Source organism: Gossypium arboreum, chromosome 12 (genome assembly GCF_025698485.1).
Source record: "Gossypium arboreum isolate Shixiya-1 chromosome 12, ASM2569848v2, whole genome shotgun sequence".
NCBI classification, from domain to species: domain Eukaryota; kingdom Viridiplantae; phylum Streptophyta; class Magnoliopsida; order Malvales; family Malvaceae; genus Gossypium; species Gossypium arboreum.
Genome location: NC_069081.1, coordinates 42,489,694 through 42,561,782, shown reverse-complemented (window position 1 = coordinate 42,561,782; position 72,089 = coordinate 42,489,694). Strand labels below are relative to the sequence as shown.

The following is a 72,089-nucleotide window of genomic DNA, read 5'->3' as shown; positions in this document are numbered from 1 at the left end:
ATTTTATGGGCAATTTTGTAAAAATGTTAGAAATGACCAAATTGCATGAATTGGATTATTTTATTATTTAAATTACAAAATTGAATGAAATTATTAATTTAGACTAAGATCGGGTGAAATCATGTTTTAGCGATTAAATTGAAAAGTGTTGAAATTATGGAAAATTCTGATATTTCATAGAATTCATGGGCTGTTATCAATATGTTTGAGAATAATTAGGCTTGAAACAAGGATTAAATTACCATAATTTTATTTTTCTGAGCCTAAAGATAAAATCGTCATTAATTAAAAGCTTAAGGGTAAAATGGTAAATTTGCCTAAGAGTACTAATTGATCGTATCAGAATATGAAATGAATGAGAATTATGATCAAAGTCATTTATAAAGATACGGACGGCTCTAATACGAGACTTGAACGTGGAAAAGAAAATGTTATCAGATTAGTGAAATTATAAGTACGAACAAGCAACGAGGTAAATTTGTGTAACTTGAATTATATTTTTATATGCTTGAAATGTATGTTATTGATGTGAATATGATTTGAATGTTCATTGTATGAAAATTGATGAAACATTAATATATTCGATAAAAAGAGGAAGAAATCCCGGTTGAATGAAAGGAAAATTTGATGGATCATTGAAAAGGGAATTGACAATACAAAGGATCTAGCCCGGATGGGTGATCCTAATGATATAGCCCTCACGAAGAATATGTGTGAGTTTGGATTTAGCCTGGACTGGTAATCCAGACAAAGCTCTATAGAGTATTTGTCATTGCAGGAGATTTAGCCTGGATTGGTAATCCCGACAATACTGTTTGAGCATATGTTACAGGGCATTTAGCCTGGACTGGTAATCCTGTTGTAAGAAATGAGGTTCGCGGGAGTGTGCTCTCTCACAGGGGATTTAGCTTGGACTGGTAATCTTACTGTGAGAATTGAGGTTCATGGGAGTGTGCTCTCTGAAATGGAAATGTACTCACATGAATATGAATTGTCAGACCCAAAATGGTACACTAAAGTGTACCTCTGAAAATCCATCGAAATTTCGAGAAATTCAACGGGATAAATATAGAAAATGGTAAGAACTTGAAATCAAGAGATAAAACTTGAAATACATAGAAATGATAATTATTTGATATATTGAAATATGATATGGAAAATACATGTATGTGATGTAACACCACATGCCCCAGTCCGCTCTCGAGTCGAATACAAAATGCATGCAGACTTAACTTAATTGTTTTCACAGTCCATAAAAAAATTTCAGACAAGCTGGTTCTTGCATCACTGTCGCCTTAAAATCATATCTGGAGTTTCAAAACTCGAAAATCAGTTTTGTAATTTTTCCTGAAACTAGACTCATATGTCCATCTACAGATTTTTCTAGAATTTTGGTTGAGCCAATTAGTACAGTTTATTAGTTAAAGTCTCCCATGTTACAGGGGTTGACTACACTGACCTTCGTGCATTACGACTTGAATATCTCCCTGTGCAGGGCTTCAATACTGATGCTGTTTATTTCTATAGAAACTAGACTCAAAGAGGAATCTATAAACATATGGTATGATTCCTAATTATCTCTGGTTAATTTATAATAAATTTCCAAAGTCGGAACAGGGAATCCAGAAACTGTTCTGGCCCTGTTTCACGAATACTTAAATATCTCTCAATATACAACTCATATGACCGTTTCGTTTCTTCCATATGAAAGTAGATTCATCAAGGCTCATTTACATAATTTATTAACTATTTAATTCCACTCCTGCTATTTTTAGTGATTTTTCACATCCACACCACTGCTGCTGTCAACATCTATTACTAAAACAAACCAGGCCTATTTCATGACTTTCCCTTAATTTAACTAATAATTCATCATGCATGTCCCAAATTATAACCATGATTTGTGTCCAAACATCACAAAACCAATTCCAACCGAACATTTACGCCATTTTCTCATGGCTAAAAGTTTACATACCAAATTTCAACAAAGCATAATAGCGTATACATGCCGAAATGTACTCCTAGACCAACTACGAAGAAAATACCAAAAGTTGTTAGCCGATGTGATGACTTCGATGACGGTCCCGAATGCACAAAAAGTCGAGTCCGAGGAACCTAAAATAAGTGACAAGCAAACACCGAATGAGTATATAACTCAGTAAGTCATAAGCAATGCACTATCATCCATTAATAACATTATTACAAGAGGAAACAAAATGGAACGAGGTTAATTACTCCATCCAAACTGAACTATACCATAGTTCCTTAGACCTTCGGTTCAATCTCATACCAAGTTACACATTCACATTCCATATACTAATCAATAGGATATTAGAGGCATTTTATACATCATTTTGTTCTCGTTACAATCATACAACTAAATGACCTCTCACTTATTCCACGATAAGTCTTATGTACGTGGCTTCAATTAAAATTGTCACATAGGTTCAAAACTTACCGAACTCAACTCCAAATATAAACACAGCGCCTATTAGCCATGAGCGCAAGGTACTTACCCGATCCGCTGTCCGTGATCAACTCAATAATGTCGCACACTCAGTGTCAATAGTGATTTCAAAACATATAGTGAGTCCGCACACTTAGTGCTATATAATCAACTCGCACACTTAGTGCTATACAATCAAACTCGCACACTTAGTGCTGTACAAATTTTAAACCCGCACACTTAGTGCCAATTTCATGATCATAAATGTTTATACCAGCACACTTAGTGCCGAAATCAACAACTCAATACATCTCACCTCTTTTCTCTTCATTCGATACTTTCATCACCACATACATACATGTATATAGATTTATCATTCCTTTCGGCATAGTTACATAGACATCATGTCTATTTAAATCAATACAAAATATGCGCTTAGTGACTTACTTTGTGTTGGGTAAAATAGTTCCAAGTCGGCTACTCGATGACCTTCGTCTTTCCCTTGCTTGATTCTCCTCCTTTAACTTCTTGAGCTTAATCAATAAATCAACTAGTTTAACCATCTTGCTAAACATTCATAATTCAATTACACATGCATATGTATGTTTGTATATTCGGCAACCATCCACACTAATTACCCATTTAGTTGATTATACACTTCCAAATGGGCATCACAATTAGATTTAACACTACCTTCATACTCAATTGGATGGCCGAATGTATGTATATATATATACAATGTCAACTATAACATCTTTTAACCACCTAATTTCATCTCATGAACACTTAATCAAATTTTCCTAATCTAGCATATATTTTCACATCTATTTGTAACATCATGTAAATTCACATATAACTACATTTCTTAAGTTCTACATCTTAATGCCCATTATAGCCACTCCCAAAACCTAAATCAAAAAAATCGGCAACATCCCCTTTCAATTATGTTAGCCGAACCCTCATCCTCTTCTTAGTCCTACATTCGGCTCCTCCAACACCATGACTTAACAACTTCAACTTTCATGCTAACATAACAAGCAACTTAACACATCCATATAACTAACACGTTAATAGCATCAAGGTATCAACTAAAAATTTTTAAGCTTCTTTGTCAAATCCCAACTCTCCAACAACCCCAAATCCAACCATGGGATAGATAGAATTTAACTAACAACTAAAAACATGCATGAATCTCATGGACAACATCAAACATTCCTTGGTCTAGCAACTACCATGGCTGATTTTCTCAAGCTCTTCCCCCCCCTTCTTCTTAGGACATTCGGCCAAGCAAAGGAAATGAAAGGATGGACACTTTTTTTTTTCTTTTCTTTGTTTTCATCATATTTCTTTTTTCTTTTTTCTTTTTCATTATTTTATCACCCATGCACCTTATTTTATTTATTCCAACATAAAGCACTTACACAACATGTTTCATGACATGTTTTGCCCATAATTCCTTGTCATAGCCGGCCACTAGCACTTGGGAGGGGGGGAAATTTGACATGCAAGTCCTCCCTTTTGACTACATGCACTATTAGGTCCTTATAGATTAGCCTATCACTTTTCGAAAGTGTCACACTGTGACAACCCGAATTAGGGCCTAATCGGAATAGTGGTTTCGTGACCACAAATCCGAGATAGAAATAATTGTTTTATAATTATTTTGGGGTTTATGATATGATTGCATGATTGTGTGAAAATTTCGTGATGAAATTCTATGCCTAAAGTGCTTAAATTGAAAGTAGGGATTAAATCGAATAAGTTGCAAAATTTGCATCCCGAAGTTTTAGTATGAAATTGTTTTGGAATATTAATTAGGAGGTCTTAAATAGCAATTTGACCAATTTTAAGTTCATGGACAAAATTAGGACATGGAAGGAATTTTGAAAGTTTAGTAAGGAGGGGCATTTTGGTCATTTGGATATTAAATGAAATAAAATGGGAAAAATAACACAAAATTGATCATCATCCTCCTTAGTTGCTGCCGAATTCTCCTCTCTCCATAGCTAGGGTTTCTTCAATTTTCAAGCTCCATAATCAAGAAAGATGCGAATTGATCTCGAACGGGGAAGGAAAAAGTTTTGGACTAAATTGCAAAATTTCCACATTTTGCACCAAGGTAAGTTTGTATGTAAATATTACAATAATTTCATGTACATTCTTATATTTCAGCCTATTATATAAATATACTAGCTGATGTTAAAATATAAATCGACTATTGGAAGAATGGAAATAAATATAGAGAGAGATCCGGTTGAACATTGGAGATCGAATGAAATAGAGGGCGTAGCTAGGTCACATGTATGATGCTGAGTGCACATCATGTGTACAAGAAAGCTACGAGACACCTGTAGTAGCTAGGTCACATGTGTGATACGAGATGTATCCCATGTAGACAAGAGAGCTACGTGAAAGATAAATGTAGCTAGGTCGCATGCGTGATTCCAAGTGAAGGACACCATGTAGACAAGAGAGCTACGTGAAAGATAAATGTAGCTAGGTGCATGCGTGATTCCAAGTGAAGGACACCATGTAGACAAGAGAGCTACGAGACAAATCGGTTGGGTGCATGAGTGGTACTAAGTGTTCACCATGTGTACAAGAGAGCCGAACTAAACGAAGTATGATGGTGGGGCTGTGTGCTGAAACCATTAAATATCGAGGATTGATCCGAATTGTTCAACGGGATGGTTTTGTGGTGATATTGTGGTTTGGATCTACACTTATGGTGCATGAAATGTGGTGAAAATGATTTGTGGTATATACATATATAAGATAAAATGAGGTTAGCATAAAGAATGTGTGAAAGAGTGAAATTAGCATTAAAACTGTTTTTAGATGGTAGCAGTGACGTGATTTTGAAAAATCACCAAAAATAGGAGGAATATAATTAGAGGTTGAATGAGATGTGAAATTAAAGTTTAATGAGTCTACTTCCATATAAAAGAAACAGAGCAAGCAAAGGAATTCTATATTTTGAGATATTTACAATTGTATGTGACTTGCTCAGGATGAATACGTGATCCCTGTTCCAACTTTGAAAAATCATTAAAATTGTACAAAGCAAATTAAGAAATATAGTTTACATGCCTAAATTCCTTATTGAGACTAGTTTTAAATGAAACAGACTTCAGGGTTGTTTGAATTGTGTACTGAGAGAAATTCAATTTGTAGTGAACAGAGGTCAGATCAGTCGAGCTGTGTAACAGGGGAAACTTTAACTAATAAACTGTACTAATCGGCTGAACCAAAAATTATAGAAAAAAATTAGCAAAAAGCTTTATGAGTCTAGATTTAGGGAAATTTTACGGATTTGAATTTCGAGTTTTGTAACTTGAGTTATGATTTATTTAGTGAATATGACGCAGCAGAGACAGCTTAAACAAAGTGGAATGGATAGTGAAGTTAAAGTAGATATACTTAAATTGTTGTGTAAACATGTTAGATTTTTTTTTTTTTTTGTATTTACATACTTACTTACTAAGCTATAAGCTTACTTTGTTTCTCTCTTTTGTCTTATAGTGTTCTTCGGCTTGCTCAGGAGTTAAGGATCGTGAAGATCTACCCGCACTATCATACTTTAGGGTATTTGAACTAAACGTTTTGAATTATGGCATGTATAGTAGGCTTAATTATTTTGTTACGTGTCATATTTGTCTAGGTTTAAAATATTAGTTACAGTACTCGACCAGCTAATTTGTACAAGCCATTAAAGTTGGCTAATATTGTTCAAGACATATATTATACGATGCACTATCAAATTGGATGACATATTTATATTTCGGTTATGTTTAATGGTATGTGTTATGCTCTGGTAATACCTTGTATCCTGTTCCGGCGACGGAACGGGTAAGGGGTGTTACACACACAAGTCCTACTAACTGAATTCACATGCAATCGACTAAATCGAAGCTTGAAATTTTCACACATTCATAAATACATATTCTAGACAATAAATATTACGTTCAAACATTTCGGTGACTCGGTTTAGCGGTCCCGAAACCACTTCCCGACTAGGGTCAATTTTGGGCTGTCACATGTGAAACTTGCCAGATAATTATGCATATTCAAGATTATGAACTGCTATTGGAATAAATATACACTAAACTCATGATAATGATGGTACATGTATTATTATCATAATGAATTGAAAGATATATATATTTATGAAGAAACAGCAAGAAAATGATATGTATCATGATATGTAAATATGAGACTATCTTTGATACGTTGATACAAGGAGAATTATGTATATTATGACAAGTAATAAATTCAAGTGAGACATGTTGAGAAAATAAGTTTATCAATATTAAAGTACGCTAACCTATATTGTTGCTTGAAGTTTAGGCAAGTGTCAAATTACTGGTTGAATGGTAATATGTTTAGTTATAAGACGCATTGAAATGGTAAGTACTTAGATGAAAATATAATTTAAGATTTTGGGAAAAAATTTTCCATGATCCCGATTTAATTCCGGTTGGTTTCTAATGTATGTTTTGGGCTTCAAGGGCCCAATAGAGAGACGTTATGATTAATTTCAAAATATGAATAATAAATGACTCAGAATTATCTGAAAATGTTCAGTAAACTCCGGCAATGCCTCGTACCCTATTTCGGCAATATATACGGGTAGGGGGTTGTGACATCCCAAAATTGGCCCTAGTCGGGAAGTGGTTTCGGGACCGCTAAACCGAGTCACCGACATGCTCGAACGTAATATTTATTGTCTAGAATATGGGAAAATGCATGTGTGAATTTTGAATTCTTTGATTTAGTTAATTTGATTGTGAATTGAAAGAAAAAGGACTCATGTGAAAGGATTTAAAAATATGTAGCTAATTTTAAGAGGTTAATAAAGGAATGAAGCAAAATAAATGGAGTTGCATGTCAAATACTCCATTTATTTTGGATGAGTGGCCGGCCATGTCTAGATGATGGGCAAGGGGACATGTTTCCAATATGTTTAGTTAGTGCATTATGTAGAAAGAATTAAGAAATGAAAAAAAAAAAATGAGCATGGATGCCCCCCCCATGATGCCGTAGCTAGAGAGAAAGAAAGAAAAAAAAGTTGTCATTCATCCTTTCTTTGAGCAAAGACTAAGAAAGAAAAACAAAAAATTGTTCATCTTTTCCTTCCTTCCTTTGGCGAAATTCCTAAGAGGAAGAAGAGATTTTTGCTTCATTTTCTTTGTTTAGAAGAGATCTAGAAGGAGATTTGGCTAAACTTGCATCAAGATTAAGGTATGTTGAGGTTGTGTCATGAGATTCATGCTTGTTTGGTTGCTAACTTGATGTGCATGTTAGCCATGGTTCAAATCCTTGCTATGCCATGAAAAATGGTATTTGGCCAAGGTTGATATTGTGTTAAAGCCATTGCATGCTAAATGTGAAGCTTGTTGATGATGCATATAATGATGGATTAACTACTCTTGAAATTTCTTTTTAGTATTCTTGAGTAGGACATTGAATTCTTTGTTTAACCATGACCGAAGTTGAAAGAGTATGGTTGTGATGTATTCGCCATGGTGCATTCATGAGCATGATTTATGCTTGTTACTTGATTGGTAAAATTTGTGTTTGGATGGGTATGAACCCTTGAGATTGACCTTGCACCTATATGTGTATACATGTTTGCACATGATGTATTGGCATGACATATATACTATTTCAAGGTATATATTTGCTTGTGATGATGTTTGGTTATGAAGTACATGAGAGATGTGTATTGAGCTACAATATGTAATGCGTTAGTTAGTAAAATGCATGCTGTTTTGTGTGGTATTAAGTGCTTAATTGGCCTCAACATGGACATGCATATTCGCCACATGAGGGAAATTGGTGTGCATGCATTCGGTTAGAGGCAAGCATATTGATGCCTATTCTTGGCCTAGAAAATTGGCTAAGAGGAATATTAACTAATGTGTTGAGTTCGATTCGTGATTTCGTACATATGCGACTTTGATGCCTAATGAGCATATATATTGGCTAGGTATCTTGAATTCCTCTTCGATGCTCAAATGATAAAACCAATTTATTTGTTAAATTAAGCTCAAGAGCAAAGGGAGCTAAATCGATAAGGGAAGGAAAAAGTCGTCGAATAGCCGTCGAAATCGTTCGACCACGTCCGAGGTAAGTTTTGAGTATCGAAACTTAGATTTTGATTCGATTGAATGAAGTAATAAGCAATCAATTTGTGCCTTTGTATGTGGCCATTGAGCCGAAATGATATTTTTGCTAAGTGAATTGTGCATAAAAGTTGTGTTATGAAATTGAAACAAAGATGTGTATGAATGTTGAGTGATATCGGGCTAAGCCCAAGGCAATTGTGCAAATTGTGATATCGGGCTAAGCCGAAGGCAATTGTGCGAGTTATGATATCCGGGCTAAGCCCAAGGCAATTGTGCAAATTGTGATATCCGGGTTAAGTCCTCAAGGCCTTTGTGCGGGTTACCATAACCGGGCTATGTCCCAAGGCGTTTGAACGAGTAGCTATATCCGGATAAACTCCGAAGGTATGTGATTCGAGAACTTTGAACTTGCTGGAAAATTTTCAGTTAATGCACTTGTGAAATTCCCAACAACAAGGTATGTTTTGTGTGCTTCAGACACTATGAGTAAGTCGCGTATGAATATTCGCTCAAATGATAAATGAGCTATCGGCATTAACTAGGCCGTTATTTGTGTATGAATATAAGAGTTGGGATTGTGAAGTAAGCATGTCTTTAAGAAATTGTGCATATGAATTATTGTTTAGCTACTTGAATGCTATGCTTTGGTTGTGTGTATATTATGACTCGAAACTTACTAAGCATAAATTGCTTACTCCGTTTCTTTGTTTCTCTGTTTATAGATTTTGCTCGTTAGCGATCGGATTCGGGATCATAGAAGTTGAAGTCAACCACACTATCAAAGCCCTTTTCGGTACTCCTTTAGTTGATTTTTGGATATGGCATGTATAGGACTACCCTCGGTTGTTTTTAAGTACCTTGTGATGTATATGTGTGCGGCCATGCGAAAATGGTTCGTAAAGGTGGAGTATGGAATTTGACCATATGTGGTTTGTAATTATATTTGGTTTCATGATGTGATTATGGTTTGGAATGAGAGAGTTGGTCACATGATCAGCCATTGGAATGGCTAAATATGATCATATGTTGGACATAAGTATGACTAGACTATAGCTGGTCCATGGGAACTACATTATAGGTAAAGCCTACCTTAAAAACAGATGCTGCCAGCTGCAGTGACGTGGATGTGGAAAATCACCAAAATTTGTAGGAACGGTGTTAAATAGTGAATAAATTATGCGATCGAACCTTGACAAGTCTATTTTCATATGAAAGTAACGAAACGATAATATGAACAGTATACCGAGAGATATTAAAGTTCTCGTGAGACAGGGCCAGAACGGTTTCTGGGTCCCCTGTCGCGACTTTGAAAATTTACCATAAATTATCCAGAATTAATTAGAAGTCATGCCTTATATTTTAAGATTCCTTTTTGAGTCTAGTTTCATTAGAAACAAACGGTATCAGTATTGAAACCCTGTACAGAGAGATATTCAAGTTGTAACGCGCGAAGGTCAGTGTAGTCGACCCCTGCAACATGGGTGACTTTAACTAATAAACTGTACCAATTGGCCTGACCAAAAATTCTAGAAATAAATCCATGGACGGATATATGAGTCTAAATTCAGGAAAAATTTACGGAATCAGTTTCCGAGTTGTGAAACTCGAGATATGCTTTTTAAGGCGACAGCGACGCAGTTTTCCAGCTTGCCTGGAAATGTCAAATTGGTCGGTGCCATAAGAGGTTTTGGCTTGTTAACCCCTCGTGTCCGACACCGGCAACGGTCTCTGGATCGGGGTGTTACAATTTTATTGGTATCAGAGCCAGGTTTAGTCGATCCTAGGACTACCGTGATATGTTTGGGGTCTAGCTATACATGCCATTAAGTGATAAATTGATAGTGTGGTGATTTCTGACAATTTGAGGTTGTGTTTGTTTATAGCAATGGATCCCGATCCCAACCGAGCAATAGCTGATGATGTGGAGAGTGTGGCGCCTGCTCCCGCGCAAGGGACAGCGCCGGCGGACTCTCAACCTATTGCCAGCAATCCGAATGATGAGGCTAAGCAAGCCTTTTATAGTGTGATGAATGATTGGTTTAACCAATACATTCGAACTAACACTATTGTTCCACAACCTCCATTCCCGACTAATGCAACCTCAAGACCTACAATACCTCCGAATCCGACCAAGTAAGGTCAAGTAAGCCCCGATCGATGAATTCAAAACATGGGGCTACTGAATTTAAAGCTACGGATAGCGACGATGCCGAGCAAGCTGAATTTTGGTTGGACAACACTATCCGGTGCTCGATGGGTTATCATGTACACCGATGAATGCTTAAAGTGTACTATCTCCTTGCTACGCGATTCCGCCTACTATTGGTGGAGTACTCGACTTCGTGGTGTCTAGAGAGCAAGTAACTTGGGAGTTCTTCCAAACTGAATTCAAAGAAGTATATCGATCGAGATTATGGACCAAAAGCGAAAGGAATTCCTTGATCTTAAGCAAGGTTCCATGTCGGTTACCGACTACGAACGAAAATTTGCGAGGCTTAGCGATGCTGCATGAAAGTGCATTTCTTCGAAGTCGTGATGTGTAAACGCTCAAGATGGACTGAACGATGATATAAAGCGTATGTTGGCATTTTGGAAATCCGAGAGTTTGTGGCTCTTGTCGAGCGGCGTGCAAAGCCGAGGAGCTCAAGATGGAGAAAAGAAAAGCTAAAGTGGGAGCAAGGGAGTTTCAGTAAGAGGTCTTGGGAAGCCCTTCCCACACATCAAAGAAATTTAGAGATGGCTTAGGCGGTCTAGAGACATTTCGGCTTTTCTAGACGAGACCGCGATCGACCCCTATGGGCACACGAGTCACTTCGATCGCCGGTGTTGGCAATGATCGTCGAGACGAACGGAGTGCCAATATTGTGGCAAATGGCATTCGGGAGTTGTAGATTCCGTGACCGCTCTGTTACGGTGCGGATCGATCGATCATTTCGTTAAGGATTGCCCGAGCTTATCTGGACAAAACGTAAATCAAAGTGGGAACCGGGTGCTACCACAACTCGAGGTAGGCCGTCTAGAAACATGGGCAATGCTAGTGGCGGTCGAGAGGATCTAGAGATGCCACCATCGATCTCGAGGCTCGTGCTCTGCTAGGACTTATGCCATACGCACGCGCGAGGATGCTGCCTTACCAGATGTTATTACCGGTATCCTCACTCTTTTCGATACTAATGTGATTGCTTTGATTGACCCTGGTTCTACTCATTCTTATATATGCGAAACCTTAGCATCCAGTAAGACTTTGCCCATTGAGTCTATTGAGTTTGTAATTCGGGTGTCAAACCCCTTGGGTCATTACGTGCTCGTCAACAAAGTGTGTAAGAAAAGTCCCCTAGTATTTTGAGGTTCTTGTTTTCCGGCGGACTTGATGCTTTTGCCATTCGATGAATTCGACGTTATTCGTGGTTTCGATTGGTTGACCATGCACGATGCGGTTGTAAATTGCAAAAGCAAGACTATTGATCTGAGGTGCACGAATAACGAGATAATTCGGGTTGAGTCTACGGACTTAAAGGGATTGCCACCGTAATATCGCAATGTTGGCTCGTAAATACGTAAGAAAGGGTGTGAAGCATACCTTGCGCATGTTCTAGATGACAAGGAGTTAGAAAAGAAACCCGAATCTGTGCGGTGGTTTGTGAATACCGGATGTTTTCCTCAAGAATTGCGGGTTTACCACTGTTCGGAAATAGAGTTTGGCATCGAATTGGTACCGTACCATTCCAATTTCGATAGCTCCGTGTCGTATGGCACCAACGGAATTAAAGGAGTTGAAAGCTCGGTTGCAAGAATTGGTGGATAGAGGTTTTGCTCGCCTGAGTTTTTCGCCTTGGGTGCGCCGGTGTTGTTTGTGAAAAGAAGGATGGAACCATGAGGTCGTAGCATCGACTATCGTCGACTTAATAAAGCGACGATAAAGAACAAATATCCGTTACCACGTATCGATGACTTGTTCGATCAACTGAAGGAGCCTCGGTGTTCTCGAAAATAGATTTGAGATCGGGCTATTATCAATTGCGAATTCGAGATTCGGACGTACCCAAGACGCCTTCAGAACGAGATATGATCACTATGAGTTCCTAGTGATGCCGTTTGGGCTTACAAATGCCCCTGCGATATTTATGGATTTAATGAATCGGATCTTCAGACCATATTTGGATCGGTTCGTAGTCGTGTTCATTGATGACATCTTGGTCTATTCAAGAAATGAGACCGAACATGTTTGAACACCGAGGTTAGTCTTGCAAATTTTATGGGATAAGCAATTAGATGCTAAGTTCAAGAAGTGTGAGTTCGGTTAAGAGAGGTTAGCTTCTTGGGGCATGTGATATCTCAGATCGGGTATTCGAGTCGACCGAACAAAATTTCAGCCATACTTAACTGGAAGCCTCAGAAATATTACCGAGGTTCGAGCTTTTTGAGGTTGGCCAGGTTATTACTTGACGATTTGTAAAAGGTTTCTCAACGATAGCCACGCCAATGACGGCTTACTCCAAAAGGACGTAAGGTTCGAATGGTCGGAGAAATGTCAGAAAAGTTTCGATCAACTGAAAACTTATTTGAGTAAAGCCCCAATTCTAGTGCAACCCGAATCTGGCAAAGAGTTTGTATCTATAGTGACGCCTCCCTACTTGGGTTAGGTTGTGTATTGATGCAAGAAGGTCGAGTTGTGGCCTATGCATCGAGGCAATTAAAGCCACATGAGAAAAATTATCTGACTTTGTTTCGAGATGTTTAATATGTCAACAAGTGAAAGCGGAACATCAAGTGCCTTCAGGATTACTTCAGCCGATCACGATACCCGAGTGGAAATGGGATCGAGTCACAATAGACTTTGTATCCGGACTGCCATTGTCAGCAAGTAAGAAGGATGCGATTTGGGTCGTTGTAGATAGATTGAATAAGTCGGCTCACTTTGTCCCTGTAAGTACGGGTTTTTCAATGGACAAACTAGCCGAATTGTACGTTTCTCAGATTGTGAGATTACACGGGGTGCCTATTTCCATCGTGTTGGATAGAGATCCGAGATTTACCTCGTGATTTTGGAAGAAGTTGCAAGAAGCTTTGGGTACCAAGTTGCATTTCAGCACCGCCTTTCACCCCCAAACCGATGGTCAATCCGAGCGGATAATTCAGATACTTGAGGATATGTTAAGATGTTGCATCCTCGAGTTTAGTGGTTCATGGGAACGGTATTTTCCTTTGATTGAATTCGCTTACAAAAATAGTTTTCAATCAAGTATTAAGATGGCACCCTACGAGGCTTTGTACGGTCGTAAATGCCGTACGCCATCGTTTTGGACTGAGCTCGGTGAAAGCAAAATTTTCGGGGTGGATTTGATTAGAGATGCTGAACAGAAAGTGAAAGTAATCCGTAAAAGTCTGAAGATAGCCTCCGATCGTCAGAAGACGTACGCGGGTCTGAAACGAAAAGACATCGAGTATCAGGTGGGAGATAAAGTGTTTCTCAAGGTTTCGCCTTGGAAAAGATACTCGATTCGGCCGTAAGGGCAAGTTGAGCCCGAGGTTCATTGGGCCATATGAGATATCCGAGCGAGTCGGTCCAGTTGCATATCATTTGATTTTGGCCCCCGAACTCGAAGAGATTCACGATGTCTTTCATGTTTCGATGCTTCGACGCTATAGATCTGATCCATCGCACGTGATTAGTCCATCAGAGGTTGAAATTCAAGCCAATATGAGTTATGAGGAAGAACCGATTCGTATCCTATCACGTGAAGTGAAAGAGTTGCGAAACAAGCGGGTTCCGCTAGTGAAAGTGTTATGGCTCAAACACGGGATAGAAGAAGCCACTTGGGAACTTGAGGACTCTACGAAAGAGCGATACCCAAGCCTATTTACCGGTAAGATTTTCGGGGATGAAAATTTCTTAAGTGGGGGAGAGTTGTGACATCCCAAAATTGGCCCTAGTCGGGAAGTGGTTTCGGGACTGCTAAACTGAGTCACCGACATGCTCGAACGTAATATTTATTGTCTAGAATATGGGAAAATGCATGTGTGAATTTTGAATTCTTTGATTTAGTTAATTTGATTGTGAATTGAAAGAAAAGGACTCATGTGAAAGGATTTAAAATATGTAGCTAATTTTAAGAGGTTAATAAAGGAATGAAGCAAAATAAATGGAGTTGCATGTCAAATACTCCATTTATTTTGGATGAGTGGCCGGCCATGTCTAGATGATGGGCAAGGGGACATGTTTCCAACATGTTTAGTTAGTGCATTATGTAGAAAGAATTAAGAAATGAAAAAAAAAAAATGAGCATGGATGCCCCCCCATGGTGCCGTAGCTAGAGAGAAAGAAAGAAAAAAAAGTTGTCATTCATCCTTTCTTTGAGCAAAGACTAAGAAAGAAAAACAAAAAAAATTGTTCATCTTTTCCCCTCCTTCCTTTGGCCGAAATTCCTAAGAGGAAGAAGAGATTTTTGCTTCATTTTCTTTGTTTAGAAGAGATCTAGAAGGAGATTTGGCTAAACTTGCATCAAGATTAAGGTATGTTGAGGTTGTGTCATGAGATTCATGCTTGTTTGGTTGCTAACTTGATGTGCATGTTAGCCATGGTTCAAATCCTTGCTATGCCATGAAAAATGGTATTTGGCCAAGGTTGATATTGTGTTAAAGCCATTGCATGCTAAATGTGAAGCTTGTTGATGATGCATGTAATGATGGATTGACTACTCTTAAAATTTCTTTTAGTATTCTTGAGTAGGACATTGAATTCTTTGTTTAACCATGACCGGTTGAAAGAGTATGGTTGTGATGTATTCGGCCATGGTGCATTCATGAGCATGATTTATGCTTGTTACTTGATTGGTAAAAATTTGTGTTTGGATGGGTATGAACCCCTTGAGATTCGGCCTTGCACCTATATGTGTATACATGTTTGCACATGATGTATTGGCATGACATATATACTATTTCAAGGTATATATTTGCTTGTGATGATGTTTCGGTTATGAAGTACATGAGAGATGTGTATTGAGCTACAATATGTAATCGTTAGTTAGTAAAATGCATGCTGTTTTGTGTGGTATTAAGTGCTTAATTGGCCTCAACATGGACATGCATATTCGCCACATGAGGGAAATTGGTGTGCATGCATTCGGTTAGAGGCAAGCATATTGATGCCTATTCTTGGCTTAGAAAATTCGGCTAAGAGGAATATTAACTAATGTGTTGAGTTCGATTCGTGATTTCATACATATGCGACTTTGATGCCTAATGAGCATATATATTGGCTAGGTATCTTGAATTCCTCTTTCGATGCTCAAATGATAAAACCAATTTATTTGTTAAATTAAGCTCAAGAGCAAAGGGGAGCTAAATCCGATAAGGGGAAGGAAAAAGTCGTCGAATAGCCGTCGAAATCGTTCGACCACGTCCGAGGTAAGTTTTCGAGTATCGAAACTTAGATTTTGATTCGATTGAATGAAGTAATAAGCAATCGAATTTGTGCCTTTGTATGTGGCCATTGAGCCGAAATGATATTTTTGCTAAGTGAATTGTGCATAAAAGTTGTGTTATGAAATTGAAACAAAGATGTGTATGAATGTTCGAGTGATATCCGGGCTAAGCCCGAAGGCAATTGTGCAAATTGTGATATCCGGGCTAAGCCCGAAGGCAATTGTGCGAGTTATGATATCCGGGCTAAGCCCGAAGGCAATTGTGCAAATTGTGATATCCGGGTTAAGTCCCAAGGCCTTTGTGCGGGTTACCATAACCGGCTATTTCAAGGCGTTTGAACGAGTAGCTATATCCGGATAAACTCCGAAGGTATGTGATTCGAGAACTTTGAACTTGCTGGAAAATTTTCAGTTAATGCACTTGTGAAATTCCCAACAACAAGGTATGTTTTGTGTGTGCCGCACACTATGAGTAAGTGCGTATGAATATTCGCTCTAATGATAAATGAGCTATCGGCATTAACTAGGCCGTTATTTGTGTATGAATATAAGAGTTGGGATTGTGAAGTAAGCATGTCTTTGAGAAATTGTGCATATGAATTATTGTTTAGCTACTTGAATGCTATGCTTTGGTTGTGTGTATATTATGACTCAAACTTACTAAGCATAAATTGCTTACTCCGTTTCTTTGTTTCTCTGTTTATAGATTTTGCTCGTTAGCGATCGGATTCGGGATCATAGAAGTTGAAGTCAACCACACTATCAAAGCCCTTTTCGGTACTCCTTTAGTTGAGTTTTGGATATGGCATGTATAGGACTACCCTCGGTTGTTTTTAAGTACCTTGTGATGTATATGTGTGCGGCCATGCGAAAATGGTTCGTAAAGGTGGAGTATGGAATTTGACCATATGTGGTTTGTAATTATATTTGGTTTCATGATGTGATTATGGTTTGGAATGAGAGAGTTGGTCACATGATCAGCCATTGGAATGGCTAAATATGATCATATGTTGGACATAAGTATGACTAGACTATAGCTGGTCCATGGGAACTACATTATAGGTAAAGCCTACCTTAAAAACAGATGCTGCCAGCTGCAGTGACGTGGATGTGGAAAATCACCAAAATTTGTAGGAATGGTGTTAAATAGTGAATAAATTATGCGATCGAACCTTGACAAGTCTATTTTCATATGAAAGTAACGAAACGATAATATGAACAGTATACCGAGAGATATTAAAGTTCTCGTGAGACAGGGCCAGAACGGTTTCTGGGTCCCCTGTCGCGACTTTGAAAATTTACCATAAATTATCCAGAATTAATTAGAAGTCATGCCTTATATTTTCAGATTCTTTTTTGAGTCTAGTTTCATTAGAAACAAACGGTATCAGTATTGAAACCCTTTACAGAGAGATATTCAAGTTGTAACGCGCGAAGGTCAGTGTAGTCGACCCCTGCAACATGGGTGACTTTAACTAATAAACTGTACCAATTGGCCTGACCAAAAATTCTAAAAATAAATCCATGGACGGATATATGAGTCTAAATTCAGGGAAAATTTACGGAATCAGTTTCCGAGTTGTGAAACTCGAGATATGCTTTTTAAGGCGACAGCGACGCAGTTTTCCAGCTTGCCTGGAAATGTCAAATTGGTCGGTGCCATAAGAGGTTTTGGCTTGTTAACCCCTCGTGTCCGACACCGGCAACGGTCTCGGGATCGGGGTGTTACAGGGGTATTACATCTACTTCAATTATACTTTTTAATTTAATCCTTTAGCATCTAAAACTCATATTTATCAACTTTTGCAATTAAGCCCTAATAGGTAAATTAAGCATGCTATCTATAAAGTTTTCCATCGATACTCTAACATATGCATCTAATCACTCGGTAAATTATAAAAATTAATCGGAATAAAATTTTCTATCTCGAATTTGTGGTTTCACAACCACTGTTCCATTTAGGCCCTATTTTGGGATGTTATATTTCTCCCCCCTTTAGGGATTTTCGTTCTCGAAAATCTTACCTGTGAAAAGATTTGGATACTGTTTTTGCATAACCTCTTCAGGCTAGTATGTAGCCTCGTCTACCCCATGCCTATTCTATAATACTTTCACAAGTGCAATACTTTTGTTCCTTAGTTGCTTGACCTCTCGAGCTAAAATCTTTACCGGTTCTTCACCATAAGTCATATCTTGCTGAATCTCAACCTCTGTCTGTGAAGTCACATGTGAAGGATCAGAACGATAATGACGTAACATGGACAAATGGAACATATCATGAATCTTCTCTAACTCTAGCGGCAAAGCTAACCGATATGCTAATGGTCCAACTCTTTCAATCACCTCAAACGGTCCAATAAAACATAGGCTTAGTTTGCCTTTCTTGCCAAATCTAAAGACTTTCTTCCATGGTGATACTTTGAAGAACATTTTGTCACCAAATTGATACTCAATCTCTTTTCTTTTCAAGTCTGCATAAGACTTCTATCTATCTGAAGCTGCTTTCAAGCAATCTCTGATAACTTTCACTTTCTCTTCAGTTTCTTTAACTAAATCAACCCCATAAATCTGATTTTCTTTAAGCTCTGTCCAATACGTGTGCGAAATTTACGTCCATACAAAGCCTCATAAGGTGCCATTTTCAAACTCGACTGGTAACTATTATTATAAGCAAACTCTACCAATAGCAAATATTTCTCCCAACTACCTTGAAATTCTAAGACACAACATCTGAGCATATCCTCAAGTATCTAAATAACTCTCTCTGATTGACCATCGGTCTGGTGATGGAAAGCTATACTAAAACTCAACTTTGTTCCCAAAGCTTCCTGTAACTTCTTCCAAAACCGCAAAGTAATCTCGGGTCTCTATCTGAAATAATCGATAACGGTACTCCATATAGTCTGACTATCTCTGAAATATACAACTCGGCCAACTTGTCAAGTGAATAATCCATATGAACTAGAATAAAATGAGCCGACTTCGTTAGCTTATTAATCACAACCCATACTGTATCTTTTTTTCTTGGTGTCAACAACAATCCTGTCACAAAATCTATGGCAACTCGGTCCCATTTCCACTCAGGAACTAACACAGGCTGCAATAAACCTGAAGGTACCTGATGTTTGGCTTTTATCTGCTGACAAATCAAGCATCTAGAAACAAACTCTGAGATATCTCTCTTCATTCCTACCCACCAATACATTTTCTTCAAATCATTATACATCTTTGTACTACTTGGATGAATAGACAATGAACTACTATGTGCTTCCTCTAAAATCTTTCGAATAAGCTCATCATTCTTTGGTACATATATCCGATTCCTAAACATTAAACAACCATCGGAACTAGTCTGAAAATCTGACTCTATACCCGACTCACACTGAGCTCTTTTGGCTTGCAACTCACTATCATCTTTCTGAACTTCACAAATTTCTTTAAGAAACATTAGCTTAGCTCTTAATTCGGCTAAGATAGAACCATCATCAGATAAGGTTAAACTAGTGTTCAAAGCTCTTAATGCAAATAAATATTTTCTACTCAAAGCATCAGCAACTATGTTTGCCTTACCTGGGTGATAATCGATCACTAGTTCATAATCTTTAATCAACTCTAGCCATCTTTTTTGCTTCAAGTTCAAATCTTTCTAAGTCATCAAGTATTTCAAACTTTTATGATCAATAAATATTCGGTACTTCTCACCATACAAGTGATGTCTCCAAATTTTCAACGCAAATACAATGGCAGCTAGTATTAAATCATGTATCGGATAATTTTTCTCATGTAGCTTTAGCTTTCTAGAGGCATAAGCAATTACCTTTCCTTCCTGCATAAGTACACAACCTAGTTTATTCAAGGACACATCACTGTAAATCACAAACTCTTTACCCAGTTCTGGTTGTACTAAGACAGGAGCTTCAGTTAACAATGCTTTAACTTGTCAAACCTCTGCTGACACTTTTCAATCCATTCAAACTTGACATCTTTCTGTGGAAATCTTGTCAATGGAGTAGCTATCATGGAAAATCACTCTACAAATCTTCTATAATAACCAGTGAGACCAAGAAAACTTTTGACCTCTGATACATTCCTGGGAGGCTTCCAATCAACAGTGGCTGAAATCTTACTTGGACCAACTCTAATACCCTCACCTGAGACTATATGTCCAAGAAAACCAACTTCCCGTAACCAGAACTCACTTTTGCTAAACTTGGCATAAAGTTGATTATCTCTCAAAATCTGTAAAACTGTTCTCAAATGCTCTGAATGCTCAGTCTTATCATGAGAATAAATCAAGATATCATCAATGAACACAACTACAAATTTATCCAAGTAAGGTCTGAAAATTCGATTCATTAAGTCCATGAAAATGGCAGGAGCATTAGTCAACCCAAATGGCATCACAAGGAACTCATAATGGCCATACCTAGTCCGAAAAGCAGTCTTCAGAACATCTGACTCTTTAACTCACAATTGATAATATCCAGATCTCAAATCTATCTTGGAGAACACAGTAACTCCCTTCAATTGATCAAAAAAATTGTCAATTCTAGGTAGTGGATACTTGTTCTTAATAGTCATCTTGTTAGCTACCGATAATCTAAGCACAATCTCATTGAACCATCTTTCTTTTTCACAAAGAGCACTAATGCACCCCATGGTGAACAACTATGTTTTGCAAAGTCTTTCTCTGTTAGTTCCTGCAACTGAACTTTCAATTCTCTCAATTCCATTGGAGCTAGTCTATAAGGAGCAATAGAAATGGGTGTTATACTCGGAACCAATTCAATACCAAACTCAACTTCTTTGATAGGAGGCAAACCTGGTAGTTCTTCCAGAAACACATCAGGAAACTCACATACCACAAGCACTGATTCAATTTTCAACTCTAGATCTTTAGTATTCAACACAAAAGCAAGATAAACTTTATATCCTTTTCTCAAGCATTTTGGAGCAGACATAACAGAAATCATGGCAATTGAACTATCTGACTCATCTGAATTAACCCGAAGAATTTCACCATTTTCGCATTTCAAATCAATGAATTTCTTCCACAATTCACTATCACGTCATGCGCAGTCAACCAATCTATACCAAGAATCACATCAAACTCATCAAATGGCAATAGTATGAGATTGGCCGGAAAACAACAACCTCTAATCATCAAAGGGCAATTTTTACATACTTTGTCTACTAATACATGCTAACCCAATGGATTCGATACTTTAATCACAAATCCCGTAGAATCTATGGACATGTATTCATACTAGGCATCAATTTCATGCAAACATAGGAATGGGTCGAACTTTGATCAATCAAAGCAATAACATTAACATTAGGAAGGATGCCTCTTCAAGAGCACGAATAGCATAGGTCCTTGTAGGTGCTTTAACATCTAGTCTCATTGCTGAATCTCTAGATGCACATGTACCTGCCCCTATTCTCGAACTTCTCTGAGGTCTACCTCTAACGGGGGCATTGCCTGATCTTACACTTGGTATTACTTCTCTTTTAACCATCCCAGGACACTCCCGAATGAAATGATCCGATGCACCACATCAAAAACAACCAGTCTTAGTTGCTCGACATTGACCTGGATGACGTTGACCACATTGAAGACACTCGGGTCTATCAGGCTGAATACTGCCAACACTCGCAATTGAAGTGGTCTTACCCATAAATCTTCTACCTCTGTTTCGGCTAGAATACCCTGCTGAAAAATTAGATCTCGTGGAGAACTCTCTAGGCCTCTTGGATGTAGACTGAAACGACTTGCTCATCTATCTCTTCTTCGTATCTTGCATCTCAATTTCAGCTTTACCCTTTCCTTTCAGCAACTCTTCTGCCTTACAAGCTTTTTCAACTAAAATAACAAACTCTTTTATTTCTAAAACACCGACTGATAGTCGAATATCATCATTGAGACCATCTTCAAATCTCTTGCACATAATAGTTTTAGTAGACACACACTCTCAAGCATAATTACTGAGTTTGACAAATTCACGTTCATATTCAGTTACTGTCATCTTACCCTGCTTTAGTTCAAGGAAATTTTTTTTCTGGTCAATGAACCTCTGACTAATGTATTTCTTACGTAACTCCTCCTGAAAGAAATCCCAAGTAACCCTCTCTTTCGGTACTACTAACATAAGTGCCTTCCATCAATGGTAGGCTAAGTCTCGTAAAAGTGATACAACACACTTCATGTACTCTTCAGGTGTGCAGGATAACTCATCAAAGACCCTAATAGCATTCTCGAGCCAAAATTCAGCTTTCTTTGCATCATCATCTTTAGTAGCCAAAAACTTTTCGGCCCCTTATTTTCTAATTTTATCAACTAGTGGCTTCTCTCTTCTGACTGTATCTGTGACTAGGGAAGCTACATGGTTAGTCTAAGGATCATGAGGGGGTGGAGGTCTAATGGCCGGATTCGTACGAACGAACTCGGCAAACCATTCATTCATAGCTTGGAAGAAGGTTTCTCGAGCCCCTTCTCCCAAACTAACTGTAACGGGCCTTTCACTACTATTTGGTGGCACCGTCCCTTCTGCGGGAGCGAGCACGTTACTTTCTACATCATCTGCACCAACTCGTTCGGGATCTATAACTATGAAAGAAAAACATTTTAAAATTGTCAAGAGTCGTCACACTATCAAAATATAAGTATGGCATGTATAGCTAGACTCTTACTCATATTGAATATTTCAAGAACCGACAAACTCTTGCTTTGATACCAATACATGTAACACCCCTTACCCGAGACCGTCACCAGAGTCGAGCACGAGGAGTTACCAGACTTATCTTACTTCTTCGGGGCATAAATTTTTTTAAAATTAATTCGCTCGCATTCATCCAATAAATCCCAAAAAAGGGCTTTCGAGGCCCGAAAACATGCAATTGGAACAGTTCGGGACCAAATCAGGAACATTAAAAATTTTCCAATTACTTACACAAATCAAAACAATTTATTTCATTATTCATAATAAAACTGTTCATCTGCGTAAGACTCACTAAATTAATTATAACTCAAGTTACGAAACTTGAAATTTAAATCCGTAAATTTTCCCTAAAACTAGACTTATATTTCTTACCATTATTTTTCCAAAATTTTTGGTTTGCCCAATTAGTACAGTTTATTCATTAAAGGTTCCCCTGTTTCACAATTCAGCGGACCTGACATCTCTTCACTAAAAATCAATTATCTCATTATACAGAATTTGGATAATGTTTTTGTTTGTTTCTAATGAAAATATACTTACTAAGTAATGTAGAAATATAAACTATGACTTATAATTCTTTTTTTAAAATTTCTAGTGATTTTCCAAATTAGGAACAGGGGATCACGAAGTCACTCTGAACCAGTCTTACAAAAATTTAAATATCTCAGAATATAGACTTCCTTTGCTTGCTCTGTTTCTTTCCTATGGAAATAGAATCAATAATATTTAATTCTATATCCCATTCACCATTTAATTCCATTTATACAATTTTTAGTGATTTTTCAAATTCAAGTCACTGCTACTGTTTCCTAACTGTTCTATGGCCAACTCTTACTCCTTCATAATTTCTTTGCATCAAACCTCATTTAGGCATATATAATACCAAAACATGTTCTTATTTAGCTATATCATAAGCTAATCATTACCAAGTATTCACATGAAATTCTTTAATCATATCATAAGGACATACACACAAAATAGCCAAGTCCTTCTACATGCCATAACTTAAAAGTATTTTTAGTCACAAAATATCAAGATAGCTCGTTGATAGTGTGAGGCGATCTCCGACGTCCTTATGATTTTTCGAGTTGGCTTTGTGATACTATAAAAAGGAGAGAAAAGAAAGGGATTAAGCATAAAGCTTAGTAAGTTTGCATGTAAATAAATAACAGTATTCTAAATGGATTATCAAGATAACCTGAACCTTTCAAACATGGACTTATCTTACCTTCCCTTTGGTAAACTCTTTAAATTTTCCATTGAACCACTTGGAATACTAAGGATACATGGGTATCTTTTCTTTTTAAACTTACCATTGCCATGTCTTGACAAGGTCTTACGTGGTATCCTTGCCTTATGAACTCACCATTGCCATGCCTTGGCATGGTCTTACATGGGATCTTTACCTTATCGTAGTTTATCAATGCCATGTCTTGAGGTGGTCTTACATGATTGTCTTGCCTTGTAAAGCTTACCAATTCCATGCCTTGGCATGGTCTTACTTGGTATCCTTAAACCCTAATGTCATGACATTTGTATCCTACACATTCCTAAGGTTCAACTGGGACTTTTAAGTATCATTTCTCCATCAATTCTTGCTTGAATCATCAAGGAATAAATTTAAAAAATAAATATATAGATGCTGAAAAATAACATCATTAATTATAAATAATAAAACATTGCATTTATTTACTGCAAACTTACCTCGATACAAAATACGATCAAATATTTTGATTTAGTCTTCAACCTTTATCTTTCCTCAGTCTAACCCCGAATTTCATTCTTCTTGATCTATAATAGCATATTTAACTTATATAACATTCACATTTATCAAGACAGTCCTTAACTCTAACTTTGGCAAAATTATGATTTTGCCCCTAATTTTTTACATATTTACACTTTTTCCCCAAGGCTCGGGAATGAAATTTTATCCCTAATTCTTATGTTTTATGACATTTTGATCATTTATTTACCTATGGCAACATCAAATTCTCACTCTAACATGTACTTATAACCATTAGGTATTTTTACCGATTATGTCATTTTACTCCTTTTCGCTTAAAATTGCTTAGCTCAAGTCGTTTAACATAATTTCAAGCTTCATATTATTCCATAAAACATAAAAATAAACACATTTCACCTATGGGTATTTTTCCCAATATGAACCCTAGGTTAAATTATTGCTAGAATAAGCTAAATCAAGTTACCGGGACTTCAAAAACGTAAATAACATTAAAAATGGGGCTTGTAATCACTTACTATGAAGCTTGGAAGCTTGACAAAACCCTAGCTATGAAGAACCCTTGAAATTTTGGCCTAATGAAGAAGACGGGCACATTTTGCCATCTTTTTCCCTTTTTTAATCTTTTAATTACCAAATGACTAAAATACCTTTCATTAAAACTTTAGTTATTTTTATCTATGTATGTCCATTTTTGTCCCTGAAAACCTAATGGTCTAATTACCATTTAAGGACCTCTACTTCAATTATACTCTTCAATTTAATCCTTTAGCATCTAAACTTCATATTTATCAACTTTTGCAATTAAGCCCTAGTAGGTAAACTAAGCATGCTATCTATAAAATCTTCCATCGATACTCTAACACATGCATCTAATCACTCGGTAAATTATAAAAATTAATCAGAATAAACTTTTGTATCTCGAATTCGTGGTTTCACAACCACTGTTTTGTTTAGGCCCTATTTTGAGATGTTACATAAATTCCTCATTTTGTATTAAGCCCTAAATGATGGCTAATATTCATTTTGATATATGCAAATGGTGTTATGTTCATTGATGAGTAGAATGCACAAATGAAATATTGTCTATTGTGGCTGATTTTATTGCATGATATAGTCTTGTACTGGTTTTGGTTGCTTTTGTGTAGGTTGTATAAGTAAGGGTGACAAAGAGACTTGGTAAATAGTCTAATTTTGTCCATACAGGTAGACACACGGCCAGCACCATGGGCATGTTGTCTAGTCGTGTGTCCCCTGTACATAAAAATTTCAATTTAGTATTCATGATAGTAAACACATGGGCAGAGACACGGCCGTGAGTCTCAGCCGTGTGAAGGGCACGGTCTAGCACACGGACGTGTGCCTTGGCCATGTGACCCTTAAGAAATGCTGACGTCAGAAATAGAATGTCCAGGTTTTTACACACGAGCTAGGACACAAGTGTGTCATGGCCGTGTGAAGGACACGGGCCATAGACACGGGTGTGTGCCAAGCTGTGTGAAAATCCCTGTAGGTGTGCATTTGGAATTAATTCCATACGTATGTTAGACACGGACGTGTCTTTGTATTGCCTAGGCCGTGTGAGCCACACAGGCCAATCGCACGACCATGTCAAATTGATCACGCGGGCGTGCGCCCTTGTGTCAAGTGTCATTTTTCTAAAGTTGACGAAAGAACCCGAGGTGTTTTTGAATGATTTCCAATGGGTATTTTGGGTCTTGTAGGCCCATTTTAAGGATGTGTTGATAAGCTTGAGAAAGTTTTAAATTTGTCCAAGTCTTGGAGACTCAGAATTTGTGGTAAGCATGAGTTTAAGTTAGGTAATGCCTTGTACTCTGTCCCGACATAGGATACGGGTATGGGGTGTTACAGTCTATCTAATGTTCTGTGTGTTCCAAGTATCAGAATGAATTTGTTATCTGTATCTCAGTTTGCTAAGGACAACAATGTATTTTTTGAATTTCATCCATCTTATTGTGTTGTTAAGGACATTTCGACTTGGGAAATTTTGCTGCGGGGCCACACTCGTGACAGGCTCTATTATTTCTCACTGGTTCCTTCAGGTTCATCAGTTAGTGACCCTTCTGTCCTCAATACTAGTCTTTAAACTTCCAATACTGGTGATGATGTGTTTGCCTTATGGCACCGCAAACTTGGTCATCCTTCTACTTCAATTGTTAAAATTATTCTTGATAAATGTAAAATTGTCTCCAATAAAATGTGCCTTGATAATATTTGTACTGCATGTCAAAAAATGAAGTCTCATAAACTACCTTTTGTCAAACTCTACCACTGAATATAAGGATTTTTTTGACTTGGTTGTCTCTGACTTGTGGGGTTCGGCATCAGTTGCATGTGGTGATAATTTGTATTGTATTTCATTCATCGACATGCATTGTAGGTTTACTTGGATTTATCTCATTAACTATAAGTCTCAAGCAGTGAAGTGTTTTCTTCAATTTCAGAAGATGATTCAAACTCAGTTTGGGAAATGTATTAAAATGTTTCAAAGTGATTAGAGTGCCAAATATTGTGCGTTCACGCAGACTCTTACTAATCTTGGGATAATTCATCGTTTATCCTGTCCTCGCACGTCGGAGCAGAATGGAGTGGCTGAGCAAAGCATAGGCACATTGTGGAGACTGGTCTTACTCTGTTAGCTTAAGCAAATCTACCCATGGAGTATTGGGGCTATACTTTTTGTATTATAGTACATTTCACAAATCGTCTACCTACTCCAGTGTTAAAAGGATAATCCCCATATTAGATTTTGCATGGTCATGGACCTACATATGATCATTTAAGGGTATTTGGGTGCTGTTTTTTTCCCTATTTGCGTCCATTTATACAACACAAGTTGGATTTTCGCTCTCATCTGTGTACATTTTTGGGATATAGCTCTCAACATAAAGGGTATCATTGTCTCACTCCTGATGGTAAGATAATTGTTTATCGTCATGTTGTTTTTAATGAACGATGATTTTTGTTTTCTTCTCCTACCATGCCCACAGTTACTCCTATTTCGACTATCTTTAAGTATGTTCCGTTGGTTAAGTCCATTACCTTACAACGTGCTATCACAGTTGCGACAACCACTGTTGCTTAACCTTCTCATAACCTCATATAGTCGACATCCAGTAATCTCTCGACTGAGTTACGAACTGCTCATGAGAGTTTTCGGCCTTTAATCTCAAACACTAGGGGTTCATCTATTCGAAGAAATACTCTGGGTATAGTCTCTTCGGCACCTCTGTCTGTTCAACCGATGAATACTCATACTATGATTACTAGATCCAAGGCTGGAATTTTTAAACCCAAGGCTCTGTCTATTGAAGCCGTTGAATAAGAACTATGCACAGTTGAAGAAGCTCTTGCTGATCCAGAATGGAAACTAGCAGTTCAAGCTGAGTTTGTTGCCCTTATGGCTAACTCCACTTGAGAGCTTGCTTCTCTGACTCGTGGACGGAAGGTGGTAGGATGTAAATGGCTTTATAAGTTAAAGAAAAATTCTGATGGGCCCATTGCTCGGCACAAGGCTTGACTAGTTGCAAAAGAATGTTTACAGGTTATTGGATGTGGTTTCAAGGAAATGTTTAACCTAATGGTCAAACCTACGACCATTCGAACCATATTGACGGTTGTAGTTTCTCAAGGTTAGCAGCTGTGTCAAGTCGATGTCAATAATGAATTTTTAAATGGTGATCTCACCGATGAAGTCTTCATGCAACCACCTCCAGGTTATGTTCAAAGTGGTCTGGATGGTGAGCAGTTAGTATGTCGTCTAACAAAGACATTATACGGGTTGCACGAAGCACCACGTACCTGGTTTGATAAATTGAAACAGTTTCTAGTTTCTATTAAATTTTGTATATACAAATCTGATGAGTCTTTGTTTGTTTGAATAACAGTCGAGTTTGTTTTTTATGTTCTAGTTTATGTGGATGATATTATTTTCACAGGGAGAACGGTTGACAGTATAAATAGTTTTATTCAGTTGTTACATAAAAAGTTTTCTTTAAAGGACATGAGGAATCTCCACTACTTATTAGGTATTGAAGTTACTTGATCTTTCACTGGGAGTCTGCACTTATGCTAGTGTAAGTACATCAGAGATCTTCTTAATAGGAGTTCCCTAACCAATGCTAAAAGTGTTCATACTCCAATGATCAGTTCATCCATGTTGTCTAAATATAAGGGTGAATGTCTTGTTAATCCTACGGAGTATCGTAGTCTTGCTGGTGCACTTCAATATGTGGTGTTGACTCGGCCAGATATTGCTTATGCTGTAAATCATGTATGCTAATTTATGTATGCACCTACTTCAGTCCATTTGGCTGTACTAAAGAGGATTTTACGGTATTTATGAGGGACTATTGATCATGGCCTAATTTTTCGTCCATCTGATAGACTATCTCTCTTCGGTTATGTTGATGCAAACTGGGGGTTGGGTTTTGATGATCACCAGTCTACGACAGGATATTGTGTGTACTTTGGCAATACACCCATCTTATGGTGTTCAAAAAAGTAACAACTTGTTTCTCGATCAACAACAGAAGCCGAATATCGAAGTCTTACTGCTGCTACTAGTGATATTACATAGTTAGTCTCTCTGTTAATAGAGTTACAAATTCACTCTGCTGACTCCCTTACTGTTTGGTGTGACAATTCTAGTGCAGTAGCAATTGCTGCCAATCTAGTCTTACATTCCAAGTTCAAACATGTTGAACTGGACCTATTTTTTGTTCGTGAGAAGGTAGCTAATGGTTCACTTATTGTTGGTGAGGTTCCAGTGTGTGACCAAGTTACTGATGTTTTTACAAAACCATTATTTGTCTCTTTGTTTACTCGGTTTCAGGCTTTGCTTTGGGTCTTACCTATTGAGAAGTTGCGTGAATGTTAGAGTATGTGAATGTGTTAGGCAGGTTGTTAGTCAGTTATCAATACTGGTATATTGTTATAGGTTAGTTAGCAGAAGTTAACCTATCTTCCTTTTGTATATAAACCTTATCTCTGTACTGATACAAACAGATTATGAACACAAAACTATTTTAGTCATTTCTTTCGATCTTTTCAATTTTATTGAGTTACTAACAGACTCCAAGCACACTAATGAATCCCCCTTCCATGCCCCTTTTGCCACCAAGATAGTGCCATTATTTTTTCAAGCTCCCTACAAAGAGAATTTGGCAATAGAAAACACGACATTGCATATATTGGTATAGCTTGAAGTACTGATTTGATAAAAACCTCCTTTCCCCCTTGTAACAATAACCTTATGCTCCATCCCTCAATTCTTGCTTTAACCCTATCCTTCAAACTTTGCAAAGACACTTTTTCCTCCTTTCCACTATATTTGGCAACCCTAAATACCTCTCTGAGTTATTGGAAAAATGCATCCCCGAAGTGGTCACAATTCTATTTTTCTCCTTCTCCATGGTATTCGAACTAAAAAAGATTGTAAACTTATTGAAAATCATGCATTGTCCTGAACATCTTTCATATTATTATATAATTCCTTTCACAACTAAAACTCATCTGATCGATGCCTCATAAAAAATAATACTATCATCCCCAAAAAGTAAGTGAGAGATTTGAGGGCCTTACCTACTGACATTGGCTTATCGCAAAAAACCATCTTTCATTGCCAACCACAATAAAGTCGAAAGTCCTTCACTGCACATAAGGAACAGAAAATGACTAAGTGGGTCACTTTGACGAAAGCCCCTAGAAGGCTTAAAATTCCTCCCCTTTTTCCCATTTACGTTGACTGAATATGAAACCAAGGAAATACATCACATAATAAGATCAACCCAATCTCTAAATAATTATTAAACTTAAATTTATAAAATTTTGATTTACTTAAATTAGATAATTATTGCATAAGATGAATACAATTCCATTTTAATTATAGAATCATATTTTTAAATTAAAATAATTTAATCAACATGTTCATTTATATTATGTTTTGATAGAGATATGTTAGTTTGGATTATGATATTAACATTTATTAAGTGTAAATTTATAACAACTTTTATTTGGAACATACATAAATTTGTAATGATTTAATTACAAGCTTATTGGGCCTCAAATTTTTTGAAATAGGATTTACTTCCTAAAATCAACTTTTCTTTTTCTACTTTTGGAACTAAATTAAAAATCTAATTTGATTTTAGAATTGAGATGAGAGAATCAATTTTAATATACGGGTCAAACTCTAGCTGATAATTCAAATGGGACATTCTTTGCTTGTTTTAGGTTGGAATTTATTTTAGTTTACTTTCAATTATTTTGTTATGAAAAAAGATTAATTTTTTTAATTAAATTTGATTCGTATTACTAAAGCTCAATCATTAAATATGATATCTGATAGGTGAGTGGGAACTTTGCAAGTGTCACACCCCAAGTTCAGCAGATCCAAGATTAAGGCGTATGGTTGTGAAATTATCTATTTGGCGTAGTGAAATTCGCCACGTAGAGTCTTCTGGCAAATTGGAACATGGTGTATAGTACCTTCCGTTGAGTAAATAAAGGTTTTAGGTTATTCTCTTATCTAATAGAAGGATATATCAAGTGAAGTATAAGCCATATGAAAGTTATCGCCAAATGTATAGTACGCCTAATTTGTCCAGATACTGTGTTAGTTGGGTTGTAAAGTGGCCTAGTTAGGATCTAATCGGATTAAATGGTCTAATATCCATTATATAGGATTCTCATTTATGTTTATTTTAGAATCTATAAGCCATCAAGAATGAAAAATTTTGGACACAAATTACTTATGTCAAGTTTCACTAAAGGGGTTTGGGAGTATATATGCGTGTGTGAAGGTTTATCAGCAAGCTTCTTCCTTCAATATTACTCTCTGGTTTTTTTCTTAAATTTAAATGTTCTCTTTTCCTAATTAAGTTGGAAGCTAAGGTTCTTGAGTTGTTCCACCTTCTGGTAAGTGATATAGCTCTACATATTAAGTTTTTGATAAAGTGAGGTCGTTAAATGTTATATGAACAATAAGTCATAAGTACAAGGCCTTGCATGGGGGTTATTTAAGATTGGGATGTTAGCAGATTATATGTAAATGGATTTTAATGGTGAGTGTATGTTCTTTAAGAAGTTATTGCTATTGGGTCGAGATGGATGTTCGAGTCTGGAGCTTCGAGCTATAGTAAGTGAGTATCAGGTGAGTCTTTATTCTGACTCTTGCATGTTAATTGTTTAGGTGAAGACTTATATATAATGATAACACTTCAGATAACGGGTAGGTAGGTGAAGCATAGTAAAGATGTTATGTGTGTGTGACGATATTTTGTATAAACTACTTTGTGAATAGAAAGTGATTAGTAAGTATGCAGGTAAAATTTTTGATATAGGAGTGTATGAATCGATTAGTTATGCATGAACAAATATGGGTAAGTAAATTCTGGGTAAAACATTTTTTGTGATACCTCTAATAGGGTAGGTATATTGCTAAGTAGATTGGCAGATCACGATATAAAAAGAAGTGTAAGACCATGTGGTTGAGACCCATGGTAATGTATGATACGAAAACACTCATTGTGTAGCCTTCAGTAAAATGAAAGCTAGATTGGCGGATCACGACATGAAAATGTGTGAGTCCATGTAACTGAAACCTATGACAATATATGACTGTATGAATGTTTATGGTGATGCCTTCGATAATGTGTAGATCGAACTGACAGATCACAATGAATTTATGTATAAGTCCATGAGGGAGAAACCCATAACACCTTTTGTGAAAATCCATCGGATAGTAAACACGTGATTCTATATGTTTGCCTGTGTGACATAATCTGCTACACTTTTGTGGCAAGTTTTGTATCATCTTATTGGTGTATTCGATGATATCTGTGTGGTAGAATGTGATTATCCGCTATTGTGGTAAATTTTGGATAAATCTTGAGAATTCTTTGATAGTTAAGTCTATGAAAAGGTTATAATACGTCTAAAGTTAGTTTGGTTGATTTAGTTTATAATCGAATAAGTTTAAAGGGAGGTTCTTGAAATGAAGTGTGTATTTGTATGTTCAAAGAGGGCATCCACCATGGTAAATTATTAGTTTAGAATATAGATGTATTCAAATTACTAAAGGTATAAGTGTTTCTTAATATGGATTTGGACTACGCTATGAAAGATTGAAATAGGAATTATTTGATATCTGTCACATTTGAGTAGTATCATGTTTTATCTAGGGATAGTTGGAATCTAAGTTTTCGATAAATCTGGTATTATTATACTGTGAAATATAGATGTTTGGGTTTCTTCTAAATGACCTGGAGTGTTCCTCATCAATATGAGTATATATATTAGGTTGAATCAATGTATGATCTGGTTGATGGTCTAATTTAGAAAACTCAGTATGAGAATCCACCAAAAGTAAGATCAATAGATAGTATCTGCTAAGAGAATAGTACTTGTGATTAACTGTTCTGGAATAACAAAAGATAGTTGTTTGAAGAGAAGATAAAATGTAGTATCGTCTGGTAAGGTCTGGAGTTAATGATTTAGATAGATGAAAGATGACATGTTAAGAAAGTATGTGGCATATAAGCATGTATTTATCTAATGATGTGAAGGTATTCGCCAAAGACAAAAGTGGGTCATCTAAATAGTTAGGATGAAGAATTCAGCATGAAAGGTTTAAGGGTCATTTGCATTTCAAACCCACTAAGTTCGTGTAACTTATAAGTATTTTGTTTATGTTTTAGGTATTATTGTAAGAATGAGTTCACCAAAAGAGACTATGCCAGGAATGCGCCAAGGAAGCGGCGATCTATGTTATTATGCATACAGTGAACATCTTTGGATAGTGGCGTATTGCAGGATTATGCCTTGAAAGTCCGTCCTTAGCAAACTTTTGGTGTTGTAATAATTTATAATTAGCCTGATGTATTACTATTTTATTTTTAAATACCTTTCTTTATTTCTTTGATATTGAGCCTTTAAATAAATTGATAAGAAAAATATTTTAAATAAGTTTTAAGTCAAGAATACAAGTCGACTGTTTTGAAATTCTTGCTAAGCATTTGTGTAGTGACACCTGAGATCCGGACTTGGTGAATTAGGTTGGGTTGAAGGCGTTACAACAGGGGTTGAAGCAGGGAGAGCAAAAACACTCCCTACAGGGCTCGTCTTCAGTGACATGTCAGAAAAATACATTGAAAGCATGCCTAGCTGGAGGCATTTTTAGTGCCATGTCAACTGAAAACATTTCCAGCGAGGTGTGTTCAATGCATTTTTTAAACATGTTAGTGAAGACACGTCTTGTAGGGAGGATTTTCACTCTCCCTGTTTCAACCTCTGTAAGGTTCCCACTCACTCGCCAGATATCCCAGGAATCTCGAGATAATATTTTATGAACATTTTGGGTTGACCTCCACCCACTGTAAACTACGAGTGACCAAAACTCGATTTGATTAGAAAAAATAAAAAAATGCCCTTTTGATACCTATCAATTTTGAAAATTACCAAATTGGTCTCAAAATAATGACAAAAAAATTCAGAATAATTTCAAAATTTTAAAAATTTAAAAATAATTTTAATTTTAAAAGTCAAAATATTTATAACAATTCTAAAATTTATATATTTTCACCAAATATAAATATTAAAAAATGTTAAAAATTTTAAAAAATCATAAAATAATATTTTTGGAATCTAACCTAAACCCTAAACTACAAAATCCTTAAAAAACCTAAATCCTAATCTCAAAAAAACTTTTAAAAAATCATCTATGGAGACAAAAGGAAAATCCATCCTGCTATACACGCTTTGCTGACCGAGTAAGAAAGTGCGTCCAGCTAAAAACTTCTAAATCCATTGAAAAAGCATCTAATATATTTCTCTTCAAAATTAACCTAATCCGATAAATTTCGAAAAAAACTACACTAATTCGATAATTATTTTAAAATTTTAACATGGTAATTCACTCGTAAGGGATTCTAATCTTCCCTCAACTTTTCCTTCCTCGTTTCCCTTGCTTTCTTTTATTTGACTTTTTGTTCCCTTGATCTTAGTCTAAACACAATGTAAATTATGCAATTGTTAAAAGAAGTTTATAAATCTAAATAGTAGGAAGGTGTCATACTTAAATGTTTACACCTGATTCGAGACTATTGTATGAAGCATTTTTAATATAATATTATTACGAAATTGAACATTTTTAATATAGTGTTTGTGCATTAAATATTTTAATATAATATTTAGTGTATTAAGCATTTTATTTTGTTAAGAAGAAAATATCGAATAAGGGTTTTTTTCTCAAATAGTTAAACTAGATTTAAATATAATTGTAAAGTTTTTTTTGTTATATATAAAAACTTTTTTTTGTCCTGAAAGCATAATGTAAGTGTTGAAGTTGTTTTTATTGAGTTGAGACATATAGAAATGTAAGTGTTGAAGTTGTGTTAAGTTGTTTTTGCTAAGTCGAGACATATAGAAACAACTTAAAATTGGAAAAGTAAATAATGAACTCATCAAATTATATACATGATTAGGATTCAATTCTCTATCTACAAGCATTTCTTAGAAGGTAAATCACTATAATTTTCATGATACAAGAGATTATTTAAGCTCAACCTCACTCACAACTATTAATGTAATCTTACTCTCGTACAATTACAATGAAGAAACTCCTCCCACTTAGGCTTTCCCAAATAAATGCTTAATACAAGTTGCTAAAATAGTATGATTACAAACAAATTGTACTCACAAATATTCTCGACAATAAACAACTTTGTGCTCTCTTAATTCCACTTAAATATTGAAAAACACGTCTTTAATGTATAAGTTTTGTAACCCACGTACATCGAATGATCAAATCAAATCACTAGAGTTTTACCTCTAATCAATTTCTATTCTAGTATAAAATAATAGTAGAGATATTTATCCATATCTTTCTCTAATCATGTATTTCTTGCATGTCAATAATTCTTCTTTCATAGTATTGTAAGTTTATTTAGACAACATAGAGTAATTGAACAAAAGTGTAGAATTGTAATTCCTTAAACGTATTTGGTTGATAGAATGTAATTGTATTGTAATTCCCCATGTCAAATTTGATAATATAAATTGTAAATACATAGTTAGACAATTTATAATTTAAAAATATTAATTACTGCAAAGATTATTAATACGAAAAAATACTTAACTTGTAACTAAAATTAAAATCTTCTCCGATAATATTAGAAATATTTCATACATCAAAGTACTTAAAATAATGTAATTTAAGTTGAGTAAAGCCTTGAATTTGATTTTTTAGAGTCTTGTCATAGAATATTAATATATTAATAAAACATATTTGAGAATAAATTTAATATTTCAATTATAAAATAATTACATTTTTAGCTTAAGATTAACTTGGAGGATATTTAAATATAAAATAAATTACTTTAAAGAATTTAATAATATTGAAAAGTTTAATAATTAAAAATATTAAATTAAATAATTTAATTTAAAAGGATATTTTAACAATCACTTTTAGTAATTTTAGATCAAGATTAAAAGTCTAATAATTGAAATATTAAATTAAAAAATAATTTAAAAGGATATTTTGATAATCACTTTTTATAGTTTTAGAGTTGAGTCTCACATAAAAAAGATATTATATACTCTTTGTAATCTCTAGAATTCTTTTCTCATAAGTAGTAAATGTAATTAATTGAGGGCATTAATATTGTCCCTTGTGTTTTATGATTTATTTTATATTGATATCACTTAAATTACGTTTCTATTAAAAAGATTCAACAAATAGTATTAGAGCCTAAGTTATATTATGTTGTTCTTTCTACCTAACTCCAGGTGAAGGCCCTTGCTGGTGTTGTTATGCATATGTTAAAGTAATAGATTTTCTTGGTATTACATTAAAAAACGAAAGAGAGAATTGAGCTACATGAAAATGATTCAATAGTTGAGACTACCTATCAGAAAGAAGGATAATTAGTAAGAATGGGACAGGAAAATAGATTTGAGAGTTAAAACACTACCCACTGAAAGAGAAGAATATTGATTGATAAAGATGAAGATAAATCAGTGGTTAATGTTGAAGATGGAAGGTCTTTTCATAAGCAATAATAAATGTTACCAAGCGAAAGTTGGGATGTCAAAGGTTCGGTTTTAAGAGAAGAAAGTTTAGGTGGTGGGGCACCATCAGGTTTTGCACCTTTGCCAACCCCATTGATCCTTGTAAGTTGAGCAACAAATTCATGGGTTCAAATTGATGATCTAGGCTGCTGCTGCTGCTGCAACTAGACACAGTTGCAGAAAAAACTTTGGGATTCTCTTTCCGTTTTAATCAGAAGGCCTTCAGAAATATATTCTATTGACTCAAAACCTATGACATTTCATGTTTTGCTAGACAGTAGAACGCAATTTAAGCATATATATAGATTGCTTATGGAAACTTGTAGTGTTGATCATTAAAAGTAGAACTATAAGTACAAACAAACTTTTTCAGTACTAAATTCACAATAAAGCACAACAAGAAGCCAGCAACTTACAATTGCCTGATCATCTCGGGAAAAAGGAAACAAAAATTCGATGAAAGTAATAGTCATAAAGCGAACAACAGAGCATCATTTTCACTCAGCAGCTACATTCTCGCCATTATCACCATTATTCCCATCAGTTCTGGTACCTGGAAAAGTCCTAAATTTTGCACTTCCATTGTTTTTGTTGTATATCTGTGAAGCATTATTGTTCTTATTCTTGCCCGAATTCTTATTGTTGTTGCTGTAGCTCTGAGCAACTTTGTTGTTTTCATTCTGACCTGCATTTTCATTATTGTAGGTCTGAGCCATATTAGTATCATTCTGACTTGTGGAATCCTGGTTGTTCATGTTGTCCTGAACAGCAATGTTGTTCTCATTCTGACTTGCTTTCTCATTGTTGTGGCTGTTGTTTAAGTTCTCGGTAGCATTATTCTCATCCTGGCCTGCATTTTCTTTGTTGGTAATGCTCTGAGCAGCATTGTTCTCATTCTTATCTGCATTCTCATTGTTAGTGTCACTCTGAAAAGCATTGTTGTCCTCATTCCAACTTGCATTTTTGTTCTTCTGGGAACCATTAATCCCATTTTGATCTCCATTGTCATTGTCGATAACTCCCTCAGCAGCATTGTTCTCATTTTGGCCTGCATTCTCATTGTTGTTGGTGTTGATCCGAACAGGATCATTGTTCTCATTCTGTCTTGCATTCTCATTTCCATCGTTATTTAAGTTCTGGGAAGCATTATTCTCATTCTGACCTGCATTCTCGTTGTCGGTAATGCTCTCAGCAGCATTTTTCTCATTTCGGTCTGCACTCTCATTGTTGTTGTTGTTCTTTAATCTCTGAGAAGCATCATTCTCATTCTGACTTGCATTTTTGTTGTCACTAATGCTCTGAGCAGCATCGTTCTCATTTTGGCCTGCATTCTCATTGTTATTGATGTTCAAGTTCTGGAAAGTGTTTTTCTCATTCCGAACTGCATTTTCATCGTCGGTAACGTTGCCTGCATTCTCATTGTTGTTGATGTTGCTCTGAACAGCACCATTGTTCTCATTCTGATGGGCTTTGTCATTGTTGCTCTGGGAATCATTATTCTGATTTTGACCTGCGTTTTTGTTGTCCTTATAGCTCTGAGCAGCATTATTCTCATTGTTACTTGCATTCTCGTTGTTGTTGGTGTTGCTCTGAGCGGCATTTTCATCTAGATTTGAATTATTATTTTCCTTTTCAGTAACCTCTTCATTTGCATTTGCATTTGCATTAGTGCTGCTCTGATTGTCAGTGCTGATGTCTTTCTCATTTACATTTGCATCATTGTTGGTATAGCCGCCACTCTCATTCTCCTTCTGACCTGCACCGGCATTATCATTAGTGTTTGAGGAAGTTTTCCCTCCTTCGGCAATTGAAGAATCAGAAGCATGAACTTCTTCATTCTGACCAGCATTCGAATTATCAATTGTGTTCAAGGAAAGAAGTTTTCCTCGTGTACCCTCTACTCCAGAATTATAGTAGGATTCTTCCCTCTGCACTCTGTCATTTTGGCTTGTAAATGAAGAGGCAGAATTCCTATCTGATCCTCTCCATGCATTGAAGTTCTCAGTCTGTTCATTTGATTCAACTGATTTAGAGTTACCGGTAGAGGTTGTAGAACCTTCGCTAGCTCCATCCATGTTTTCAGTCAAAGTAGCAATTGCATTTGAATCTGACTGCTCGCCATTGCCACCTGAGTCCGATTGTTGATCATTTTCATTCTGAGTTGTGTTGGATGTCGCATCTGCCCCATCCTGGTGCTCATTTGATTTTGTATCTCTCATGGAAGCCTCAGTGCTCTCATAACCACTCTCAGGATAGTTTTCAGTCGTCCCATTTTCCTGCTCATTTGACTCGTTATGATGGACATTGGCTGCTTCACTGCTATTCGATCCTTTCTCCTGCTCAAATTCATTTTTATCATTGTTTTCCGGTTCCTCCAACTCATTGAAAATTTTCAAATCACTTGTTTCATTCTCCACCGCGACATGCTGGGTATCATGGATTACTTCACTTGAAGCATCACCCCGTTTGTAATGTTCTTCTCTTGCTTCTTCATTATTCCTGTCTACTCCATCATTGACCCGATCATCAGAATTCTCTATCTCATCTCCGCTTTTTTCACTCTCTTTCTCGCCACTTTCTGTTGCATTACTCTCTTCCCCAATATGCTTATTTTCCTTCTCTTGACTCGCCTCGGTGTTTTCTTTCTCCTCGAGCTCCGCATTGACTTCACTCACCTTGTTTTCACTGTCCTCTTTACTCTCTTCTAACACTTCCTCTCCACTCTCCAGGTCTCCGTTTTCCTTCTCTTCACTCTCATGGTTCCGACTTTCTCCATTTTCCTTCTCTCCATATATAGAAACTTCTCCACGCTCGGTTTCCTCTCTTGGCATAGCAATGTCATGCTTATGCATTGCATCATCATCCCCATTCCCTCTTTCTTCATTGTCCGTTTCATCAAGCTTGTTATCATCTTCTCCAAGCTTGCTTTCTTCCTCTTCTTCCTCCTTGTCCTGCACATCCTTAATAATCGTTTCCTTTCCTCGAGGAAGGTCCTTTCTCCCCAACTTAATGACTTCATTCACGGATTTCTCATACTCCGCTTTCTTCCCACTAGAGTGCCTAACTTGGTAAAGCAACCATATGCAAATAGCAACCAGAAGACATATTTGTAAAGCATGCTTTACCTTCAAACCTTTGGATCTTTGATTCCTATGAGGTGAAATCCTGAACATGGCGAACTTCCTTCAACTAACCTGCTGGCAAAACCCAACAACCAGCATATTTATTTTGTAATTAGATATATAGTAATACACTATATCAACAAGAACCAACAGCCTAACATGAGAGAGAGAATGCGAAAACTCGAGCACACAATGACAATATAAGCAATGACAATGCAGATCGTCCCATCCCATGAACTAAAGCTTAAATGGTAGTTTATCATGAACAGTCGCATGCTTTCATATAAGTTATAAATGAGAAAACATACAAGAGATAAGAAGTACAATGAAACCCAATCATGTTTTTCCTCTGGTTATTCTCAAAAGGAAAAGATAAATATAATGCAATATCAAATTTGTATTAAAAACCTGAAACAGATCAAACCACCTGAATTTTAAAGTTAGCCCATTTTTTAATACTTAAATTAAATTGTAAAAGCTTGGATAGAGACTTGCCTGGAATCCAAATGATCAGGAAGAAACTAACAATGGAAACCTTTTTCTTTTTAGATGAAATTCCGAGAATAGTTCTATATCCAGGAATTTGGACGAACTGAAAAAAGAAAAAGAAAAGACTTGAATGGAAGATTAAAAGGAATGGAAAATTAGATTGGATCTGGAAATGGAGATGGAAAAACAGTCTCAAACTCATGTCAGCCTGCATGCGTGCTCCTTAAAAAGACATTCCATCGATCTCACAAAACTGAAATCTCCTGCAATCTCACTCTTACTCCTTGTCTTCACTCTCTTGATGGCGCGTGAAATTACATGACATTATCTATACTTAGAGATGGGCCATGGCAATGGACGGACGGGGCAACACGGTTTTTTTTCCTCCTGCTCACTCGATTCAATTTTATATCTTCTGTTTCGATTTTTTCTCGCTTTTGATTATACCAGCTAGGAAAAAAATTCTCCTACTCTTACCCATCCATTTTGAAATATTAGATAAAATTTTAAAAACATATTTTATTAGAGCATAAAAATAACCAAAATTTTATAAAAATCAAAAAGTCTAATCAAAATAAATAAAATTAGTTATACGTAACTCTTTCCGTTAGAATGATTTCCGCAAACAAAAGCTCACACATAAGAAACTCACCTAACTACCCATCTTGTCACATTAAAGGCATCCATCATACCATTTACCTCTAACACTGGGTGTCATAAAACCTTCCATGATCCAATATAAAGTCCAATAACACAATCTAAATGTGTCTTGTAGGGATGAAGTAAAAAATTATTTTAGGGATAAAAAATAATCATAAATTATTAAGGGACAAAGTATAATTTTACAATTATACTAACATCTATTTTCATAAAAAAGAAGATAGAATATCATTCTCTAAAAAGCTCATATCATGCCCTCTTTCTATAAAAAGACCCCAAAATACAAAGACAATGACCAAGAAAGGACACAACAAGCCAATAGTTTATAAAGTTTCGTTTAGGTTCCCATGCTGATCACTCATTATTTCCAAATGCTCCCATCTACGACTTTCAGCATCTAAATTATGGTATGAGTCACCATTTGCCACCATGGATCAACCAAATGGCAAATTCCCAGCCCAAAAGGTAAGGGGAGAGCAACATATCAGCAACAAGCTACAGAATAACAAAATAAATTAGACCACCATGTGACAGAAAGTTACCAACAAAGGCTAATAAGTCGAAACTACCAGCTTAGGCATAAGAACAACCAGTATGGGTACTATTATGTCACTCAAAGTGACCTCTACAACGACCAAAACAACTTATTGCATGGTTCAAAAGGGCGCATACTATGATGGTTATTTTTTATACCATCAACAAATTCGCATACATATTAGCTACACTTCGGGCACCACAACCCACCCTCTCTAATGACGAAAAATCACATTACATAGAGCCTAACACCAGAATCTTAGGAATATTTTTTAGCTAAAACCTGAACTCATCCAAATAAGCTAAAATGAGACATTTCAAATAGAAGACCTAGAGAAAGAAAGAAACATGGCCCAATTGGACTCAACCACCAAACAGAAGAGGAATCGTCTTCCATTGCCCCAATAGATGACATAGTAACTCCACAAGCAAAGGAAGTAAAGCAACAGAATGATGAGATTATCAAACTGAGATGACACTCCCTTAACAACAAAATACACTTGCGAAAAAGTGTTATGAGAAAATAGATTAACTCCCTACAAAAAGAAAAAGGTTAATGATTTCAAATAGGCTCCTTACGTAAATAACCCCTTAGCACCTAAGGTACTGGCTGTGACAGCCTTAATTTGGCCCTAGTCGGAAAGTGGTTTTGGGACCACAAAACCGAGTCATAAAAATAATTAACCGTTATAATCTATGCTTACTGTATGTGTACATGCACTTGTGAAAGTTTCATGTTTTAATTTTATCATTTGTATGTGAAATAGATTAAATAGGACTCATGTGAAATAAATGTGAAAGATGATAGGTTAATCTCGAAGTGGTGTAATAATGCATGTTAGAAAAAGGATGGGTTTGCATGTCAAATATCCATTTTTGACAAGTAGTGGCCGGCCATGATGAAGTGATATATAAAAATATGTATTAATTATTAGTTAATGGCTTTATATTTTATAGTATAGATGAATAAAATGAAAATAATAATAGAAAGAATGGTGAAGAAAACAAAGTCTTAACTTTGTTCTTCTTAGCCAACCAAAAGGGAGAAAAGGGGAGCAAACATTCGCCATTTGAAACCTAAGGAAGGTTAGTAAATCAAGTTAGATTTTGAAATTCTAGTTTGTTTTAGGTTACTCATCATGCTACTTACTTAGCCCATGCCAAAACTTTGAATTTGGATGGTTGAATTGAACATTCAGTTATGGTAGATAAGGAAGGAATTTGATTTTTATCTTTAAGTTTTGATGAAGAAATTGTTGATGAAAGAAGTTGATCTTGTTAAAAACTATAATTTCTAATACTCATAGGTGTAATAGCCGAACATAGACTTTGCTTAATGTCTTGAACAAATGCCGATTAGGTGTTTTGAAATGGATAAATTAGGTGCTTGATTTCCTAAAGGTTCGGCATAGTACATGATATTTTGTTAGTATGATTTCGAAGAATTTGAGTAATGTTATGTATAAGTAAAATTATTAGGTACGGTCTTGGCGGTATATATGTACAATTGATCTATTTAGCTAATAATATCTAGGGTGATAAATAATTAAATAATATGTATACAAAGAATGTGTGAAAGAGTGAATTGGCAATAATCTCTTTAGGACAGCAGCAATAAAGTGATTTTGGAAAAATCACTATAAATTGTGGGAGTTGAGTTAGAAGCTGAATAAATTATATAATTAAAGCTTGATGAGTCTAGTTTCTTATAAAAGAAACTATAAAAGCAAAAGAATTGCCGATAATGAGATAATTGAAGTAATGTGGGACAGAGTCAAAATGACTTCTAGATCCCCTGTTCTGTCTTTATAAAATCACTATAAAACGTATAAAAATAGTCAAATGATGAAATTTATATGCTTAGACTCCTTAATGAGTTTAATTTCAAATGAAATAAACAAGGACATGTTTTGAATTCTGTACAATGAGAAATTTATTTCGTAGTTAAGAGTGGTCAGATTAGTCAAACAGTAAAACAAGGGAAAATTTAAGAAAAATCTGGTATTGATTGGCCAAACTAAAAATTCTGAAAATTTTATGGATAAAAGATATATGAGTCTATTTTCAGGAAAATTTTACGACAATTGATTTGGAGTTTCTTAGCTCCAGTTATAAATAATTTAGTGACTGTTGCTCAGGAAGACAACTTATTGTGAATTTGTGAATATGAGGTAATCATTGATAAAAATTTGTTAAGGAGTTGCTTAATGTTTTCTTATAAGCTTACTATAATCTGTATGTGTGAAAGTTGAATATATATGTATTATATTCTGAAAATAATATTTGAATAGTCGATTAATGATTAGTTTAAAATTTGTTGAATTAAAGCTCAAGAGCATAGGGGGGCAATTTCGAATAAGGGAAAAGAGAAAGCAATCGAGTAGCCTATCCGCAGTTGTTCAATTAAATCCGAGGTAAGTCTTTGAGTAATGGAACTTAGCTTATGATTTGATTAAACAATGTTATATATTTATATATATAGCACAATAAATAAATTGTGACCCAATGGTTTCTCTTGATTTACATATTGAAATAAATGGGTAGTGCATCGGCTTGAAGTCGAATGGTTATAGAAAATCATGTAGAGTAGCGAAACGGAATCGTGTTATTTGTATGAGCTGTTGAGCCGAAAGTGGAATGATGGATAATCATGTTGTGTTTGTGATCTAATAATGTAAATGAATTGTTAATGATTTATAATATAAATATATTTTGTGCATGACAATTGAGGATTATATCCAGGTTAAGTCCCAAAGGCATTCGTGCTGGTTTTTATTTCCGGGTTAAGTTCCGAAGGCATTCGTGCTGGTTGTTATTTCCGGGTTAAGTCCCGAAGGCATTCGTGCTGGTTGTTATTTCTGGGTTAAGTCCCGAAGGCATTCGTGCTGGTTTCTATTTCCGGGTTAAGTCCCGAAGGTATTTGTGCTGGTTGTTACATCCGGGCTAAATCCCGAAGGCAATTGGGTTGGAAATGTTCGATCTTGTCGTAATAATTTCTATTGATGGGCTTACAACCCTAAGATGATCAGGCATGCACTGTATATACATTGAAATTAAGTTAAGATTGACTATGAGCATGTAAGTATATGGGTTGAAGTGTGAAGTAACATAAGTATGTGATTTTTGCGTATTTGCATTTATTTAGCCTTGTAATCGAATTAGATGTATTCGGCATAATTATGAGGTTAGTTGGGTAAAAAGAGATTATCTACATGATACGAATTCGTGTTTAAGGAAAAATTTAAGATGACATGTATGAACAATAGGTGTTTATTTAATCATGACTACATTTAGTCAGAAAGATGATGAGCCTTATGAATGCTATGCTTTAGTTATAAATGATTTCATTACTTAAGACTTACTAAGCATTGAAATGCTTACTCTTTTTTCCTTCATTCCCTGTTTTATAGATTTTGTTCGTGAACTATCGGACTCGGGAGATCCAAAGTCGAAGTCGTCCACACTATCTAAACCTTTCGGTACTCTTGTAAATGAACCTTGATAATGGCATGTATAGGATTGACTTTTGATGTTAATTAAGTATCTTTTTGGTGATGTATATATGTATAGCCATGCGAAAATGGCTTGTTAAGTTATTATATGCGCTCCACATAATTAATGTGTATGTGTGGATGATAATCGATTAATGTTTTAAATGTTTTGATGTGAATTAAACTTAGGAATGAATTAATGTACTATTTAAATTGAGAAGATTGCTTTGCATAGTGTATAAACGAAATTCGAATTCAAAGGTATGCTATCGGAAATTACCTGAGTATTGTCAAATGAATTTTCGTACTTATTTGGTAATATTCCTTACCCCTCCGGCGACGGATACGGGTTAGGGGTGTTACACTGGCAGAAAGAGTGCTCCTTAATTTTAAGCTTCCTAGGAAATGTACGACAGTAAAGACTCTAACAACCACTTAACCTCAAGCAACAACCACATAGAAATCATGGGAGCATAAGATGCACTCAAGTGTAAGGTATTCACCATGATGTTGAGAGAGCATGCTAGAACATAGTACTCAAATTTGTAGGCCGGGATGTGACACCTCACACCCGACTTGGTCGCTCAAACTAACTTTCAATTGAATTTCATTTAAAACTTCAAGATATCATAATTCATATCAATACACTCAAAGTGAATAAAAAAATTTCAAGTTATGTAAAACAATTTAGAAATATTTTAAAATGAGTTATAGGTGTTTAGGGATATTTGCACCAAGTTCGGGTCTTTAAGGATCAAAATAACTCAAAACAAGGGAAGTATGTAACACCCCTTACCAACGTCCGTCACCGGAATGGGGTACGAGGCGTTACCAGACTCAAACGCATGCATACAAACATTTCTAGGTCATAAATTTCGTTCAAATTTAAAACTCTTCAATTTCTATCTTAAAGTCCCTTATATGGGCTTACAAGGCCCAAAACATACATTGGAGGTGGTTAGGGACTAAACTGAGAACTTTTAAAACTTTTGAGACACTACGAAAATTTTCATATTTTAGAGAGTCACATGCTCGTGTGGGCAAGCCGTGTGATCACTGTAACACCCCTCACCCCTACCCTAAGCCGAGACAGAATACGAGACCTTACTAAACTTAATCACATGCATTCAAACGTTTTCGAGTCACTAAGACTTGATCAAATTCAAAACTTTTTCAAACTTTGTCTAGACTCATTAATATGGGCCTACGAGGCCTCAAACATTCGTTAGAAGCCATTTAGAACCAACTCGGGTCCTTAAACTGACTTAATAAAGATAACCCTTGAAATAGGGCACACGCCCGTGTGGAAAGACAACACGCCCGTTTGGCTATTATGACATGGCCGTGCTGATGGCCAGTGTGGTTCACACAGCCTAAGCACAAGGGGACACGCCTGTGCCCCAACCCCTTGTGAATTAAATTCTAAATTCGAACCTACAGGGGTTTTAACACGGCCTGACACATGCCTGTGTCTATGGCCCGTGTCCTTCACACGGCCATGACACGCCTGTGTCTAATAACCTTGACATTTTGTTTCTGACGTTAGCAGTCCTTAAGGGTCACATGGCCAAGGCATACACCCGTGTGCTAGGCCGTGCCCTCAACACAGCTGAGACACACGGCCGTGTCTCTGCCTGTGTGTTTACTACCATGCATACTGACTTGTGAAATTTATGTGCAGGGGACACACGACCATGTAACACGCACATGGGGCTGACCATGTGTCACACACGGCTTAGACACACGCCCGTGTGCCTACTCGTGTGGACAATATAAGGCTATTTACCAAGCCCTATGCCACCCTGAAACAAAATTTAATACCAACCAACATATCAAAGTCTAACTTAATATGATTTCTAAACCAACAACCATAGCTAAGGTCTATATACATTTCATTTATTCAACCATGCCAACAATTTTACATTCATGAAAGACTATCTTGCATTCATATAATGACTTTCAAAATTAATCATTTTCATGACCTTATACAAAATGAGTCAAATACTAAAACAAGCCAACACATTTGGCCCCAAAACAATGTGACTCCAAAACAAATTCAAGAGTTCCTATACATAGCATATTCAAAATGGTAAATCTAGCTATACCAAGTGCTCCGAAGATAGTGTGACTGGCTTCCCTGACGTAGTCGATGATTCTAGAATTACTTTGGCTGTACTATAAGAAAAGGGAAAAGAAAGAGGGTAAGCATGGGAGCTTGGTAAGTACATATACGCAAATAAGTGTTGTAAGAGCCCATTTTTTCCCGGGGCCCAACAACCAAAAAAATCAATACAAAACAAAAAAACCGAATACTAAATCCCAATAAACAGTCCAAATTACATAACTCACAAGCCCAACATTACAATGAACCCTAACCCAAAATACCCCAAGCCCAAAACCCAATCAGATTTTTGGAAGAACCCTAGGGTTCCCTTGCGCCGCAGCCAATAGGCCCATGTACGGCCACCAGCTCGCCTTTGTACCCACTGCTCCACGTCGCCTCGTACCTGCATGAAAACATAAGAAGACAACAGCAAAAAAGAGGACAAAAAAAAACAAAAATCTTTGTATTCTGTTATAAAAAGAAAAGTAATCATCTTGTATTTTTTGACAAAGAATAGCAATAAAAAAGCAGAAAGTGGAAGGTGATTTTTCTCTGATATTTCTTTCTTTTCTTTTTTTTTAATGAAAATGAAACAAGAAAGAAACTTACCAAACTCTCCAATTTAGGTTTCTCTCTAGCACCGAAAGCCCAGAACCGTTAGGGTAAAGTTTGGGGCTCGATAGCGCGACAGTTTTTGAAGAAATCGAACCTTTTGAAACCATTTTTACGCTTTATTTTTCATTTTTTAAATAAAAGGCGAACCAGGCGTTTTGAAAAGGGGGACTTTAGAATTCTCCGCCCCGCAGAGAGGCGGTGTCGTTCTGCCGATGGCGCGATCGCCTGGCAATGACGATGGCGGGTTATGGCTGACCCAACCCGCTTTGAGAGGAAAAAGAAAAAGGAACAAGGTTTTTTTTAAAAAGTGTTTCAAATGATTTTTTTTGAAATTTTTTTAATATTTATAAGGGTGCCAAACAGCACTGTTTTGAGTTTAGTGCAGAAGGCCCCAAAACGACGTCGTTTTGGGGCTTAACCAGAAATCCGACCCGCCTCTTATAGGATCCGCGTGCTTTTTTAAAAATGAGCTATTTGCGGATCCAATCCCTCTGCTTTCGTGGCCTGTTGCAATTCGGTCCTATTTCCTTTTTCTTTTCTTTTAATTTTGCCCCTATAATTTCTTTGTTGTTTTATTTTGGTCCCTAATAGAGCTGCGCGCTCTGGGGGGACGAGTTTATTTCCCATTTAATCCTCCACCTTTGTGCGAGTTTCATTAATGCTCCTTTATTCTGATATTTTCTTTTATTTATTTATTATTTATCCTTACAACTTCATTTTAATTTCGATTTAACCCTTTATTTTTTTGCTATTTTATTAATTAATTTAGTGTTATTATTACTATAATTATATTTTTTTATGTTTATCATTATTGTATTATTATTGTATCATTAACTTTATATTACTTGTTCAACTATTTTAAATACATTTATTTCATTTTATTATTTATTTATTCATATCCTTCTATATAGATTTAAAACTTAAGACTTCTATTATATTATTAATATCATCTTCATTAATATTGATATTATGATTTTTTAATTTACATTACACTATATTTATTTATATATTTATTTCATCAACCCTTTTTAATAATTTAAGTTCCTTTATTTATATTCTTTTATGTATTTTTATAATTTACCTTTATTATTATTATTATTATTATTATTATATTATTATTATTATTATTATTATTATTATTATTATATTTGATTTCAAATTACATCCATGATTTCATTTCTACTTTCACTTGATTCTTTTTTCGATCTTTTACAAGTTATTTTCCTTTATATTTATTTGTGTATTGGTTTCTTTTCTTTATTATTAGATTGACATGTTTCCCTATGTGTATGTATTAATGCTATTATCATTGTCATTATTTATTTTATGTGTTGATGGTGTTTGTTAATGTTAAAATACTGTACATTATATGATTCTCATACGTTGTTTTATTAACATATTCATCATTGTCCTTTGCTAATATGACACTTCATTCGTGAACCATCTTGAATATTATACGTTTTACCCAAACTTATAAAAAATAAAATTTTGAAAATCGGTAATATTTAGCATTTAAGGAAATTTTTTTATAGTCAATGTTTCGCATTTTAGGAATTGGAGAAAACGTACCCTAACTTATGGGGTTTCAACTTTCTTGTTAAACGTAAATAACCAAATATCGTTTTAAGTTTTAAAATACATGATTTTTAAATAAAATAAAGGCAATATTTGGTGTTTAGAAACCCAAAAAAGTCGTGCCCTAACTTACGGGGTTTCATTTTTCTCATTAGATCTAAACAATCGAATATCCTTTTAAGTTAAAATGCATAGAATTTCAAATATAAATAAAGGCAAGCTTATTTTCGAGATTTGAATGTAGTGTCCTAACTTACGGGATGTGACATTTTATCTCGAGATGATAAGGCCTTTAATGCTCATTGTAATCTATTCAAGCCTTTTTCCTTTAATCAACGTTAATAAAAAAGAGAGGATTGTATTTTAAATTTTCTTCGAGTTTTCAACTTTAGACGTTTAGACATTAATTAATCAATTATGTACCAATTTTAGGTGTTACGAGGGTGCTAATCCTTTCTCGTATGTAACCGACTCCCGAACCCATTTTCTTAAATTTTGTAGACCAAAATCGCTGTTTTAGTAAAACAAAACATTTTATTAAAACAATCAAATTACGAGGTGATCCGATCACACCTAAACAAAAAAGATTGGTGGCACTCCCCAAATTCATTTTCATTTTCAAAATCAAAGTCGATCCCGCTTTAAAAAAAATGGTTTTGATAGCTTGGCAACTCCGCTGGGGACTTAATAAGAGAGTCAAGCCGTAAATTGACTAATTTCTATCTTTTCGTTGAAAATTGAAAATTTGTTTTAAAATACGATCCTTTCATTGCATTTTATTCGTCATTTTTTATGATTTTGGTTGTAATATGTGTTTTATTGGTTCGAGCCTTTAGATATTTTAGTATATTGCATTGCATGATCATTCGATCTACCCTTTTAAGTGGGAGTGAGAAACTAGTCCTTCGTGAGGTTTTCACCTCCTTATATGATAGTGGATTGCTTCCAGGATACATCCGTACCTATTTTTTTGTAAGATTTTCATCTCCGTATAGCCATAGGGAAATGTATTCCCCTGAATCGAACTTGGTCTATATGAGCCTATAATGGGTGAGAATCAAGGAATCTGCTGGTTCAGATACCTCGTCTTTAGAACTGAACCACATATAGTGAGCCATAAGAGCCCGTCCTAGGTAGAGCCACTCCAAACCCTAATGGTCACCCAAATAGGTACTCTGTCTGTCATTTATGTTTCCTATACTGACGTGATTTGTTTTGTTTTGTTTTATTTATGATTGCATTGCATTACATCACCATAGAAAAGATGTGTTAATTCATGTTTAGTTACTAAATAGAGAGCTTGTCATGGAAAATGGATTCCTTGATAAAGTGGAATATAATATGGCTGTCCGAATATGGCCCAAGTAAGCACAACGGGAGAAAGGTGATAACCCGTAGAGGAATACATGACTTTACTTCATTGTCCGAGGATTTAAGCCAACCAAGATTACTCGAGAGCCGTTAACGTCTCGACTTTATTAAAAGAAGCTAACAAGCCTCCCGAGGATGAGTGAGCAATGCGTCGCAGCTCGGATCAAGCAAAAAGGAGTTGGTAGAGGCATCTATTGGAAAGTTCATGAGATTTGATCTTAACATCCAGATATGAAGAAAGGGATAGATGTCTTCGCTTGGAGTATGAGGGCGAGGCCGTATATGTTTTCGCTTTATGTAAAAAGATTTGTTTTCTAGAAAAGTTGTTCTAATAGAACTGAATTTAGAATCAATGCCTCTCTTTCTTTTTGCATTCATCCCATGTATCTGTATTACATTGCATCACATGTATTAGCTTTTCACAAAAGGATCCTAATTAAAAAATCATTTCAGTAATCCGGAAATCGACAAAAATCTACCAAGTACGCATCCTTACGGTACACGAAGAAAAATTAAAGCGATGGATAAAAGATTGGAAAGATTGGAACAAAAGGAAATGCAAGAGTAGATGCAAACACAGATGCAAGAACAGTTGGCAAAGATTCAACAAGATATGAGGGACCAGGTGTTGGAGTCTCAAAGGAACATGATGAACCAATTGACCCAGTTATTGACTGGGGGGCAAGAAAAAGGAAAAAGCCCTATGGTCAATTCTGGGGATGACAATGAAGATCCTCTCTACCCTCCTGGTTTTACCCCAAAAAATGCTCAGATACAACTCGAGGTGTACATGCGAAGGCCATCAGTTACAATCAGGCCCCAACAATTTTAGGCCGGTGCTTCAATGCCAATTAACCATCAAGCAGGCTTAGGCTCTAATCTAGGGGATAACCCAAGTAATCCCGTAGTCCTGATCTGATGACATGGTAGAACTCGAAAGAGCGAGAGTGGAGCTCTCGAAACAATTGGAAGACCGATGCAAGTGGTTAGAGGAGAAGTTCAAAGCAATGGAAAGTGCTGACTATCACTATAGGATCGATGCTAAAGATTTAAGCTTGGTTCCAGACCTAGTGCTTCCCTCCAAGTTCAAAACTCTTGAGTTTCAGAAGTATAACGAGAGTAGCTGCCCCGAGGCTCATATTACCATGTTTTGTAGACGAATGATTGGGTAAGTCAACAATGATCAGCTGTTAATTCACCATTTCCAAGATAGCCTAACGGGGGCTGCGGCCAAATGGTACAACATGCTAACCCATGCCCAAATTAATTCATGGAAAGATCTGGCACAGGCTTCCATAAAGCAGTATAGTCACGTGACAGACATGGCCCCTAATAGAATCACCTTGCAAAATATGGAGAAAAAAACAAACGAGAGCTTTAGGCAGTATGCCCAAAGGTAGAGGGAAGTTGCCACACAAGTCCAACCACCTTTGCTAGAAAAAGAAACAGCCATGCTCTTTATTAATACCTTGAAGGCTCCATTTATTAATCACTTGCTGGGGAGCACAACCAAGAGTTTCTCAGACATAGTAATGTCCGGTGAAATGATAGAAAATATGATAAGGTGCGGAAAAATAGAAGTGGAGAAAAGCACAAAGAGATTAGCCCCAAGAAAGAGGGAGAATGAGATGAATAACATGAGCACATACAACAAGGGTCATTTAAAGTCAATTATTGTGAGCCAGCCAAAGATAGTAACCACCAACCATCAGGGCCCCCCGAGACAAGCAGAAAAGTTACAGTTCACACCTATACCCATGACATATGGAGAGTTGTATCAGAACCTATTTGATGTACACATGGTGTCCCCTTTCTACTTGGAACCGATGCAACCTCATTTTCCTAAATGGTATGACACAAATGCTCAGTGCAAATACCATGCTGGAATTATTGGATATTCAATCGAAAATTGCACCGTGTTTAAAAAGCTAATTGAAAGATTTACTAAAATGGGGATTGTGAAGTTTGACGACCCATTCACGCCCAATGTAGTAGGAGTTCTACAATAAAGAGGGGCATGAAATCCAAGAATGCATCGAGTTCGGGGCCTTGGTGCAGGACATTATAGACAATAAAGAAATTGAATTTTATGAAGATAGCGAAGGCCCAGTGGGAATGTTGGGGAATCTAAACATTAACGATGTATCCGAAGAGGGAATCGGGGAATAGAATTTTCCAAGCATCTGCCCTTATGTACTTGGGGGTGTTTTGAACAATGGGACTATGGAAGAGATCCCCGTATTTCTTAGAGCCAATTTAGAGTAATATTCAAAACACGTTTGTTGCTTTAAGCCTAGAAGCAATAAGAATCCTTTTGTGAAATAGGCTTATGCCCAAAATATTTATTTCAATAAAATGCATGTTTGCTATCATTTTGAGCAAATATTATTTTATTCTTTCCATTTCATTTATAATCATACTATACATATAATTATCCTTAGATTCTTTTTTTCTTAGGACTTCTCTTCAAATATTCTTTTATTCTTCATTCATGACCATACCATATAAATAATTATCCTTAAATTCTTTTATTCTTTGGTTATTCCTTCGTACCTATAATAAGTCTCCAGATATCAACGACATGAATGACGCTGCTGCTGACCCAGAATCTCCTTTTGAGCAAGATATGTGTCTAGAGGGATCTCAGGACTTTGAAGATGATAGAGATTGTAGTCTATCTCCTAATTTGTTAATAATGGTAGAACAAGATGAGAAACAGATCCTACCTTACAAAGGGTCAATGGACATCGCGAACTTAGGAGAAGAGAAAGAGGTGAAGATTTGAGCCTATATCACCATAGAGATAAAACGAGATGTCATTAAGTTATTGCAATAATTCAAAGATGTTTTCGCATGATTATATCAAGATACGCCTGGGCTACTAAGACGTGTGGATGCTGTTAAGGCTAAGAAGATCTTAAAAGAGATCCATAAGGGTGTCTAAAGAACACATTCTAATGGTTTTACAATGGTCAGGCAAATCAAGAGGTTCGGGTACTATTGGTTCACCATGGAAGGGGATCACATAAGTTATGCCGTAAATGCCAAATTTATGGAGATAAGATTCATGTGCCTCCTTTATTTCTTCACAGACTTTCTCGATGTGGGGCATGGATGTTATTGGGCCGATCTCTTCAGACACCGTCATCTTTGTGGTCGTCAATTACTTCACTAAATGGGTGAAAGTCATTTCATATGCCAATGTTACAAAGTTGATAGTCATCAAATTCAAAAAAAAAAAAAAAAAAAGGGAAGGAGATCATGTGCCGACAAGGAATGCCATAAAGGATCATATTTGATAATGCATAATAGCATGATATCAAAAGTTTGCAGTCTGTTTAAGATCAGACGCCATATCACCCCAAAATGAATGGTGCAACAGAGACAACCAAAAAAGAGAAAAATAAAAAATATATAAAAACACACAAAAAAACAAAGATCATGGGGAAAATGACCGAAAAGTCACCATTTACCCTCTATGCTTATTGAACGTTGGCCAAGACCTTCGTGGGGCAATACCTTTCTCATTGGTTTATGTAATGGAAGCGATTTTTCCCATTGAAGTCAAGATTCCTTCTATCAAAGCTTCAATTGAGTCAAGAATTGGATGAAGCAGAATGGGTCCAGTTTCAATATGATCAAGTGAACCTGATTGAAAAAAAGAATTTGAAAGTACCCATCATGGTCAAATGTATCAAAAATGAATGATGCAAGTTTATGGCAAGAAGGCTTGCCCTAGAGAATTAGAGGAAAGTGGACGCCGAATTAGGAAGTACCTTATGTGGTAAAGAAGGCCTTCCCTGGAAAAGCATTGATTTTAACCGAGATGGATGGCAAGAACTTGCCTAATCCCATAAATGCAGATTCAGTGAAAAAGTTTTCCAAAAAAAAAGGAAGAGAAAAAAAAAAGAAAAGAAAAAAGAGAGGCCAAGGCGAAAACTCGCAAAGGGCGCCTTGAGACTAAAGGGATTTTGAATTGAAAACTTGTAAAGGGCAATTCAAATTTTGATAAAAAGTGGGGCATGCGGTAGTCTTGCTATGCCTAAATTAACAAGGAGGAGGTATGCTACATCTTAGGGCATAGACAAAGTACTCTAGATCTCCTAAACACATATCGAGCTCAACTCAAGAAGTTTGTGTAGAAAAGCTCAGGTTACGATATCTGGGGCACCTAGTTCTAGTCTTATCTATATTGAATTTGTTATCCTTGATTACAGTATTCATTTTGAGCTACGCTACCAATTAATTTCCTTCTTATTACATTTGCTATCTTTGATTAACTTATTCATTTCAAGTTAATTTCCTTTTTATTGCATTTGCTATCTTTGATTAGTTTATTCATTTCGAGCTATGCTCCCAATCAATTTCCTACTTGTCCATTGTTATGATCTTTTTCAAGCACTTTGCATTGAAATAATGATTAATGGACTAATAAAACTTTCACAAAAGAAGTTATGCATATTACTCTGGAGGTTTCTAAATAGTACAAGATCCTAAAATAGGACTGTTGTTTAGAACTCACCAAACCTAAGGGTTGGAAATGTTTGAGAAAGAGCAGTCTAAATTGTGACTATCTCTTCGGATTTTCTATCAAAAATATCAGTTGAATGAAGAGATAGAAATTGCATCGGTGATACAACCTTGACAAATAACGAGCAACCCAAGTATTAAAATGGGATCATTCTCGAAAAAATGACATTCTATATTCCTGCATACACATCTGGTCATGTTACCCAAACCAATTGATTGAAGAAGCCACAAATCCTATACCCCTGAGCTGTAGTGGGATGGATTGAAGAAGATACAAATCCTGTACCCTTGAGCTGCAGTGAGGTGGATTGAAGAAAATACAAATCCTATACCTTTGAGCTGCAGTGGGATGGATTGAAGAAGATACAAATCCTATACACCAGAGCTGTAGTGAGATGGATTGAAGATGATACAAATCCTATAGCCCTGAGTTGCTGTGGGATGGATAGAAGAAACTAAAAAGTTTATTTCCTTGAAGTTACAGTGGAGTAAACCAGCTGAGCAAATGGTGACTATTTTTTTCTGATTTTTTGTCAAAGATACCAGCTAAGCAAAGAAGGCAGGAAAACACATCAGTGATAGTGTGACAGCCCAAAATTGACCCTAGTCGGGATGTGGTTTCGGGACCACAAAATCGAGGCACAAAAATAATTTAAAATTTATTTTGATGCCTATGATATGTGTTAATTTGTGTGTGACATTTTTGATGTTTCGATTTAGTGTTATAAATGTGAATTTCTCTAGAAAGGACCTAGTAGTGAACTTTGAAAGTATGATGGGGAAATGTGTGATGACTAGTTGCTCATGCATGCAAAAATAAGGGATTTGCATGTAAAATTTCCCCCAACATGAAGTGGCCGCCATGGCAAGAGAGGATGGGCAAAACATGTCATGAAACATGTTTTGTTGGTGCATTAGGGAGAAATAATAAACAAAGGTGTATGGGTAAGAAAAGAATTAAAAAAAATGTGTGTGAGTGTGGTATTCCCCCATTGCCGTGAGTTGTAGAGAAAGAAAGAAAATTTTGTTCATCCTTTCTTTGAGCCAAAACTAAGGAAGAAGGAGGATTTTGCTCCATTTTTTTTTTTGTTTGGAAGAGATCTAGAAGGAGATTTGGCTAAGTTTGCATCAAGATTAAGCTCAAGAGCTAAAAGGGCCACAATTGGACAAGGGGAAGGAAAAAGTGATCGAATAGCCGTAAAAGCCGTTCGACAACATCCGAGGTAAGTCCTCAAGAAGTGACCTTACTTGAATTATGTGGAATGAAATATGGATGTATTGATTATTGATTTATGTGTGTATGAGTATCCGAAGAATACCCGGGCTAAGTCCCGAAGGCGATTATGCTAATGATTATAATTGCGTTTGAGCCTTAGTAACGAAAATGAAATATGTATGTCCAATGATTATTGATGTATGTGTGCATGAGAAATTGAATGATATCCGGCTAAACCTCAAGACAATTATGCTGGAAATTATATCCGGTTAAGACCGAAGGCATTCGTCTGAAGTCATTCTATCCGGCTAAGACCAAGGCATTTGTGCACATGCTTATACCGGTTATATTCAAGAATCTTGGGCTGGAGGTGAGTGTTGGTTGCTGTAATAAATTCAATTAGTACACTCGAGAAGCCCAAAGAATAAGGTACGTTTATATGTGCATTGGAAAGTCGACATGCTTGAGCAACATTCGCTCAATCGACTAATGAATTTCAGTTATTGAATTGATTGATACTTTGTGAAAGTATATAATGAAGTGTGAAGTAAGAATGTGTATTAATGAAATGATGCATTTGGCTATGTGAATGTATTGCTGTAATTAGAGTTGATTATATTCCTTGAGACTTACTAAGCATAAAAATGCTTACCCGTTACTTTGGCTCTCTGTTTTATAGATTTCGCCGATAGCAATCGGATTCGGGATCAATAAAGTCAAGTCATCCACACTATCAACGCCTCTATTTTGGTATAAATTTTGGTTGAACTTTGAAATGGCATGTATAGGACTACCCTTGTTGGTTTAAAATGTGGTGATGTATATGTATACGGCCATGCGAAAATGGCTCGTAAAAGGAAGCATGAACTTGGACTATTTTTGGTTTGTATGTATATATATGGTGTCATGATGTGATTATGGATTGGAAATGGGAGTGTTGGTCACATGATCAGCCATTGGTATGGTTAAAATGATCATATATGAACCTATGTATGGCAAGACTAGTTGGTTCATGGAGACTACAAAATAGGTAAGACCTACCTTAAAACAGATGCTGCCAGCTGCAGTGACGTGAATGTGAAAAATCACCAAAATTTGTAGGAATGGTATTAAATAGTGAATAAGCTATGTAAATGAACCTTGATGAGTCTATTTTCATATGGAAGAAACGAAATGGTCATAGGAGTTACATGTTAAGAGATATTAAAGCTATTGTGAGACAGGGCCAGAACGGTTTCTGGGTCCCCTGTCGCAACTTTAAAATTTTACTATAAATTATCCAGAAAGAATTAGGAGTCATGCCTTATATTTACAGATTCCATTTTGAGTCTAGTTTCATTAGAAACAAACGGCACCAGTATTAAAGTCCTGTACAGTGATATATTCAAGTTGTAACGCGCGAAGGTCAGAGCAGTCGATCCCTGCAACATGGGTGACTTTAACTAATAAACTGTACCAATTGGCTCGACCAAAAATTCTAGAAAAAAATCCATGGATGGATACATGAGTCTAAATTCAGGTAAAATTTACGAAACCAGTTTCCGAGTTTTAAAACTCGAGATATGATTTTTAAGGCGACGGTGACGCAGTTTTCCAGCCTGACTGGAAATGCCAAATGGGTGGGCAAAATATGTGAACTTGGCTTGTTAACCCCTCGTGTCCGACAACAAGCAATGGTCTCGGGTTCGGGTGTTACAATTTTATTGGTATCGAGCCACGGTTTAGTCGATTCTAGGACGACCGTGATGTGTTTGGGGTCTAGCTATACATGCCATTAAATGATGAATCGATAGTGTGGTGATTTCGACAATTTGACTTTGTGTTTGTTTATAGCAATGGATCCCGATCCCAACCGAAGCGATAGCTGATGATGTGGAGAGTGTGGCGCTTGCTCCGCGCAAGGGACAGCGCCGCGGACTCTCAACCTATGGCCAGCAATCCGAATGATGAGGCTAGGCAAGCCTTTTATAGTGTGATGAACGAATGGTTTAATCAATACATTCGAACTAACACAAATTGTTCCACAACCTCCATTCCCGACAAATGCAACCCCGCACCTACAATACCTCCGTTGATGACCAAATAAGGTCAAGTAAGCCCCGATCGATAGGATTCAAAACATGGGGCCACTGAATTTAAGGCTACGGATGATGATGATGCCGAAGCGAGCTGAATTTTGGTTGGATAACACTATCCGGTGCTCGATGAGCTATCCTGCACACCCGATGAGTGCTTAAAGTGTACCATCTCCTTGCTACGTGAGTCCGCCTACTATTGGTGGAGTACTCGACTTGTGGTACCTAGAGAGCAAGTGACTTGGGAATTCTTTCAAACCGAGTTCGAAAAAGTATATCATCGAGATTCATCGACCAAAAGCGAAGGGAATTCCTTGACCTTAAGCAAGGTTCTATGTCGATTCGACTCACGAACGAAAATTTGTGAGGCTTAGCCAGACGCGAGAATGCATTTCGTCCAAGCCATTATGTGTAAACGCTCGAGGATGGGCTGAATGATGATATAAGGATGTTCGTTGGCATTCTCGAGATCGAGAGTTCGTAGTACTTGTTGAGCGAGCTTGTAAAGTCAAGAGCTTAGAAAGGAGAAACAAAAAGCGATGTGGGAACCGGAGAATTCGAAAGAGGTCCTCGGAAAGTCTCTTCAACAAGCATCAAAGAGATTTCGAGATGATGCGAGCCGGTCTAGAGGCGTTTGGGTTTTTCTAGACGAGGACGCGATCGACCCCTGTGACCACACGAGTCACTTCGATCGCCATGGTGGAAATGATCGCCGAGAGAGCGGAGTGTCCACATTGTGGCAAATGGCATTCGGGAGCTGTTGGTTTCGTGATCGCTCCTGCTATAAGTGTGGGTCGATCGACCACTTTATGAAGGATTGCCCGAGGATGCATAAGCAGAATGTAAGTCGAGTGGAAACCCGGTGCTACCATTGCCGAGGTAGGCCACCTAGAAATATGGGCAATGTCGATGGCGGTCGAGAGGATCTAGAGATGCTACCATCGATCTCGAGGCTCGTGCTCTGCTAGGACTTATGCCATACGCCAGCACGCCGAGGATGCCGCCTCTCGGATGTCATTACGGTACTTTCACTCTTTTCAATACAAATGTGATTGCTTTGATTGACCTCGGTTCTACTCATTCATATATATGTGAAACCTTAGCATCCAAAGAAGACTTTGCCTATTGAGTCTCTTGAGTTTGTAATTCGGTGTCAAACCCTTGGGTCATTACGTGCTTGTCAACAAAGTGTGCAAGAAAAGTCCCCTAGTGTTCCGAGGTTCTTGTTTTCCGCGGACTTGATGCTTTTTCCGTTCGATGAGTTCGACGTTATTCTTGGGTTGGATTGGTTGACCATGCACGATGCGGTTGTAAATTGCAAGAGCAAGACTATCGATTTGAGGAGCGCGAATAACAAGATAATTCGGGTTGAGTCTACGGTTTAAAGGGTTGCCACCGTAATATCGCCGATGTTGGCCCGAAATATGTAAGAAAAGGGTGCGGCGTACCTTGCGTCGTGCTCGATGACAAGGAATCGAAAAAGAAACCCGAATCTGTGCGTGGTTTGTGAATACCGGATGTTTTCCCAAGAATTGCGGGTTTACCACTGTTCGAGAAATAGAATTTGGCATCGAATTGGTACCGGTACCACTCAATTTTGATAGCCCCGTGTCGTATGGCACCAACGGAATTAAAGGAGTTGAAAGCTCGGTTGCAAGAATTGGTGGATAGAGGTTTTGCTCGCCGAGTTTCTCGCCTTGGGGTGCGCCAAGATTGTTCGTGAAAAGAAGGATGGAACCATGCGGCTATGCATCGACTATCGTCGACAATAAAGCGACGATAAAGAACAAATATCCGTTACCACGTATCGATGACTTGTTCGATCAACTGAAGGAGCCTCGGTGTTCTCGAAAATAGATTTGAGATCGGGCTATTATCAATTGCGAATCCGAGATTGGACGTACCCAAGACCGCCTTGAGCGAGATATGGTCACTATGAGTTCCTAGTGATGCCATTTGGGCTCACTAATGCCCTGCGGTATTTATGGATTTAATGAATCGGATCTTGAGACCATATTTGGATCGATTCGTAGTCGTGTTCATTGATGACATCTTGGTCTATTCAAGAAATGAGACCGAACATCTTGAACACCTGCGGTTAGTCTGCAAATTTTACGGGATAAGCAATTATATGCTAAGTTCAGCAAGTGTGAGTTACGGTTAAGAGAGGTTAGCTTCTTGGGTCATGTGGTATCTGCATCGGGTATTCGAGTCGACCAGAATAAAATTTCAGCCATACTTAATTGGAAACCTCCAGAAATATTCTTGAGGTTCGGAGCTTTTTGGGCTTGCGGTTATTACCGATGATTTGTAAAGGTTTCTCAACGATAGCCACGCCGATGACGGCTTACTCCAAAAGGATGTTAAGTTCGAATGGACGGAGAAATGTCAAAAAGTTTCGATCAACTGAAAACTTATTTGATGAAGCCCCAATTCTAGTGCAACCCGAGTCCCAAGCAAAGAGTTTGTCATCTATAGCGACGCCTCCCTACTTGGGTTAGGTTGTGTATTGATGCAAGAAGGTCGAGTTGTGGCCTGTCGTCGAGGCAATTAAAGCCACATGAGAAAAATTATCCGACTCATGATCTCGAATTGGCCGCCATCGTGTTCGCCTTAAAGATTTAGCGACATTACTTATTTGGTGAAAGGTGCCATGTGTACTCGAATCACAAAAGTCTCAAATATTTGATGACCCAAAGAGACTTAAATCTGCGACAAAGACGTTGGCTCGAGTGTTAAAGGATTATGAGTGGTCATTGACTATCACCCGGAAAGGCGAATGTGGTTGCGGATGCCTTGAGTCGTAAATCATTATTCGCTTACGAGTGATGAACGTGCACTTGTCTGTTCGATCCGATAGTGTGTTAGTAGCTGAATTGAAAGCCAAACCACTATTGATACATCAAATTCGAGAAGCTCAGAAAGTCGACGACGAGTTGGTCGCAAAAGCGGCCGAGTGTGTTCGAATAAGGACTCGAATTTCAAATCGATGATGACGATTGTTTGAGGTTCAAAAGTCGTCTGTGTGTTCCAAAGAATTGAACTCATTTCGATAATTCGAATGAAGCCCATTGTAGCCAAATGGCAATCCACCGGGAGTACGAAGATGTACAATGATTTGAAACGTCGGTTTTGGTGGCATGGTATGAAGCGAGACATCTCCGACTTTGTTTGAGATGTTTAATATGTCAACAAGTGAAAGCGGAACATCGGTGCCTTCGAGATTACTTCACCAATCACGATACCCGAGTGGAAATGGGATCGAGTCACAATGGACTTTGTATCCGGACCGCCATTGTCGACAAGTAAGAAGGATGCGGTTTGGGTCGTGGTAGATAGATTGACTAAGTCACCCACTTTGTCCCCGTCGTCGCACGGATTTTCAATGGACAAACTAGCCAATTGTACGTTTCTCAGTTGTGAGATTACACGGGTGCCTATTTCCATCGTGTCGGATAGAGATCCGAGATTTACCTCGCGATTTTGGAAAAAGCTGCAAGAAGCTTTGGGTACCAAGTTGCATTTCAGACCGCCTTTCACCCCAAACCGATGGTCAATCCGAGCGGATAATTCGAGATACTTGAGGATATGTTAAGATGTTGCGTCCTCGAGTTTAGTGGTTCATGGGAACGGTATTTGCCGTTGATTGAATTCGCTTACAACAACAGCTTTCAATCAAGTATTAAGATGGCACCCTACGAGGCCTTGTACGGTCGTAAATGCCGTACACCATTGTTTTGGACTGAGCTCGGTGAAAGCAAGATTTTCGGGGTGGATTTGATTAGAGATGCTGAATAGAAAGTGAAAGTAATCCGTGAAAGTCTGAAGATAGCCTCCGATCGTCAAAAGTCGTACGCGGATCTGAAGCGTAAGGATATCGAGTATCAGGTGGGTGATAAAGTGTTTCTCAAGGTATCGCCTTGGAAAAAGATACTCGATTCGGTAGTAAGGGCAAGCTGAGCCCGAGGTTCATTGGGCCATATGAGATATCCGAGCGAGTCGGTCCAGTGGCATATCATTTGATTTTGCCCCCTGAACTCAAAAAGGTTCACGATGTCTTTCATGTTTCGATGCTTCGATGCTATAGATCCGATCCATCACACGTGATTAGTCCATCAGAAATTGAAATTCAAGCTAATATGAGTTATGAGGAAGAACCGATCCGTATCCTATCACGGGAAGTGAAAGAATTCCGAAACAAACGGGTTCCGCTAGTGAAAGTGTTATGGCTCAAGCACGGGATAGAAGAAGCTACTTGGGAGACCGAGAACTCTATGAAAGAGCAATATCCAAACCTATTTACCGGTAAGATTTTCGGGGACGAAAATTTCTTAAGTGGGGGAGAGTTGTGACAGCCCAAAATTGACCCTAGTCGGGATGTGGTTTCGGGACCACAAAACCGAGGCACAAAAATAATTTAAAATTTATTTTGATGCCTATGATATGTGTTAATTTGTGTGTGACATTTTTGATGTTTCGATTTAGTGTTATAAATGTGAATTTCTCTAGAAAGGACCTAGTAGTGAACTTTGAAAGTATGATGGGGAAATGTGTGATGACTAGTTGCTCATGCATGCAAAAATAAGGGATTTGCATGTCAAATTCCCCCCAACATGAAGTGGCCGGCCATGGCAAGAGAGGATGGGCAAAACATGTCATGAAACATGTTTTGTTGGTGCATTAGGGAGAAATAATAAACAAAGGTGTATGGGTAAGAAAAGAATGAAAACAAAAATGTGTGTGAGTGTGGTATTCCCCCCCCATTGCCGTGAGTTGTAGAGAAAGAAAGAAAAATTTTGTTCATCCTTTCTTTGAGCCAAAACTAAGGAAGAAGGAGGGATTTTTGCTCCATTTTTTTTTTGTTTGGAAGAGATCTAGAAGGAGATTTGGCTAAGTTTGCATCAAGATTAAGCTCAAGAGCTAAAAGGGCCACAATTGGACAAGGGGAAGGAAAAAGTGATCGAATAGCCATAAAAGCCGTTCGACAACATCCGAGGTAAGTCCTCAAGAAGTGACCTTACTTGAATTATGTGGAATGAAATATGGATGTATTGATTATTGATTTATGTGTGTATGAGTATCCGAATAATACCCGGGCTAAGTCCCGGCGATTATGCTAATGATTATAATTGCGTTTGAGCCTTAGTAACGAAAATGAAATATGTATGTCCAATGATTATTGATGTATGTGCATGAGAAATTGAATGATATCCGGCTAAACCGAAGACAATTATGCTGGAAATTATATCCGGTTAAGACCGAAGGCATTCGTCTGAAGTCATTCTATCCGGCTAAGACCGAAGGCATTTGTGCACATGCTTATACCGGTTATATTCAAGAATCTTGGGCTGGAGGTGAGTGTTGGTTGCTGTAATAAATTCAATTAGTACACTCGAGAAGCCCAAAGAATAAGGTACGTTTATATGTGCATTGGAAAGTCGACATGCTTGAGCAACATTCGCTCAATCGACTAATGAATTTCAGTTATTGAATTGATTGATACTTTGTGAAAGTATATAATGAAGTGTGAAGTAAGAATGTGTATTAATGAAATGATGCATTTGGCTATGTGAATGTATTGCTGTAATTAGAGTTGATTATATTCCTTGAGACTTACTAAGCATAAAATGCTTACCCGTTACTTTGGCTCTCTGTTTTATAGATTTCGCCGATAGCAATCGGATTCGGGATCAATAAAGTCAAGTCATCCACACTATCAACGCCTCTATTTTGGTATAAATTTTGGTTGAACTTTGAAATGGCATGTATAGGACTACCCTTGTTGGTTTAAAAATGTGGTGATGTATATGTATACGGCCATGCGAAAATGGCTCGTAAAAGGAAGCATGAACTTGGACTATTTTTGGTTTGTATGTATATATATGGTGTCATGATGTGATTATGGATTGGAAATTGGAGTGTTGGTCACATGATCAGCCATTGGTATGGTTAAAATGATCATATATGAACCTATGTATGGCAAGACTAGTTGGTTCATGGAGACTACAAAATAGGTAAGACCTACCTTAAAAACAGATGCTGCCAGCTGCAGTGACGTGAATGTGAAAAATCACCAAAATTTGTAGGAATGGTATTAAATAGTGAATAAGCTATGTAAATGAACCTTGATGAGTCTATTTTCATATGGAAGAAACGAAATGGTCATAGGAGTTACATGTTAAGAGATATTAAAGCTATTGTGAGACAGGGCCCGAACGGTTTCTGGGTCCCCTGTCGCAACTTTAAAAATTTACTATAAATTATCCAGAAAGAATTAGGAGTCATGCCTTATATTTACAGATTCCATTTTGAGTCTAGTTTCGTTAGAAACAAACAGCACCAGTATTAAAGTCCTGTACAGTGATATATTCAAGTTGTAACGCGCGAAGGTCAGAGCAGTCGATCCCTGCAACATGGGTGACTTTAACTAATAAACTGTACCAATTGGCTCGACCAAAAATTCTAGAAAAAAATCCATGGATGGATACATGAGTCTAAATTCAGGGAAAATTTACGAAACCAGTTTCCGAGTTTTAAAACTCGAGATATGATTTTTAAGGCGACGGTGACGCAGTTTTCCAGCCTGACTGGAAATGCCAAATGGGTGGGCAAAATATGTGAACTTGGCTTGTTAACCCCTCGTGTCCGACACCGGCGATGGTCTCGGGTTCAGGGTGTTACAGATAGAACCTTGATGAACAGCGGGCAATGACAACCCAAATATTAAAAAGAGATTATTTTCATGACATTTTCTATTTCATACAAATATCATTCATACACACCTAGTTAGGAGCATTTGACTCATTCTAATCATGACATCCTAATCATTTGGCATAAGCATAGGCCCATGAAATCGATTCTACAGGTCATGCCCCCTAGAGGGTAGTGTAGCAATATCGGTAAATCTATAAATCTCATCTCCCTGAAGTAGTAGTAGAGCAGATTGAAGTCGTAGATCTTCACTCCTTGAAGTTGTAGTGGAGTAGATCGAAGATGACAAATCTTATCTTCCTAAAGTTGCAAGGGAGTAGATTGAAGCCACCAGCCTTATCTCCCTTAAGTTACAGTGGAATAGATTAAAGCTACAAATTATGGCAAATCTTATCTTCCTGAAGTTGTAATGGAGCAGATTTAAGCCACCGGCCTTATCTCCCTGAAGTTACAGCGTAGCAGACTGAAGACAACAAATCTTATTTCCCTGAAGTCATAGCGGAACAGATTGAAGCTACAAGTCGCAAACCGTATCTCCCTGAAGTTGCAGTGGAGCAGGTTGAAATTATCAATTCTTACCTCCTTGAAGTTTCAGCAGAGTAGATCGAAGCTACAAATCTCTTCTCTTTGAAATTACATTGGATCAGATCGAAGCCACAATCCTTATCTCTCTGAAGTTGCAGTTGAGCAAGATAAAAATACACAAACCTTATCTCCCTAAAGTTGCAGTGGAGTAGGTTGAAATTATCAATTCTTACTTTTTTGAAGTTCCAGCGGAGTAGATAGAAGCTACAAATCTTTTCTCCCTGAAATTACATTAGAGCAGATCGAAGCCACAATCCTTCTCTCTGAAGTTGCAGTAGAGCAAGATAAAAATACACAAACCTTATCTCCCTGAAGTTACAGTGGAGCAGGTTGAAATTACCAATTCTTATCTCCTTGAAGATTTAGTGGAGTAGATCAAAACTACAAATCCCTTTTCCTTGAAATTATATTGGAGCTGACCGAAGCACCATTTCCTATACCTCTAAAGATACAGTGGATTGGAATGAGGTTACTTGAAGAAGAAGAAAAGAAGAGCCGAGACTTAACAGGTATAGGAAAAATTGGCCCTTTTATAATCTTTGCTCCTTTCTCGTTACACGACAATGAGCAAATAGGGGCAGCTGTAAGAGTCCATTTTTTTCCAGGGCTCAACAACCAAAAAAATCAATACAAAACAAAAAAACTAAATACTAAAGTCTAATAAACAATCCAAATCAAATAACTCACAAGCCCAACATTACAATGAACCCTAATCCAAAATACCCCAGGCCCAAAACCCAATCAGATTTTTGGAAGAACCCTAGGGTTCCCTTGTGTCGTAGCCAACAGCCTCATGTACGGCCACTAGCTCACCTCCGTACCCATTACTCCACGTTGCCCCGTACCTACATGAAAACACAAGAAGACAGCAACAAAAAAGAGGACGAAAAAACAAAAATCTTTATATTCGATTATAAAAAGAAAAGCAATTATCTTGTATTTTTTGACAGAGAATAGTAATAAAAAACCAAAAAGTGGAAGGTGATTTTTCTCTGATATTTCTTTCTTTTTCTTTTTTTTAAGGAAAATAAAATAAGAAAGAAACTTACCAAACCCCTCTGATTCGGGTTTCTCTCCGGCGCCGAAAGCTCAGAACCCTTAGGGTTCAGTTTAGGGTTTGATAGTGCCACAGTTTTTGAAGAAATTGAACCTTTTGAGTCCATTTTTACGCTTTATTTTTCATTTTTTAAAATAAAAGGTGAACCAGGCAAAGGGGTTTTGAAAAGGGGGACTTTTGAACTCTCCGGCCACTGCAGATGACGGCGCTGTTGTCAGTGGCTGGCGGTCGACACGGCGGCCAGTGGCCAGGGTTATGGCTAGACCCAATCCCGTTTTAGAGAAAAAAGAAAATGGAACAAGTTTTTTTTTTTTTAAAAGTGTTTCAAATGATTTCTTTTGAAAATTTTTAAATATTTATAAGGGTGCCAAACGAAACCGTTTCAAGTGGAAAAGGCCCCAAAACGACTTCGTTTTGGGGCCTAACTCAAAATCTGACCCGCCCTTTATAAGATCCGCGTGTTTTTTTAAAAATGGGCTATTTACAGACCCAATCCCTCTGCTTTCGTGCCCTGTTGCAATTCGGTCCTGCTTCCTTTTTCTTTTCTATTAATTTTCTCCTGTAATTTCTTTGTTTTTTTTGTCCCTAATAGAACTGCGCGCTTTAAGGGGACGGGTTTATTTCCCATTTAGTCCTCCACCTTTGCGCGCGTTTCATTATTGCTCCTTTATTATGATCTTTTCTTTTATTTATTATTTATCCCCACAACTTTATTTTAATTTCGATTTAACCCCATTAGTTTTTTTGCTATTTTATTAATTAATTTAGTGTTATTATTATTATAATTATATTTTCTTTTACGTTTATCATTATTGTATTATTATTGTATCATTAACTTTTATTACTGTTCAACTATTTTAAATACATTTATTTCATTTTATCATTTTATTATTTATTTATTCATATCATTCTATATAGATTTAAAACTTTAGATTTCTATTATATTATTAATATCATCTTCATTAATATTGATATTATGATTTTTTTAAATTTACATTACACTATATTTATTTATTTCGTCAACCCTTTTAATAATTTAAGTTCCTTTATTTATATTCTTTTATGTACTTTTATATTTTACCTTTATTATTATTATTATTATTATTATTATTATTATTATTATTATTATTATTATTATATTTATTTATTTATATATTTGATTTCAAATTACATCCATGATTTCATTTCTACTTTCACTTGATTCTTTATTTTCGATCTTTTACAAATTATTTTCCTTTATATTTATTTGTGTATTGGTTTTTTGTCTTTATATTTATTTGTGTATTGGTTTATTATTATGTGTTGATGGTGTTTGTTAATGTTAAAATACTATACATTATATGATTCTCATACGTTGTAATATGACTCTTTATTCGTGAACCATCTTGAATTTTATACATTTTTACCCAAACTTATAAAAAATAAAATTTTGAAAATCGGCAATATTTCGCATTTAAGGAATTTTTTTTATAGGCAATGTTTCACATTTTAGGAATTTCAAGAAAACGTACCCTAACTTACAGGGTTTTGACTTTCTCGTTAAACCTAAATAACCAAATATCATTAAGTTTTAAAATACATGATTTTTAAATAAAATAAAGGCAATATTCGATGTTTAGAAACCCGAGAAATCGTGCCCTAACTTACGGGGTTTCAAATTTTCTTATTGGATCTAAATAATCGAATATCCTTTTATGTTAAAACATATAGAATTTCAAATATAAATAAAGGCAAGCTTATTTTCGAGATTCGAATGTCGTGTCCTAAATTACGACATGTGACATTTTATCTTGAGATGAGAAGGCCTTTAATGCTCATTTTAATCTATTCAAGCTTTTTTCCTTTAATCAACGTTAATAAAAAAGAGAGGATCGTATTTTAAATTTTCTTCGAGTTTTCAACTTTCGACGTTTAGACATTAATTAATCAATTAGGTACCAGTTTTGGGCATTACGAGAGTGCTAATCCTTCCTCGTACGTAACCGACTCCCGAACCTGTTTTCTCGAATTTTGTAGACCAAAATCGTTGTTTTAGTAAAACAAAACATTTTATTAAAACAATCAAATTACAAGGTGATCCGATCACACTAAACAAAAAAGGATTGGTGGTGGCTCCCCATGTTCGTTTTTGTTTTCAAAATCAAAGTCGACCCCGTTTGCAAAAAAATGGTTTCGACAAGTGTGATTAGAAACACATTCGTCAAACAATGGCTTGTCATATTTAAAATGATGTATCATTTTAAGCTCACTATCTTGCCCTTCACTTCTTTTATACATACTTACTACATCTCGTCACATACCAAGGTCTTATTCGAGAGTTTAGTATACATACCTGTAATTACCCTTAAAATACTCAAGTTCATTCTCTCTACTGACATACCTCGTTGGAAGTATCACCAACCCAATCATCAAGTTGCCTATTGAACACTTGGAAATACCAATGGATACATTGATAGTTTACTCCTAAGAGCTATACCAGTAGCCAAGGCTACCTCAAACTTTGTAATACTTACATAATTTAGCTACTCACGGGTCTTTTTACCAAGTCAGTACCTGGACCCCATAACTCTGTCATGTAATGCCTGCTCATTGAGCTACTCACAGGTTTGCACACAAAGACAGTACCCAGACCCACATTACATATTTCAATTATCTCATGAACTCAGACTCAACTCATGAGTTCAGACCACTCAATTTCTCATGACTCACCTTTTGTATCCTATATTATTTCCGAGGTTAAACAGGATTTTGTATCTAACCTGATGTTGTCGCACTTGTTCATAATGTAAGTTACTGTTCTATCACATTATTTATACTTTCATGGTATTGAGTAACATTATTATACTCGATAAAAATAAAATGTTTAAAAGTAAGATATAATGACACATTATTTACATATGTACTTGCCTCAGTGAAAAATGATGGAATGAGCTTAATCCTCGTAAACTTTGTTCTTTCCCCGATCAAGACTCGAATCATGTTTCTCTTGATCTAAAGTGTCAAAAATTAGCTTATTTAATACACAAATCATTTAATTCAACTTAGGACTCGTACTTTGGTAAAATGACCATTTTGCCCCTAGACTTTCACAAAATGTCCATTTTTACCCTTAGACCCGAAAATCGAGTTTTATCACATTTTCTCATCAACCATGCCTAGAAAAATTACTTTTTATACTAGGAGTAGCCCAAAATTCTCATTATCTCATACATTTATCAACTATTCTACAACTTATGCAAAATGACCTTTTTTTTAGGGTTTTCATGAGAAATCTTTTCACAAAAGTTGTTTATTTCGCAACCATGATTCATTCTCTTCCATAAAATTTCAAAAAACAACATGAACTCTTCCATGGTAAAACCCTAGACTTTCAACCATTTTTCAAAATAGTCCCCTCATTTGAAAGATCATGCTACAAGTGTTCTAAAAGTACAAAAATCATCAATAAAGACCATCAAAATCACTCACTTGAGAGGGTTACAAGTTGCTGAAATTTTGAAGCTCAAAAACCCCTAAAATGGCTGAAATTTCAGTGGTGTAGAGAAGAAGAGAAAAAGATGACAACTTTTCTTTATTTTACTCAAATAGCTCATGTCATCAAATACCAACCCTACTACATTTTTGACTTTTTGACTGTCATTGTCTCTATGGCCGACCATACCATAAATAAGGGCTTATTTGCTCCTTAAAAACCTTTAATTTTGGTTCTCTAGCTATTTGGTATTTCTATCAAGTGAAATTGAACTTTTACCCTTTATGCAATTTAGTTCTTTTTCGCAATTAAACTCTCAACCGCTAAAATTTTTTCACCAAATTTTTCATGCACTTTCATAATCATGTCATCACACATAAAACCTTCACGAGTGGTACACTTTTATTCCTCAATTTCTTAACCTTTCGATCCAAAATCTTAATCGGTTCTTCACCATAGGTCATATCTGGGCTTACTTCAATTTCTCCCTGTGAAATCATGTGTGAGGGGTCAGATCGATAGCGATGCAACATTGATACATGGAACATATCATGAATTTTCTCCAGTTCACGAGGCAAGGCTAATCGGTATGCTGTCGGCCCAAGTTTCTCGGTCACCTTATAAGGTCCAATAAATCGTGGACTTAGCTTGCCTTTTCTACTGAATCTAAAGACTTTCCTCCACGGGGATACTTTCAAAAATACCCTATCACCGACTTGAAACTCGATTTCCTTTCATTTCAAATATGCGTAGGATTTCTGTCTATTCAAAGTGGCTTTCAAGCAATCACGAATCATCTTAACCTTCTCTTCAGTCTCTTTGACCAAATCAACCCCGTGAATTTGATTCTCTTTAAGTTCTATCCAATATAAGGGTGTTAAACACTTACACCCATACAAAGCTTTGTAAGGTGCCATTTTCAAACTCGATTGATAGCTATTGTTATAAGTGAATTCGACCAGCGGTAGATACTTCTCCTAACTGCCTTGAAACTCCAGAACACAACAACGCGACATATCCTTAAGGGTCTGAATTACTCTATCCGACTGACCGTCGGTTTGCGGGTGGAAAGCTGTGCTAAAATTCAACTTTGTCCCCAATGCTTCTTGCAACTTCTTCTAAAACCTCAAAGTAAACCTTGGGTCCCTATCTGAAATAATCGACAAGGGCACTCCATGAAGCCTCACAATCTCAAAAATGTACAAGTCAGCTAACTTATCAAGCGAGAATTCCGTACGCACTAGGATAAAGTGAGCCGACTTTGTTAGTCTATCAACCATAACCCATACGACATCTTTCTTCCTTGGAGTTACCCGCAAACCCGTCACAAAGTCCATAGTAATCCGATCCCACTTCCACTCGGGGACCATGATAGGCTAAAGTAAACTTGAAGGTACTTGATGTTCGGCTTTCACTTGTTGGCACACAAAGCATTTTGATACAAACTCTGAAATGTCTCTTTTCATCCCCAACCACCAATACATTTTCTTTATATCATTACACATTTTCGTACTTCTGGGGTGCACTGACAAACAACCACTATGTGCCTCAAGTAAAATTTTCTGAATCAACCCAATGTCTTTAGGAATGCAAATCTTATCCCGGAACCTCAAGCAACCATCAAAATCAATCTGAAAATCTGATTCAACACCCAGTTCACTTTATGCTCTTTTGGAAGCAATTCATTGTCACTCCTCTAAACTTTATAAATTTCTTGGAGAAATGTTGGTCTAGCTTTTAACTCAGCTAAAATCAAACCATTCTCTGACAATGCTAATTGAGCGTTGATTGCTCTCAGTGGAAATAATAATTTTCTACTCAACGCATCTGCGACTACATTCGCCTTACTCGGATGGTAGTCGATAATCAACTCATAATCTTTTAATAGTTCAAACCACCTTCGTTGTCTCAGATTTAAATCCTTCTAAGTCATC

General features: G+C 36.6%; 1 protein-coding gene across 1 annotated transcript; it reads right to left on the bottom strand.

Moving 5' to 3' along the window:
• Positions 1-36,826: 36,826 nt before the first annotated feature.
• On the bottom strand, positions 36,827-40,672 carry LOC108470899 (uncharacterized). The gene is made up of 2 exons (XM_017772416.2): positions 40,166-40,672; positions 36,827-39,742 (listed from the first exon to the last, which is right to left on the bottom strand). Exon 2 carries the CDS (start codon positions 39,719-39,721, stop codon positions 37,046-37,048), a length of 2,676 nt encoding a protein of 891 aa, XP_017627905.1. The 5' UTR covers positions 39,722-39,742; positions 40,166-40,672; the 3' UTR covers positions 36,827-37,045.
• Between the last annotated feature and the right edge of the window lie 31,417 nt (positions 40,673-72,089).

What these genes read in the sequence shown, in the direction of transcription:
- LOC108470899 (XM_017772416.2), bottom strand. Translation starts at nt 39,721, where the DNA reads ATGTTCAGGATTTCACCTCATAGGAATCAAAGATCCAAAGGTTTGAAG.